Raw genomic sequence first — 72,089 nt, 5'->3', positions numbered from 1 at the left:
GATTAAAACTGTGTGCCCGACCGAGACTCAAACTCGGGACCTTTGCCTTTCGCGGGCAAGTGCTCTACCAACTGAGCTACCGAAGCACGACTCACGCCCGGTACTCACAGCTTTACTTCTGCCAGTACCTCGTCTCCTACCTTCCAAACTTTACAGAAGCTCTCCTGCAAAACTTGCAGAACTAGCACTCCTGAAAGAAAGGATATTGCGGAGACATGGCTTAGCCACAGCCTGGGGGATGTTTCCAGAATGAGATTTTCACTCTGCAGCGGAGTGTGCGCTGATATGAAACTTCCTGGCAGATTAAAACTGTGTGCCCGACCGAGACTCGAACTCGGGACCTTTGCCTTTCGCGGGCAAGTGCTCTACCAACTGAGCTACCGAAGCACGACTCACGCCCGGTACTCACAGCTTTACTTCTGCCCGTACCTCGTCTCCTACCTTCCAAACTTTACAGAAGCTCTCCTGCGAAACTTGCAGAACTAGCACTCCTGAAAGAAAGGATATTGCGGAGACATGGCTTAGCCACAGCCTGGGGGATGTTTCCAGAATGAGATTTTCACTCTGCAGCGGAGTGTGCGCTGATATGAAACTTCCTGGCAGATTAAAACTGTGTGCCCGACCGAGACTCGAACTCGGGACCTTTGCCTTTCGCGGGCAAGTGCTCTACCAACTGAGCTACCGAAGCACGACTCACGCCCGGTACTCACAGCTTTACTTCTGCCAGTACCTCGTCTCCTACCTTCCAAACTTTACAGAAGCTCTCCTGCAAAACTTGCAGAACTAGCACTCCTGAAAGAAAGGATATTGCGGAGACATGGCTTAGCCACAGCCTGGGGGATGTTTCCAGAATGAGATTTTCACTCTGCAGCGGAGTGTGCGCTGATATGAAACTTCCTGGCAGATTAAAACTGTGTGCCCGACCGAGACTCGAACTCGGGACCTTTGCCTTTCGCGGGCAAGTGCTCTACCAACTGAGCTACCGAAGCACGACTCACGCCCGGTACTCACGGCTTTACTTCTGCCAGTACCTCGTCTCCTACCTTCCAAACTTTACAGAAGCTCTCCTGCAAAACTTGCAGAACTAGCACTCCTGAAAGAAAGGATATTGCGGAGACATGGCTTAGCCACAGCCTGGGGGATGTTTCCAGAATAAGATTTTCACTCTGCAGCGGAGTGTGCGCTGATATGAAACTTCCTGGCGGATTAAAACTGTGTGCCCGACCGAGACTCGAACTCGGGACCTTTGCCTTTCGCGGGCAAGTGCTCTACCAACTGAGCTACCGAAGCACGACTCACGCCCGGTACTCACAGCTTTACTTCTGCCAGTACCTCGTCTCCTACCTTCCAAACTTTACAGAAGCTCTCCTGCGAAACTTGCAGAACTAGCACTCCTGAAAGAAAGGATATTGCGGAGACATGGCTTAGCCACAGCCTGGGGGATGTTTCCAGAATGAGATTTTCACTCTGCAGCGGAGTGTGCGCTGATATGAAACTTCCTGGCAGATTAAAACTGTGTGCCCGACCGAGACTCAAACTCGGGACCTTTGCCTTTCGCGGGCAAGTGCTCTACCAACTGAGCTACCGAAGCACGACTCACGCCCGGTACTCACAGCTTTACTTCTGCCAGTACCTCGTCTCCTACCTTCCAAACTTTACAGAAGCTCTCCTGCGAAACTTGCAGAACTAGCACTCCTGAAAGAAAGGATATTGCGGAGACATGGCTTAGCCACAGCCTGGGGGATGTTTCCAGAATGAGATTTTCACTCTGCAGCGGAGTGTGCGCTGATATGAAACTTCCTGGCAGATTAAAACTGTGTGCCTGACGGAGACTCGAACTCGGGACCTTTGCCTTTCGCGGGCAAGTGCTCTACCAACTGAGCTACCGAAGCACGACTCACGCCCGGTACTCACAGCTTTACTTCTGCCAGTACCTCGTCACCTACCTTCCAAACTTTACAGAAGCTCTCCTGCGAAACTTGCAGAACTAGCACTCCTGAAAGAAAGGATATTGCGGAGACATGGCTTAGCCACAGCCTGGGGGATGTTTCCAGAATGAGATTTTCACTCTGCAGCGGAGTGTGCGCTGATATGAAACTTCCTGGCAGATTAAAACTGTGTGCCCGACCGAGACTCGAACTCGGGACCTTTGCCTTTCGCGGGCAAGTGCTCTACCAACTGAGCTACCGAAGCACGACTCACGCCCGGTACTCACAGCTTTACTTCTGCCAGTACCTCGTCTCCTACCTTCCAAACTTTACAGAAGCTCTCCTGCAAAACTTGCAGAACTAGCACTCCTGAAAGAAAGGATATTGCGGAGACATGGCTTAGCCACAGCCTGGGGGATGTTTCCAGAATGAGATTTTCACTCTGCAGCGGAGTGTGCGCTGATATGAAACTTCCTGGCAGATTAAAACTGTGTGCCCGACCGAGACTCGAACTCGGGACCTTTGCCTTTCGCGGGCAAGTGCTCTACCAACTGAGCTACCGAAGCACGACTCACGCCCGGTACTCACAGCTTTACTTCTGCCCGTACCTCGTCTCCTACCTTCCAAACTTTACAGAAGCTCTCCTGCGAAACTTGCAGAACTAGCACTCCTGAAAGAAAGGATATTGCGGAGACATGGCTTAGCCACAGCCTGGGGGATGTTTCCAGAATGAGATTTTCACTCTGCAGCGGAGTGTGCGCTGATATGAAACTTCCTGGCAGATTAAAACTGTGTGCCCGACCGAGACTCGAACTCGGGACCTTTGCCTTTCGCGGGCAAGTGCTCTACCAACTGAGCTACCGAAGCACGACTCACGCCCGGTACTCACAGCTTTACTTCTGCCAGTACCTCGTCTCCTACCTTCCAAACTTTACAGAAGCTCTCCTGCGAAACTTGCAGAACTAGCACTCCTGAAAGAAAGGATATTGCGGAGACATGGCTTAGCCACAGCCTGGGGGATGTTTCCAGAATGAGATTTTCACTCTGCAGCGGAGTGTGCGCTGATATGAAACTTCCTGGCAGATTAAAACTGTGTGCCCGACCGAGACTCGAACTCGGGACCTTTGCCTTTCGCGGGCAAGTGCTCTACCAACTGAGCTACCGAAGCACGACTCACGCCCGGTACTCACGGCTTTACTTCTGCCAGTACCTCGTCTCCTACCTTCCAAACTTTACAGAAGCTCTCCTGCAAAACTTGCAGAACTAGCACTCCTGAAAGAAAGGATATTGCGGAGACATGGCTTAGCCACAGCCTGGGGGATGTTTCCAGAATGAGATTTTCACTCTGCAGCGGAGTGTGCGCTGATATGAAACTTCCTGGCAGATTAAAACTGTGTGCCCGACCGAGACTTGAACTCGGGACCTTTGCCTTTCGCGGGCAAGTGCTCTACCAACTGAGCTACCGAAGCACGACTCACGCCCGGTACTCACAGCTTTACTTCTGCCAGTACCTCGTCTCCTACCTTCCAAACTTTACAGAAGCTCTCCTGCGAAACTTGCAGAACTAGCACTCCTGAAAGAAAGGATATTGCGGAGACATGGCTTAGCCACAGCCTGGGGGATGTTTCCAGAATGAGATTTTCACTCTGCAGCGGAGTGTGCGCTGATATGAAACTTCCTGGCAGATTAAAACTGTGTGCCCGACCGAGACTCGAACTCGGGACCTTTGCCTTTCGCGGGCAAGTGCTCTACCAACTGAGCTACCGAAGCATGACTCACGCCTGGTACTCACAGCTTTACTTCTGCCAGTACCTCGTCTCCTACCTTCCAAACTTTACAGAAGCTCTCCTGCAAAACTTGCAGAACTAGCACTCCTGAAAGAAAGGATATTGCGGAGACATGGCTTAGCCACAGCCTGGGGGATGTTTCCAGAATGAGATTTTCACTCTGCAGCGGAGTGTGCGCTGATATGAAACTTCCTGGCAGATTAAAACTGTGTGCCCGACCGAGACTCGAACTCGGGACCTTTGCCTTTCACGGGCAAGTGCTCTACCAACTGAGCTACCGAAGCACGACTCACGCCCGGTACTCACGGCTTTACTTCTGCCAGTACCTCGTCTCCTACCTTCCAAACTTTACAGAAGCTCTCCTGCAAAACTTGCAGAACTAGCACTCCTGAAAGAAAGGATATTGCGGAGACATGGCTTAGCCACAGCCTGGGGGATGTTTCCAGAATGAGATTTTCACTCTGCAGCAGAGTGTGCGCTGATATGAAACTTCCTGGCAGATTAAAACTGTGTGCCCGACCGAGACTCGAACTCGGGACCTTTGCCTTTCGCGGGCAAGTGCTCTACCAACTGAGCTACCGAAGCACGACTCACGCCCGGTACTCACAGCTTTACTTCTGCCAGTACCTCGTCTCCTACCTTCCAAACTATACAGAAGCTCTCCTGCGAAACTTGCAGAACTAGCACTCCTGAAAGAAAGGATATTGCGGAGACATGGCTTAGCCACAGCCTGGGGGATGTTTCCAGAATGAGATTTTCACTCTGCAGCGGAGTGTGCGCTGATATGAAACTTCCTGGCAGATTAAAACTGTGTGCCTGACCGAGACTCGAACTCGGGACCTTTGCCTTTCATGGGCAAGTGCTCTACCAACTGAGCTACCGAGTTCGAGTCTCGGTCGGGCACACAGTTTTAATCTGCCAGGAAGTTTCATATCAGCGCACACTCCGCTGCAGAGTGAAAATCTCATTCTCGAAACATCCCCCAGGCTGTGGCTAAGCCATGTCTCCGCAATATCCTTTCTTTCAGGAGTGCTAGTTCTGCAAGTTTCGCAGGAGAGCTTCTGTAAAGTTTGGAAGGTAGGAGACGAGGTACTGGCAGAAGTAAAGCCGTGAGTACCGGGCGTGAGTCGTGCTTCGGTAGCTCAGTTGGTAGAGCACTTGCCCGCGAAAGGCAAAGGTCCCGAGTTCAAGTCTCGGTCGGGCACACAGTTTTAATCTGCCAGGAAGTTTCATATCAGCGCACACTCCACTGCAGAGTGAAAATCTCATTCTGGAAACATCCCCCAGGCTGTGGCTAAGCCATGTCTCCGCAATATCCTTTCTTTCAGGAGTGCTAGTTCTGCAAGTTTCGCAGGAGAGCTTCTGTAAAGTTTGGAAGGTAGGAGACGAGGTACTGGCAGAAGTAAAGCTGTGAGTACCGGGCGTGAGTCGTGCTTCGGTAGCTCAGTTGGTAGAGCACTTGCCCGCGAAAGGCAAAGGTCCCGAGTTCGAGTCTCGGTCGGGCACACAGTTTTAATCTGCCAGGAAGTTTCATATCAGCGCACACTCCGCTGCAGAGTGAAAATCTCATTCTGGAAACATCCCCCAGGCTGTGGCTAAGCCATGTCTCCGCAATATCCTTTCTTTCAGGAGTGCTAGTCTGCAAGTTTCGCAGGAGAGCTTCTGTAAAGTTTGGAAGGTAGGAGACGAGGTACTGGCAGAAGTAAAGCTGTGAGTACCGGGCGTGAGTCGTGCTTCGGTAGCTCAGTTGGTAGAGCACTTGCCCGCGAAAGGCAAAGGTCCCGAGTTCGAGTCTCGGTCGGGCACACAGTTTTAATCTGCCAGGAAGTTTCATATCAGCGCACACTCCACTGCAGAGTGAAAATCTCATTCTGGAAACATCCCCCAGGCTGTGGCTAAGCCATGTCTCCGCAATATCCTTTCTTTCAGGAGTGCTAGTTCTGCAAGTTTCGCAGGAGAGCTTCTGTAAAATTTGGAAGGTAGGAGACGAGGTACTGGCAGAAGTAAAGCTGTGAGTACCGGGCGTGAGTCGTGCTTCGGTAGCTCAGTTGGTAGAGCACTTGCCCGCGAAAGGCAAAGGTCCCGAGTTCGAGTTTCGGTCGGGCACACAGTTTTAATCTGCCAGGTAGTTTCATATCAGCACACACTCCGCTGCAGAGTGAAAATCTCATTCTGGTGCCATTAATTATTTATATGCAGCCTAATGTCCATGGTCCTGTTGCTGCAGGGACATGATGCTCGAGGTCTCAGTTTAGAATAATAAGCATCTATTATAAGATCTATTATAAGACAATATATATATTAAAATATATGCGTGTGTGATGCCCTTGTACAGTAATTTATTTTATGGCATTGGTGTTCATTTAAGGGGTATACAAACTATCAACAATAAAGCTGCGAAATCATTAACTCCAGTTTTTAACTTTAGTGAAGTGTTTAAATCACACATAACACAAAGCACATGTGCAAGTAAAATTTTCAAAAATAATAAAGTAACTAATACAGTTCAAAAGCCCCTTTAACTGAAAAATAACCACATAAATATCAAATTTTGACACAATATGTGGTAAGGACTCAAAGAAAATCATTACAGTTTAATACTCTATACCAAAAATTGTTGTTGTTGTTGTTGTTGTTGTTGTTGTCTTCAGTCCTGAGACTGGTTTGATGCAGCTCTCCATGCTACTCTATCCTGTGCAAGCTTCTTCACCTCCCAGTACTTACTGCAACCTACATCCTTCTGAATCTGCTAAGTGTATTCATCTCTTGGTCTCCCTCTACGATTTTTACCCTCCACACTGCATTCCAATGCTAAATTTGTGATCCCTTGATGCCTCAGAACATGTCCTACCAACCGGTCCCTTCTTCTTCTCAAGTTGTGCCACAAACTCCTCTTCTCCCCAATTCTATTCAATACCTCCTCATTAGTTATGCGATCTACCCATCTAATCTTCAGCATTCTTCTGTAGCACCACATTTTGAAAGCTTCTACTCTCTTCTGCTCCAAACTATTTATCGTCCATGTTTCACTTCCATACATGGCTACACTCCATACAGATACTTTCAGAAATGACTTCCTGACACTTAAATCTATACTCGATGTTAACAAATTTCTCTTCTTCAGAAACGATTTCCTTGCCATTGCCAGTCTACATTTTATATCCTCTATACTTCGACCATCATCAGTTATTTTGCTCCCCAAATAGCAAAACTCCTTTACTACTTTAAGTGTCTCATTTCCTAATCTAATTCCCTCAGCATCACCCAACTTAATTCGACTACATTCCATTATCCTCATTTTGCTTTTGTTGATGTTCATCTTATATCCTCCTTTCAAGACACTGTCCATTCTGTTCAACTGCTCTTCCAAGTCCTTTGCTGTCTCTGACAGAATTACAATGTCATCGGCGAACCTCAATGTTTTTATTTCTTCTCCATGGACTTTAATACCTATTCCAAATTTTTCTTTTGTTTCCTTCACTGCTTGCTCAATATACAGATTGAATAACATTGAGGACAGGCTACAACCCTGTCTCATTCCCATCCCAACTGCTGCTTCCCTTCCATGCCCCTCGACTCTTGTAACTGCCATCTGGTTTCTGTACAAATTGTAAATACCCTTTCACTCCCTGTATTTTACCCCTGCCACCTTCAGAATTTGAAAGAGAGTATTCCAGTCAACATTGTCAAAAGCTTTCTCTAAGTCTACAAATGCTAGAAATGTAGGTTTGCCTTTCCTTAATCTATTTTCTAAGATAAGTCGTAGGGTCACGTGTTCCAACATTTCTATGGAATCCAAACTCATCTTCCCCGAAGTCAGCTTCTACCAGTTTTTCCATTCATCTGTAAAGAATACGCGTTAATATTTTGCAGCCGTGGCTTATTAAACTGATAGTTCGGTAATTTTCACATCTGTCAACACCTGCTTTCTTTGGGATTGGTATTATTATATTCTTCTTGAAGTCTGAGGGTATTTCGCCTGTCTCATACATCTTGCTCACCAGATGGTAGAGTTTTGTCAGGACTGGCTCTCCTAAGGCCGTCAGTAGTTCCAATGGAATGTTGTCTACTCCCGGGGCCTTATTTCGACTCAGGTCTCTCAGTGCTCTGTCAAACTCTTCACACAGTATCGTATCTCCCATTTCATCTTCTTCTACATCCTCTTCCATTTCCATAATATTGCCCTCAAGTACATCGCCCTTGTATAGACCCTCTATATACTCCTTCCACCTTTCTGCTTTCCCTTCTTTGCTTAGAACTGGGTTTCCATCTGAGCTCTTGATATTCATACAAGTGGCTCTCTTTTCTCCAAAGGTCTCTTTAATTTTCCTGTAGGCAGTATCTATCTTACCCCTAGTGAGATCAGCCTCTACATCCTTACATTTGTCCTCTAGCCATGTCTGCTTAGCCATTTTGCACTTCCTGTCGATCTCATTTTTGAGACGTTTGTATTCCCTTTTGCCTGCTTCATTTACTGCGTTTTTATATTTCCTCCTTTCATCAATTAAATTAAATATTTCTTCTGTTACCCAAGGATTTCTACTATCCCTCATCTTTTTACCTACTTGATCCTCTGCTGCCTTCACTACTTCATCCCTCAGCGCTACCCATTCTTCTTCTACTGTATTTATTTCCCCCATTGCTGTCAATTGTTCCCTTATGCTCTCCCTGAAACTCTGTACAACCTCTGGTTTAGTCAGTTTATCCAGGTCCCATCTCCTTAAATTCCCACCTTTTTGCAGTTTCTTCAGTTTTAATCTACAGTTCATAACCAATAGATTGTGGTCAGAGTCCACACCTGCCCCTGGAAATGTCTTACAATTTAAATCCTGGTTCCTAAATCTCTGTCTTACCATTATATAATCTATCTGATACCTTCTAGTATCTCCAGGCTTCTTCCATGTATACAACCTTCTTTCATGATTCTTGAACCAAGTGTTAGCTATGATTAAGTTATGCTCTGTGCAAAATTCTACCAGGCGGCTTCCTCTTTCATTTCTTACACACAATCCATATTCACCTACTACGCTTCCTTCTCTCCCTTTTCCTACTATCGAATTCCAGTCACCCATGACTATTAAAGTTTCGTCTCCCTTCACTATTTGAATAATTTCTTTTATCTCATCATACATTTCATCAATTTCTTCATCATCTGCAGAGCTCATTGGCATATAAACTTGTACTACTGTAGTAGGTGTGGGCTTCGTATCTATCTTGGCCACAATAATGCGTTCACTACGCTGTATGTAGTAGCTTACCTGCACTCCTATTTTTTATTCATTATTAAACCTACTCCTACATTACCCCTATTTGATTTTGTATTGATAACCCTGTATTCACCTGACCAAAATCTTGTTCCTCCTGCCACCGTACTTAACCAATTCCCACTATATCTAACTTTAACCTATCCGTTTCCCTTTTTAAATTTTCTAGCCTCCCTGCCCGATTAAGGGATCTGACATTCCACGCTCCGATCCATAGAACGCCAGTTTTCTTTCTCCTGATAACGGCGTCCTCCTGAGTAGTTCCCGCCCAGAGATCCGAATGGGGGACTATTTTACCTCCGGAATATTTTACCCAAGAGGACGCCATCATCATTTAACCATACAGTAAAGCTGCATGCCCTCGGGAAAAATTACGGCTGTAGTTTCCCCTTGCTTTCAGCCGTTCACAGTACCAGCACAGCAAGGCGTTTTGGTTAGTGTTGCAAGGCCAGATCAGTCAATCATCCAGACTGTTGCCTCTGCAACTACTGAAAAGGCTGCTGCCCCTCTTCAGGAACCACACGTTTGTCTGGCCTCTCAACAGATACCCCTCCGTTGTGGTTGCACCTACAGTACGGCCATCTGTATCACTGAGGCATGCAAGCCTCCCCACCAACGGCAAGGTCCATGGTTCATGGGGGTAGGTACCAAAAATTACTTCACTCAAAAATTACTTCACTTAAATGTAAAATTTTAGTGATACACTATCATTCAAAAGACCTTTTACAATATATAGTGAACTTAGAGAAGAGACGTCCTTCTTATTTTTGTATTTCCAAATTTATTTACAAGCTTCTGAAAATCCAGGCTGACTATGGTACTTGATTCTATGGCTAGTGCTCTAAGACTGTCCAGCTTTTCTTGATTTTCTGTTATCCTTAGGTAGTTCTTAATCCGTTTCAAAGCAGTAAAGGAACTGTCAGCTGAACAGTTTGTTGCTGAAGTACAGTTATAAATTCTTAGTGCTGTGTACACATTTGGATAAACATAATCATTTTTTTAACCAGTATTCTACAGAGAAATGAAAGAGAGGATAATTTGTAACGAACCTCTCTCTTCACAGATAACAGATAGCTTTTAAAATGTATACATTCTTTACCAAAGTTGTTCTTTATGTCAGAATTACAGACGAATCCAAGTTTCTCTGCAGCATCAGAAATCTGAACAGCTTCCAGTTCGGTGATATTTGAGAGAAATGAAAATGTTAAGTTGTACCTCTGCAGACATTAACTGTTTTCTGTAAATCATCCGGAGGAGTTTGTATAATATTACAATATGGCATTTCCTTTCTTCTCCAGATCTCAATACAATCTGATTCCATTTCTTCTTCATGTCACCTGTGTTCATCTTCTGAGTCAGATGATTCATCAAAGAGCCGCTTACATTAATATGATGTTTCCTTTTTTGATTCTCAGCAGCTGAAGAATATGGAACTGATTCCAAATTCCTGATGTGATAAGTATCTTTTCAGATTAATCCTTGTGAACTGAAAGAGATGTCTGAGCTCAACTAAAAACATTGCAAGAGAGTCATACATTTAAATAGAAGTAGAAATGTCTATATCCTCATCTTGCATTTGTTTCATTGCTTTGCCAAACTGTTGCAGAATATAACCACAAAATGGTGTCACAAAAGCTACCTCAATACGGTTTAACTTTCTAAAAAGACCTTCAGCATCACATCTAACTCTGCGACTCTCATTTTCTGATATTGTTCTTAATGCAGAGAAGACAGCTTTCCAGTCTGCATTTAAACTCTTGTGAGCATCCTCACATGCACACCATCATATGACTTCAGTGACATACTCGCATAAAAAAAAAAAACTGACGTTTCCAAGATGTTCCATCTGCCTGTATAATCTGCAAAGATGTTGCATAAAACTTGAATTAACTCAAAAAACTTTATTGCAGCTGTGCAGCACTGCACAGTTCGTGAGCCAACTAGATTCAGCGAGTGAGACAAAGATGGAATGAAGAAGATTAGAGGGTTTCAGTTCTTGAGTTTTGCTTGCAAGCCTAAAAATGCACCAGACAAGTTGGCTGCATTATCATATGACTAATCTCTACAGCTGTAAAATTTCAGTCCATGTACTTCTAAACAATCCAAAACTGCTTCAAAAAGCTTCACTCCAGTGTGACCTGCATTACTTTTAAAACACAGGAAGCTTTCAAATGGGATCCCATCTTCATTTATGCATCTAATTATTGTATTTAATTGGTCACTGTGGGATACATCTGCTGTAAAATCTACTCCGACAGAAAAATATATAGAAGAAACAACGTCATTACATATTTTCTGAGTCACTGACCTCCTCATAAGATGTATTAAATCTTCATAAGTTGCTAGTGACAAGTATGATGTAAATCTTTTTCCAGTATTACTCAGCAGTTAATTTCAGTCACATCATGTAATTTTCATTTTCCACAGAGCCAAACACCTCTTTGTCTCCATGGACCCCCACACGTTCCATGAACCCCTATAAGCTAGTGTCTTAGCTACAGAAACAACTCTTTTTGCCACATTTCTCCCATATGTAACTTCATGTTCATAATGAGTGAGCAACCATTTGTCAATTCTATTCACCTCATTTCTTCTGTTTTTCAATTTAAACAAGCAGTCTCTTTGAAAGGTAAAATTTTCATGTTCAGCTAATCGTATTCTAGCATGGCTCTAATCACTGAAATCAGATGTTGTAAATTGAGATGCACCACTGAATAATTAACAACATGTACAACATTTGCTAGGAGAATATACAAGATATTCAAGGTTAATAATACCCCATTCACCAAAACCCTCTGTAGCAATGTTTTGCTACAAAATCGCTGAAATTCGTCAGTGTATCACTCTGAGAACAAAGCAAAATCACCATTTTTGTTTTAATTAATACCAAATAATGGAGTGTCTGGTCACTGTTTTCCCAATAAAATTGGTCATTATTGTGAACAGGAAAATCCTCTGCTTTAGAGTGTGTAGATTCATGACATCCTTCTGGAACTCTCAAAGACAGAATTTCAGCATTCTGTTTACCGTTTAGAACTCTGTTTATGTTTGCAATTACAGAGCTACACTGTTCGTTGTTACTGTTCTGAATCGCAATATCATTTGAATGCTCAGATCCACACAGTTCACTTTCACTTTAGCACTAAAATATGAGTCCACTCATGGTATTTCCTGTAAAAGTATGCTATCTCTCTGTCTATTTTCTTCAGCTTTCTTTCAATATGCAGCACGACTTAACCTAGATCGTCTATCCATGGCACTACCGCAAACTAAAGACCAAAAAACTGAGATGCAGAGTGTTGGAACCTGAAGATACAGTGGACTCCCTACTATCCATCCTAATGTGGCAGAAGGTCAAGCTGGACAACAAGAAAACGGGATACACCGGAGATTTTTTAAGTTCTCTTTTCTGGACCCAGCATCATTGAAAATACCCTTTTTTATACCAAAACACGATTTATTAACTTTTCTCACTTTCCTACTCACTATAAGCTTTTTTATCACCAATTTTGCACTCCTTAAATACAACACAAGGGATCACACAAAATAACAATTTAACAATGCATGCACTCTGGTCATCTAATATGCAACTGAAGAAACAAAGAACACGGAATTGAAAAGAGAGTTGTTCTCTACATGTGTTTGTTGTTGTTTATGAAGGCTTCTAATACTAAGTATAATTTCCTGTAATTTATACAATAGCATAACTGTGACACCAGACATGTTACAAACACAAAAGATGCATAAAACATTTTGAAAGGCCACCCAGCATTGTAGTCGATGCTTGCTTGCTAAAGCTTTGGAAAAGTACAGTGCATACAATACATTAATCCTCATTTTATTACAAAGAGAATTAAGTAGGTCAGATAGTCCAGAGGCCAGATAGTCACCAGCCAGATAGTCTACAGTCCACTGTGCTTTATATCATATACAACAGAGCCAACTTCACTATGACCAGTTAGTACTCATACCTTAATTTTAAGCTGGGAACCACAAGAAACGTTATTTTATGTAAGACGGCAATATAACCGTGAATGGATGAAGAGCTGATGAACACGCAAGATCTCATAGGCTAAATGATTACAATTAGAGTAAGGCTGTGTCACACAGAGAGCTGGCTGCATGTACACTCACAACTCACTGTTGCATGCTGCAGTCAGCTGTGGTCATACAGTGTGTGGCCAGATGCTGCGATTCAGTTGTCGAATGACACTCATTGTGAGCGAGTCAGCTCCTGTTCAGTAAACATGAGTAGTGGTTCTCACAACGATCAACTAGCCTTTATTTTCACTCGCTTCAAGGAAACAAAGGATGTGGAAATATGAAGTTAACACTAAACGACTAGATGACATGGACTTTCACAGTTTTTGCAAGGAACTGTGGTCTTGTGAAGACATTTCCTCAGTTATTTTCAAACGTCTCGTGAGCAGTTGAAAACGTTACGAGAGCTCATTTAATCGAAAATCTTGAAAATTGAAATGAACTAGAGAGAGCTCATAGGTTCAGTTTGTTTGAGACAAGCACATTATTTATGATGTTAATTTATGCTTCTGTTGCTGCTTGGTAGAACATTATTTATAATACAACATTATTTATGATAGAAACCATTTACTTTATTTTATTTTTTACTGTAACTATATATTTTCAAAAACAGTAATAATCATAAAACACAGAATTGTGTAAATAAAATATAAACTGAGAAATATTGTCAACTCTGTGTGCAAACAAGCGTGACCTACAGGCCAGTCGTCGATTGTCTACACTGAAACAAACTTTTGCTGTATTATACATTTCTCAGGCGCTAGTAAAGTCATTGGAAGATTCCCCTGGCTCCAAAATTACAATGGGGACTTCTTTTTATGATATGATTTCAGCACTACATTGTGACACCACTGAGCTGGGTGATTCAAGGACTGCATGGGTGGATATGGTGGTGTTTCATCGTTTAATATTGCAAGTTCAATCTCTCGATATACTGTACCAACTGTATTTTTAAAGCCGGCCGCTGTGGCTGAGCGGTTCTAGGTGCTTCAGCTTCCTGCCTAGGGCATGGATGTGTGTGATGTCCTTAGGTTAGTTAGATTTAAGTAGTTCTAAGTCTAGGGCACTGATGATCTCAGATGTTAAGTCCCATAGTGCTTAGAGCCATTTTTGTATTTTTAAATAAATTCATGTTTGAGCTGAGAATGTCTTGAACAAATGTACATAACTCAGAAGTAAGTTGCCATGTGATCGAGCTCGTGCTTCTCTCTCCTGTTACTGTCTCTGGCGTGTTGATTTATTTCTTTGCATTTTGACTTTTTCACCAGAAGAACTGACATTATCAATTCAATTATGCTTCTTCCTCTCAATCCCCATCATCAGGAAATAGTTCCTCTGACTCTTCAGCATTTGATGACATCTAATGTGGTAACAGTGTCAGGAAGAAACTTCAGTTGACCAGCCCATGGAAAATTCTGATACTTCTTGGCTAGACCTCTGCTGGGGATACTTGCTATACGAGTCTCATAGATTCTTCTGGTTTGCTCAAACTGCCTCACCTATCAGCCAAGCCATATGAATTATTTTATTCCTTATGATGCATTTGTCACTAACAAGTAGTACATTTTGTTCCAGGTATTTGGCTGCTGATGATTCATACCACACTATCGCTATTTTATTGCGCATGGGGAATTCCAGTTTAGTCAAATATGTGTGTAAAGAACTATACAACTTTTTACAATCACTGTATTTACCTCAACAGGCAGAGGAAATCTGGAAGAAAATTGAGATGGGATTCGTGGAATGGTGGCAATTTCCTAAATATAGTGGCAGCATAGATGGATAGTTTGTTAGAATGAAGTGTCCTAAAAAATGGTGACTCAAACTATTTTTGTTACAAGCACTTGTTTTCAGTTGTCCTGTTTGCAGTTTTTGATCATTATTATAACTCCGCGGTTATCAACATGGGCAGCTATGGCAGACACTATGACAGGACAAGTTTTGAAAACCCTGCAATATTCTGCAAATTCATACGAGGAAAATGTATTCTGCCTCTGAAACCATTGACAGGCACTAACATTCCTGTCCCTCAAGTGGTGACAGGTGATGAAATGTTTAAATTACAAACTCATCTTACATCGCTAATGGTTAATAATAATGAGTGAATTTAATGGAGACTGATTTGATTTAAGATGTCAACCGAGACACTCATATACACCCTTACCTTCTATTTCAGCATCTTATTTTGCAAATGCAAATTTTCCACAGTATTTCCAGTTTTGCTACATGTTTCCTTTTGCTTTTAGCAAGTTTCATCGTTAAATACTTCAGTGCCTGAAAATAAAGTTCATACACACACAGACACCAAACTAAATCTGCAGTTTCTAAATTCATCAGTGCAACACTGCTCTTGCAGCTTGAATACATACATCACAGTATTAAATAAATCATATACATTTATATTACAATATTCTATCTGCAATCATTTTAAATGATAAACTTACTTGCCTCCCAGAATGTGAATTTATACTACGTTTCCTATTCTCTCTCCAACAATTTGCTAACAATTTTGCTTTCCGATTGTCATTTCTTTGAAATCAGGATGGCCTGAAGCCTATTGCTAAGTTAATACTACAGTTCAATGCAGCAACTAGAATCTTGATGAAAACAACAACAAACACAGACCTCTCTGCCCTTCAACTGGATGTTACTTCCTGTGTTGACAATGTTGACTGGAATACTCTCTTTCAAATTCTGAAGGTGGCAGGGGTAAAATACAGGGAGTGAAGGGCTATTTACAATTTGTACAAAAACCAGATGGCAGTTATAAGAATCGAGGGGCATGAAAGGGAAGTAGTGGTTGGGAAGTGAGTGAGACAGGGCTGTAGCCTATCCCCGATGTTATTCAATCTGTATATTGAGCAAGCAGTGAAAGAAACAAAAGAAAAATTCGGAGTAGGTATTAAAATCCAGGGAGAAGAAATAAAAACTTTGAGGTTCGCTGATGACATTGTAATTCTGTCAGAGACAGCAAAGGACTTGGAAGAGCAGTTGAACGGAATGGATAGTGTCTTGAAAGGAGGATATAAGATGAACATCAACAAAAGCAAAACGAGGATAATGGAATGTAGTCGAATTAAGTCGGGTGATGCTGAGGGAATTAGATTAAAAAATGAGACACTTAAAGTAGTAAAGGAGTTTTGCTATTTGGGGAGCGAAATAACTCATGATGGTCAAAGTAGAGAGGATATAAAATGTAGACTGGCAATGGCAAGGAAATCGTTTCTGAAGAAGAGAAATTTGTTAACATCGAGTATAGATTTAAGTGTCAGGAAGTCATTTCTGAAAGTATTTGTATGGAGTGTAGCCATATAGGGAAGTGAAACATGGACGATAAATAGTTTGGACAAGAAGAGAATAGAAGCTTTCGAAATGTGGTGCTACAGAAGAATGCTGAAGATTACTAATGAGGAAGTATTGAATAGGATTGGGGAGAAGAGAAGTTTGTGGCCCAACTTGACTAGAAGGAGGAATCGGTTGGCAGGACATGTTCTGAGGCATCAAGGGATCACCAATTTAGTACTGAAGGGCAGCGTAGAGGGTAAAAATCGTAGAGGGAGACCAAGGGATGAATACACTAAGCAGATTCAGAAGGATGTAGGTTGCAGTAGGTACTGGGAGATGAAGAGGCTTGTACAGGATAGAGTAGCATGGAGAGCTGCATCAAACCAGTCTCGGGACTGAAGACCACAACACAACACACAACACAGAGTCGCATATTGTAAAAAAAATTTTTTTCATGCACCAACTCAGTCATTCTGTTTCTGCGGCCATCTTGCGCAGTCTTGAACATCACAGAAAGACCGCAGTTGGTGCTCATGCAGGTTGTGCACTCCTTTGTGACAGAGCCTTAATGCACTTGTACATGGAAGACTTCATACAAGTGGACTTGTAATAAAATATGAGTTTGATGACAGGTGCAATTTTTTTGCTATATTCGCCAATAAATTCTCAAATGCCTGATGCTGATGCAATGAACATTAATTTAAACTTAAAAAAATTTTTCGATGGCACCATTTTACCATTTTGAAAATTTTGCCACCCTGTGTAGCTGCACATGTTGCACCTGCCTAAATACGGTCATATATACAAGTCACAAAATATCATTGAAAATCCACTGTGCAACTGTTTTTGAAACCAGTGACTGCCTCTGATTGCGGCGCAAAAGGTTGAAATTTGGGTCAAAGGTGTCTGAAACATTCCACTGTAATGGTGCAAAACGTGGGTCCCTGCAACATCATCCTTGGAATCGGTGATGCTTCAAACAGAAAGTGTCGACAGCCCTGTGGCTAGCACCTGAGGGACTATGCAACCCATTCGACACCCCTTAAGTGTGGTTTGCCTACCTGGTCTCCATTGCAAAGACATCAACAGAAGGTTTGAAATGTGGCTAAGAGGATCTGTTACGCCCTTGTCGTCGTGTGACGTCAACGGTAGTGTTTGGCAGAATTGTGGTGAAATTTCATGCCACTGTGACAGCATTATCCACATTACAATACACTTGAACTTCTGATGCGTAGCCTTTATTTTGCAAGTGTCGACAGCTTGTTGTTTGAAGCATCGCCAAACCCAAGGCTGACATCACAGAGCGCCCCGCTTTTGCACTATAACAGAGGAAGAGTTAAGGCACATTTCAGCCAAATTTCAAACTTGTGTGTCGTATTGGGAGACAATTATGAGTTTTCAAAAAAATTATCCTCTAATTTTGTTGCGCAGAGTAATTAAGAAATTTTTCTGCTTAAATTCTAATTATTCATTGGCAAGCAATTTCGAAAATTTTCTTGTAACTATAAATTTGTTTTTCTATAACTTGTAATTTTTTACTTTTAATCACATTACATAAAACTTTCATCCTAAAAGAGGTTTTATTATGTGTACTTACACGCTACTTAATCTAGCAAAAGAAGACTTGCCTATATCTGTCCCAAATAAAAACCATTGCACACACCACAATTTAATTTGTAAATGCCTGTTTTACAATATTTGTTGTCACTGTCCTCAGTTTTGTGCATCTTAGAGTTTAGCATATAAGAAGTTTTAAAAGCAAGAACTACATTTGATTTTCGGAAATGCTGTTTAGTCTTTCCTTCTGTAACTTATGGGAATGTATTTTATTTTTGATCCTGACTTTTCATTTTGATTTGAAGTAATATCTGATTTGCTTTGAAGCAATTTTTGTTGAGCTTCTTCCTTAGTTTTACGTACAGGTCTCCAAGTAAATCCCAGGAACAGCCATGTACAACAGCAATATTTTAATGTTGTCAGTTTCTGTTCTATACATTTAACATCCTATGGTAACTTTCATTTTCTGTACAACATAAAAACATGCTCAACATTTTGCTTGTTAATGATTATTTCCAGGTAATCTATAGCATTATCTTTCCCCACATTTCTAATGTAAATTGTAACTTGCTATGCATTTTATTCAGAGTTGTTACATAATCTGAACATCACTTTCATTTCACTTTCTCAAGACAGACACACCATCCACCTATTGTTTGTATATTTTTTTCTTTGAGGTCATTATTCACTTGAACAAAACTATTTTCAAACTTGTTGACAAAGATATCAACCAAGGTCTCAGTCAAGCTATTACTCTTGGCTAACCCTACACTTTTCAGTTTAAATCAATTATTGAACTGAAAATAACTGTAGGAAAGAGACCACTCAAGAAGCTCAATAAATTCCACTAATTCTCCCTGACATAATTTTTGGTGAGTTAACAAATTGTTCTTAATAATTTCAAGACATTCATCTATTGGTATGTTCGTATAGAGGTTCATAATGTCAAAATCAGCTTACACTGTATCATTTGGTATATCAAGATATTTCAGGAAATTTGCAAGTTTGTAACTATTTTTTATATTCGTGGGGTTGTCAAAAACAAGCACCTCTTTTATTTTCTTATTTAACAGTCTATTTAATTTCTAATTTGATGATGATCTATTATTGGCAATTGGCTTTACTGTTTAATTAGGCTTATGTGTTTTGATCAATAAACATAACCTGGGTATACTAAAATTTGTCATTTTAACATTATGTTTTTCTTTTTCATTTAGTATAAAACTAAGTTTATCAGTTTACTTCTAAGGGCAAGGTTGAATTTCTTAGTATAATCTTTGGTAATTTGAACAATGTTATTCTCATTAAATCATTGTTCAGTTTTAGCTACATAATCCTGATCATGAATAATAACAATAGAATTCAATTTATCTGCTTTTGTAGCATCTGCTTTATCATGCAGCTTTACATTAATGGATTTTAAAGTATCAGCTTCGTTGTTACTATATAGCTCAACTTTTCATTTTAGCATTATTAACAGGGGTTGCAATGGCTTGAAACTTACTCATTCCTGACAAGCCTGTTGCTATTTTTATATCTGTCATTATTTCTTTAATGTCAAGTTGCTTAAATTTATCATTGATATTGTCCTGTAAGCCTTTCTGTAGTAATTCCTGTTCTGAAGCAGAAATAGCTATATCATAGAGGTTTCCAATGGTTTTTGAGAAAAAATTGTATTCTTAATATCTATAGCATTTAGCCATGAGTAATTTGTCTAAAGTGAGTTTGTTTTGAAATTTTACTGACAGGATTTCACATAAATATCATCTCTAAAAATTCTTCATTTGCCAAATTAATCTTTAAAGATACTACATTGTTTTTAGCACCATTAGATAAAGACTGGATGACCTTGTAAAACTGTCTTAACTTGTAATTTGATCCATATGACTTCTGATTTGGATTTCACTATTTTAGCAAGTTTTGAAAAATTTGTAATTTTAATCCTAGCATATTTAGGAACTATCTTATGCTTTATACATTCTTTATTGAAGAGAATATGTAGTTGTGGTTTACTTATCCTATTTTTAATTTTCAACAAAGCACTAAACTCCGAAATAGCCTGGTAAGGCAAAATATTATACATGTATTCTAGACATCACCAAAGTGCGGAGGCAATCTACAGTTATGTGAAATATATAAGTAAAAACTTCAACAGCCAAGATTGCTTATCATAATTTTATTTTTGATGACTGATTTCAGCAAACGTAAGTTGCCATCATCAGAGGTGTAAAGAATATAGATTGTAAATTACAAGCATAATCTGATCGGATATAATAATGTGGGGTAAATATTTTCACAAAATGGATATATACAACATACCTCATGCGAAGACACCTCAGTACATCGCCATCACTTGTACAATACATTTATCAAATTGTAACATGTAGTTCCAGGAACACAAACAAAGTGTTACATCAGGATGTCATTAACAAAACAAGTTTTACATAAAATATCATGCGCACCACTGACTGCACAAGCTCATGTTCACCCAACAGATGAAAGGAGACTGAGGACATGTCAAACCAAAGATGTTATGAATTGTCAGCAGGTGGTACTGTAGTAGTGAATATATACAGATATGCGATTCTAAAATACAAAGCGTAAGAACAAAGTTTCATCAAAGGAACCAATAAACAATGTAATATATAAATTTTAGTATGTAATTACACAACACATGGAATCCAACCTAACATATAGTGGAATAACAAGGTTACTTTTTTTAAAATTTGTTAAAATTAAAATGCTTATAACATATTAAGAGAACGATTGTATTTCTATTGCCTAAAGAGTAAAAATAGTTGTAAGGCAAGTAATGTGTGGAAAATAGACTGCCAGTGAACATGCATACAGAAGATCACTCAGTGTCTAGAAGTTAATAATAGAGAAACACTGAATGAAGTAGAAGTCATAATGTATGTAGGTATTACTGATAAACCCTCAAAAAACAGTCGTCTTACACTTCCATACACAACAAAATAAAAACCCATTAAAACCAAACATGTCAATGGAAAACCAAAGAATTAACAGTGTCACTGAAGCAAAATTTCTTGGCATCTACTTACAAGACAATCTTAAATGGAATTCCCACATCACTTCATTAAATTCTAAACTATCCAAAATGACTTATGTGATGAGGATTATATGGAACAACACAAGTCCTGAAACAGTTAGAGCAGTGTATTACGCTTGCATACACTCCCTATTAAGATATGGCATCATATTCTGGGGAAATTCTCCTCATTGCATAACCACATTCCGGAAACAAAAAAAGATTGTGAGGGTAATGAAAAATGCCAACAGCCGAAAATCATGCAAACCGTTCTTTAAAGAACTGGGGATTCTACCCCTACCATGTATCTATATACTAGAAGTTGTAATGTTCCTAAAAAAAGCATGCTAAAAAATGGAAATGTATTTATTCAAAATAAATCTGTACATGAACACCATACAAGGGCAAATAGTGACATACACAGACATCATTGTTATACCACACTGTGCAAGAAAGGTGTATATCACTCAGGTTCACATTTGTTTAATAAGCTGCCAAGTAACCTAAAGGCCATAAACAAAATCCATAGCTTTAAAAAATCTGTAACATCATATCTCTTGGAAAACTGTTTTTACTCAGTAACACAGTATCTTGAAAAATAAGTTTGTTGTAACAATATAAAAATGTAAATGTAACAATATAGCAATATAAAAATGTAACAATTTATAAATGCAATGTATACACCAATGTAACAGTATATTAATGTAATATCATTTTGTCCAACATCTACGGTATGGTATATATACCACAAAGATTCAGGACGTAAATAAATAAATAAATAAATAAAATAAAACAAAGGAGAACAATTAAAATACTGCAATCTTAAAATACTACATACTAACCGCAGTACTAGAGACCTATATCAGTGTGACACAAGGTTCACACTATGTGCTAACAACTTGGTCCACACAAAAAAATGGTTCAAATGGCTCTGAGCACTATGGGACTCAACATCTTATGTCATAAGTCCCCTAGAACTTAGAACTACTTAAACCTAACTAACCTAAGGACATCACACACACCCATGCTCGAGGCAGGATTCGAACCTGCAACCGTAGCAGTCCCGCGGACTGCAGCGCCAGAACCGCACGGCCACCGCGGCCGGCTGGTCCACACAAACTGTAGGTGTTAATGTGACATGAATACATATAATTTGAAATACAGGGTGTACCAAAAAGAATCATCTGATTTGGCATGTCTGTATTTCCGTAACTAATAAACATATAAAATTAATTTTGTTTTTTGATGAACGAGATACTCAAAAAACTTTTTTTTTTGCCAATTTTTCATGTTTTCACTTGCAATTAATAAAAAATATAATAAATGGATTTTCAACATCAAAATTGAATTTTAACTAATTAAGAAAGTGTAAAGAAGTAAACTGTATCAATTTTTTTAAAGAAATTCTTTGTTTATTTTTTCACTATTTTTTAAATGTTGGAACGAAGTAACTCCTGCTCAGGCCCACTTTCGACCACTCACTTACTTTAATGCAAACTGAATACAAATCATATGTTAGACTATTGTAACACCTTGCACAACAATCAGGTAATGAAATGACAATACAAACTATCAAAAAAAATTACTTATTTAAATACCTATGAAGAAAACAAAATTTTAGATTTGATTTCTAAAACACGAAAAACCTTTATTGTTGTTCTACACATTTTTTTAATGCTAATTTCTTATACGAATTCAAAATCAGCCATCTCAGGAACATTAAAGTGTCCTTGGGAGGGTTGAATGTTTTATTCATGCCAGTCCACTCACAAACAAGAATATCCTTTTTGTCAGGCTGCTTCCAGGGCTTTTTGGTCTTGCTCATACAGTCTACTGTAGGGCCTAACTCTCCCCCATTAGGCAGCTTTGTTATCAAACCTGGATAGTGCTTTCCTTCATACACACATCAAAATAAGTTTTACATCACCTCGGTTCCGAGAGTTCTGGAACCTGTACAGAAAATTGGAATAGAGATCAACATAACCTTATTGCTCATGAAAACCATGTTGTACCACCATCCAGTGAGACCAGATTGCTGTACACACTGGTACCTCTAACAACCGAGCAGCAAGTCCTCTTGCATTGACGCATGCCTGTATTCATCGTGGCTTACTATTCGTAAGTTCATCAAGGCACTGTTGGTCTAGATTGCCCCACTCTTCAACAGTGATTCGGTGTAGATCCTTCAGAGAGGCTGGTGGGTCACATCGTCCATAAACAGCCCTGTTCAATCTATCCCAGGCATTTTTGATAGGGTTCATCTCTGGAGAACATGCTGGCCACTCTACTCGAGCGATGTCGTTATCCTGAAGGAAGTCATTCACAAGATGTGCACGGGGGCACAAATTGTCATCCGTGAAGATGAATGCATCACCAATAAGCAGTTGATATGGTTGCACTATCAGTCAGATGATTGCATTCATGTACCGTCGGCCCCAAATTATGCCACCCCAAAATAGCAGGGAACCTCCACCTTGCTGCACTTGCTGGACAGTGTGTCTAAGGCGTTCAGCCTGACCAGGTGACTCCAAACATGTCTTTGACAATTGTCTGGTTGAAGAGAATGTTATGCCAATCCTGAAAGGTCCATTCGGCATGTTGTTGGGCCCATCTGCACCACACTGCCTGGTGTAGTGGTTGCAAAGATGGACCTTGTCATTGACATCGGGAGTGAAGTTGCGCATCATGCAGCCTATTGCACACAGTTTGAGTCATAAGACAACGTCCTGTGGCTGCACAAAAAGGATTATTCAACATGGTGACGTTGCTGTCAGGGTTCCTCTGAGCCATAAGCTGTAGGTAGCGGTAATCCACTGCAGTAGTAAACATCACTCCGAGAAGCCTGGACATTTCCTTTGTTGAGAGCCCTTCCTCGCACAAAGTAACAATGCAGACATGATCAAACTGTGGTATTGACTGCCTAGGCATTGTTGAACTACAGACAACACGAGCCTTGTACCTCCTTACTGGTGGAATGACTTGAACTGATCAGCTGTCGGAGCCCCTCCGTCTAATAGTCACTGCTCATGCATGGTTGTTTACTCATTGGGTGGCTTTAGTGACATCTCTTAACAGTCAGAGGGACTGTGTCTGTGATTTAATATCCACAGTCAACGTCTATCTTCAGGAGATCTGGGAACCAGGATGATGCAAAATGTTTTTTCATGTATGTATTTGACAATAACAAAGTCACCTTCTTTCAAGTTACGTTTTAATGATTCTAGGTCCAGTGCCAGTGATGTTTCCTTGATAGGCTCGATGGTATCAGCTTCTTCATTGAAATCTTCAGATTCACTTCCAGTTAAAGGTGTGAACCATCATCAGAAGCACTGTCATCATGAAGACTGTAAGAACTAGAGTTATCTTATTCACTTGCTAGTTCTTGCTTTCTGTGCCGGGCCCCTTTTTTTGGTTTAGGTGTGAAGTTGATGCGCCTTCAAAGTAGATTTCATTTTTGCATGACTCATTGAACAACTTTGAACAAAAACTTTTTACACCTGGAACATCCAGCTTCTTATGTTTCTGAGTTGGCCTAGTACTTTTTCTCACAGCCTTCCTTTTTTCTGCAAGGTGTTGCATGAAACTTTCTCCAGTTAGACTTTTCTGAAGGTTGTTGAAGTTACCTTGTTGAGGCAAGTGCTCCAGTACTTTGCTTCTGTCAAAAGGTATGACACCTGTTTTTTTTTAAAACCAGATATCACATTTTCCTTCTTCCCTACATACAATGAACCAGCTGTTTGAGCAGTTTAGGAAATTGATCCTTGGGCAAGGCTGTCATTGATATGCTTTTTTTTTTTTTCATGAAGTCAATATCTTACGCCACTCCCTTTTCATAAGGCCATAGTCAGCAATGTTCAATGGTTGGGTGACATGTCTCGAGTTCGGTGATAGACACACAAACTTTACATCACTATCCTCACAAGCTTTTACAATTTATAGGTTGATATGGGCACTTCAGATGTCCCCAATCATAACCTTGACACCAAGCAGCTTTTTCAACTGAAGAATTAAGGTGGTCATAAACCAATCTTCAAATGTCCCCAAATCAAACCACGCACTTTCTGTTCTGTTGTACCTGCATCCCATAGGATCACCTTCAGTCTGTGTAGACCATAAATGCTCAGACTTATATGCCATGTAGGGTGGTAACATCTCTTCACGGCCACTTCCACAAAACATTAAAGAAGTACAAGACTTTGTTTACTACATTATGCATTCAACATACTTCTGCCCCCTTTTACAAATGGTCTCACTTGCTCCAGGGTTATGTCGCAGGTTTGTCTCGTCATAATTCCATACGTTCTCATCTGGAACATTATTGAGAACAGTTTGTATGTTGCCAAAATAATCATAAACTACCGTTTCTTCAATAACCACCCTTACTCATTTAATGTTGCTTGTTGTACGCATCGTTAACTTAGGGTGATGTTTTCTAAATAGCGCTGCCCAATCGGAACATGGAAAGTTGTTTTTAAAACTCTTTAAAGTATGCCCCTGTTTGTCAAGATAGTATTTTATGGAGCATCTTAAATAAAGATCAGTGGTAGGAAATCCAAATGTAGCTTACTTGTCAATATGAACCTCAAAGGCTTGATCTTCTTCTTGATTGACAACTGTAGGATGGCCATGTTTCTTTGCACATTGGCCTACGGGTACTGGTAACCCATAGGTTTTAAGCTTATTTATTATTGTGCTTCTAGGTGCATTGTGATACTGTCTTGCACTTCGTTGTGTTCTTACTCCACTTCGTATATCCCTCAAACAAGCTTCCAAGGTATCAGCATTATAATCAATGTACTTCCTTGAACCTGGCTTTCTCTTGCAGGTTCTTGTAATTCTGTGATCAGCAACTAGAACAAAAACAACCAAAATAATATTGCACAACAGTAATGTATACAACAATGTTAGTAAAAATATTTTTGTTTCAATTTCAAAACAAAAAATGTATTTGTGAATTGATGGGGCTACTTTAGTCCAAATTAGGCCTGATTCAAAGTTTTTAGGTGACATTTACAACAAGTTAAACATGTACTGTTTAAAAAAAAAAGAATAAGGAACAACAATTATCACACATACCTAACAGATTACAGAAGACGATATTTAGACACTTATCTTATTTTTATCTTGTTACCGAATTTGTCCACAGTGAAAAGTTTGGAGGTAAACAAATCACACATCAAAATAAAGGCTTACAAAAATTCCAGTGTTGCCAATGGTGAAAATTTTAAATTACCCAAAACTATTAAAATACCCTCAAGTAGGTTATAAAATAGATTTTAAACCAAAAAATACCAATATATCTTGTTTTGTTTGTTCAGCACAAGAGTTTATAACTTTTTTTTGGTGTTGGACCAAAGTAGCTTGCCAAGGACCAAAGTGGATGGTACCTTTTCATAGGTGTTACTACACCCCTCTTGATTTTCATGGCATATGTCAATGTGGTATTCAAATTGTTCCCACACTGCAGTGACCTCCGACTGGTCCTTTGGTGCAGAGCCGAATGGAGGGTCTGAATCAGAGGCTCAGGCAGTTCTATGACCGTATAGGCTGCAGATTCCTTGACTTTCGCCATGGGTGGTGGGTTTCTGGGTTCCGCTTAATAGGTCAGGAGTCCACTACACACAGGAGGTGGCTACATGGGTAGCAGGGGCTGTGTGGAAGGGACTGGGCAGTTTTTTTATGTTAGAGGGTGTGAGGGAACCACAGAAGGGGCGTCCGTCCAAAAGTGGGCAGGTAAAACACAGTAAGGTCTGTGTGGAAGGGACTGGGCAGTTTTTTAGGTTAGGGGGTCTCAGGGAACCACAGAAGGGGCGTCCGTCAGAAAGTCAGCAGGTAAAACACAGTAAGGTAGTTGTGGAAACGATTGGTATTGTAGTTGTAAATTGTCGTAGCTGTGTTGGGAAAGAACCAGAGCTCCAAGCCCTAATAGAAAGCACTGAAGCTCAAATAGATGTAGGTATAGAGAGCTGTCTAAAGCTGGAAATAAGCTCAGCTGAAATTTTTTCAAACCATCTAACAGTGTTCAGAAAGGATAGATCAAATACAGTTGGTGGTGGAGTATTTATTGCTGTCAGAGGTAGTTTGCCTTGTAGCAAAATTGAATTAGATAGTTCATGTGAAATAGTATGGGTAGAGGTTATACCTGACAATCGGACTAAACTATTAATAGGATCGTTTTACCGACCCCCCACTCAGAAGACATAGTTGCTGAACAATTCAAAGAAAACTTGAGTCTCATTTCAAATAAATGCCCTGCTCATACAATTATAGTCGGTGGTGATTTCAATCTACCCTCAATATGCTGGAAAAATTATACATTTAAAGCTGGCAGCAGGCATAAAACATCATCCGAAATTGTACTGAATGCTTTCTCAGAAAATTATTTTGAACAATTAGTTAATGAGCCCTCTCGAAGCGTAAATAGTTGTGAAAGCATACTTGACCTTTTAGCAACAAATAATCCTGGTCAAATAGTGAGTATTGTGACGAATACAGGGATTAGTGACCACAAGGCAGTTGCTGCTAGGCTGAATACGGTAACACCTACAACCAGCGAAAAGAAACACAAAGTATACCTATTTTAAAAAAGCTGATAAAAATGCTCTTAACGCCTTTTTAAGAGACAGTCTTCACCTCTTCCTATCTGATCATGTAAGTGTAGAAGAGTTGTGGAATGTTTTCAAAGAGATAGTATCGACAGCAATTGAGAGATATATACCACATAAATTAATAAGTGATGGTACTGATCGCCCATGATACACAAAACAGGTCAGATTGTTGTTGTAGAAGCAACGAAAAAAGCATGCCAAATTTAAAAGAACACAAAATCCCCAAGATTGGCAAAGTTTTACAGAAGTACGAAATATAGCACGTACTTCAATGCAAGATGCTTTTAATAATTTCCACAATGAAATTCTGTCTCAAAGTCTGGCAGAAAACCCAAAGAGATTCTTGTCATTCATAAAGCACACCAGTGGCAAGATGCAATCAATACCTTCACTGCGTGATAACAACAGTGGAGTCACTGATGACAGTGCCACTAAAGCAGAGTTATTAAACATGGTTTTCCGAAACTCCTTCACCAAAGAAGACAAAGTAAAAATTCCTGAATTCCAATCGAGAATAACTGCCAAGATGAGAAACATAGAAGTAGATAACCTCGGTGTAACAAAGCAGCTTAAATCACTTAATAAAGGCAAGGCCTTCAGTCCAGATTGTATACCAGTCAGATTCCTCTCAGAGTATTAATTTAAAAATTCCTGCACTTCCAGAAGCCAGTGCCCCATCCTGTTGATAAATGAAGTTGTTTCAATCTGTCTCCAACTGTGGGAAAGGAAAGCTCTCATGCATACTGACAGGCACTGCACAAAACATTGAACACAAAACGCTTTCTGTTGTCCCAATACCATTTTTTTTAGAACTGAAGTGGGCACACACTGTTGCTGCCTAGCAGGAACCATGTAAAACTTGTGAGTTTGCCCTTTCCAACAGTACATTGTTCATGCACATATCTCAAATAACATAATATTTATGATTTTTTAAATCAGATGATTCTTTCTGATACACCCTGTATAGTGATATAAGTGGAATATCAAAGTGCCTATCACATTATATAGTGTTGAGTGGTACTTAAGTAAATAAATTAGTGGAATCAAAGTGAACTAGAAATTAGAATATAAATGAAAAACTTGGTTTAGTTTAGAGAGTTACATACTGGCACACAGCGGGCACAACAGCAGAGCAGAAGAGACAATGACCGTGAAGTCAGCAAGTTCCACATGAGCGGGCGCTGTCGATTCAGCCGTCAGGGCATCGCCCGACCGGCTCACGTGTTTCGCAGTTGTTGCCTGTGAGCAAAGGCCCTCGCCTACATCCCAAGAGCCAATGACCGACGTTAAGAAGATTCTTCAAGAAGCTTTTCAACGTGACAGAAGAGGCAATGACCGGCTCACGTGTTTCTCAGTCATCACGTGTGATCAAGGGCCCTCGCCTACATTCCAAGAGCCAATGACCGACGTTAAGAAGATTCTTCGAGAAGCTTTTCAACGTGACATAAGAGGCAATGGCCGTGAATTCGTTCACCTCCAGTGAACTGAAGTGAATAAATACGCGAGACGCAGTGGGCCAGACAGATGAAGACGGACGGAGATGGAGACGGGACGAAGACGGAGACGGGGACGGAAACAAAGACGAAAGACGAAGGAAGAAAAGAAGAGTAGCATTAGTTTTCAGTCAGTATTGGTGCTGAAGACCGTCATGCAAGAAGAGTCTGCATCATGCACAGACGAACCAAGTCCGCCGCTGTAATGGAATAGCAAGCAGCAGCCGCGGCGCCAGAAGACAGAAGTTAAAAGGTATTTGAAGTCTGATTTTTACGTATCCGGGTGACTCGTGAGGACGGGAAGGAGACGGCCTCACATCAGCAGTCACCTGTGACCTGGGATGAAGACCTGACAGCCGAAGACTGGCAAGTGGGAGTCCGTGGTTCGAATCCGGGACACTGGCCTTCCCCCGCCGCGCCACTCCGCTGGCCGACGCAGAACATACGCGGCCGCTTAGAGAAGAGAAACACTGGGACGCGACACCCAAGGTATCATCCGATGCACGATTTCGCTCGCAATAATTAAACGGGCCACCTCCCGCTGCGCGTCTCCAGTCAACTGGGCGAGACAGCGACACGAGATACACACCACTACGCGTAATCAGATGCCGCCGCTGCCGCAGCAGAAGACTTCACAAACGACACAGCTGCCGCTCTCCAAACCAGAACATCCCTAAGATACAGTTGTACAAATCTTCAATAAAAGTTATCTTATGTAAAAATGATGTTTCATTCGACCTCATACCCGAGCCAAGGGAGAACCCACCCTGCCCACATGTTGTTAAGAGAGAAAAGTTAATTATTTAATATTTTCACCCTGACAGAATGCTTTAGAATGCTCATCCTGACAATTGACAGCATCAAAAGAGAAAACCCAGTTACATTTAGTGACAGAAGTGTCACATTTAGTAACACAGCTGTTACAATAGATATGATAAAATAAGCAAAAAAGTAACTCAGGGTATAGGTGTAAAATATATGTGCTCACTAGCACAAGGAAGGATTTCAGTAATGTGAAATATACCAACAACTGGTACAGGATTACAGTGTTCAATTGATATAATATCAAACGAAGGGAACATATAATACTGTAACAGAAGTATGTAGTACAACACATGTAACATGGTGCTAGAGTTCGAAGTTTGTTATAATAAGCATATAGTATCATACCAGCAATTACTTAATGAGTTGTTGTTGTTGTGGTCTTCAGTCCTGAGACTGGTTTGATGCAGCTCTCCATGCTACTCTATCCTGTGCAAGCTTCTTTATCTCCCAGTACCTACTGCAGCCTACATCCTTCTGAATCTGCTTAGTGTATTCATCCCTTGGTCTCCCTCTACGATTTTTACCCTCCACACTGCCCTCCAATACTAAATTGGTGATCCCTTGATGTGTCACAACATGTCCTACCAACTGATCCCTTCTTCTAGACACGTTGTGCTACAAGCACCTCTTCTGCCCAATTCTATTCAATACCTCCTCATTAATTATGTGATCTACCCATCTAATCTTCAGCATTCTTCTTTAGCACCACATTTCGAAAGCTTCTATTCTCTTCTTGTCTAAACTATTTATAGTCCATGTTTCACTTCCATACATGGCTACACTCCATACAAATACTTTCAGAAACGACTTCCTGACACTTAAATCTATACTCCATGTTAACAAATTTCTCTTCTTCAGAAATGCTTTCCTTGCCAATGCCAGTTTACATTGTATATCCTCTCTACTTCGACCATCATCAGTTATTTTGCTCCCCAAATAGCAAAACTCCTTTACCACTTTAAGTGTCTCATTTTTTAATCTAATTCCCTCAGCATCACCTGACATAATTCGACTACATTCCATTATCCCCGTTTTGCTTATGTTGATGTTCATCTTATATCCTCCTTTCAAGACACTGTCCATTCCGTTCAACTGCTCTTCCAAGTCCTTCGCCGTCTCTGACAGAATTACAATGTCATCGGCGAACCTCAAAGTTTTTACTACTTCTCCATGGATTTTAATACCTACTCCGAACTTTTCTTTTGTTTCCTTTATTGCCTGCTCAATATGCAGATTGAATAACATCGGGGAGAGGCCACAACCCTGTCTCACTCCCTTCCCAACCACTACTTCCCTTTCTTGCCCCTCGTCTCTTATAACTGCCATCTGGTTTCTGTACAAATTGTAAATAGCCTTTCGCTCCCTGTATTTTACCCCTACCACCTTCAGAATTTAAAAGAGAGTATTCCAATCAACATTGTCAAAAGCCTTCTCCAAGTCTACAAATGCAATAAATGTAGGTTTGCCTTTTCTTAATCTTTCTTCTAAGATAAGTCGTAAGGTTAGTATTGCCTCACGTGTTCCAACATTTCTACGGAATCCAAACTGATCTTCCCCGAGGTCAGCTTCTATCAGTTTTTCCATTTGTCTGTAAAGAATTCGCGTTAGTATTTTGCAGCTGTGACTTATTAAACTGATAGTTCAGTAATTTTCACATCTGTCAACACCTGCTTACTTTGGGATTGGAATCATTATATACTTCTTGAAGTCTGAGGGTATTTCATCTGTCTCATACATCTTTCTCACAAGATGGTAGAGTTTTGTCAGGACTGGCTCTCCCAAGGCTGTCAGTAGTTCTAATGGAATGTTGTCTACTTTTAGTGCTCTGTCAAACTCTTCACGCAGTATCATATCTCCCATTTCATCTTCATCTACATCCTCTTCCATTTCCATAATATTGTCCTCAAGTACACCGCCCTTGTATAAACCCTCTATATGCTCCTTCCACCTTTCTGCTTTTCCTTCTTTGCTTAGAACTGGGTTTCCATCAAAGCTCGTGATATTCATGCAAGTGGTTCTCCTTTCTCCAAAGGTCTCTTTAATTTTCCTGTAGGCAGTATCTATCTTACCCCTAGTGAGATAAGCCTCTACATCCTTACATTTGTCCTCTAGCCATCCCTGCTTAGCCATTTTGCACTGCCTGTCAATATCATTTTTGAGACGTTTGTATTCCTTTTTGACTTAATGAGTTATGTATACAAATAATTTGCAGTATAGTGATGTATGTAGGATACCAAAGTAACTTTTATTATATTATACAAACATATTACAACACAATCATAAAAGATCATCACAGTTCGAAGTGTAGATATCAATTAGCACAAGGAAGGACATCAGTAATGTGGAATATACTAACATCCACAGCATTACCGTGTTCAGTTTATGTAATACTTGAAAAGGGGGATACGTAATAGAATTTCAGATATATGTAATGTGACAGAAGGTGTCACTGCTAGTGTAACATGGAGCTCTAAGTCTATGTTTGCTGTAATAAGCATATGTTATTTATATTAACAACAAGGAAGAATATCAATAATGTGAAGTATACCGGTAACATGTACAATATTACAGTGTTCAATTGACTTAAAATTTAAAAAAAGAAACATTCAGCCTCATAACAGGTGATCCATCATACAACACAAGGTCTAGCTGCCAACATAACATGGTGTTTGTGGTCTAGGTTTTAATACAATAAGCTTGTAGTACGAGAACAGACAATAAGTAATAAGTAGTGTACATAAATAAGTTATTTTGTTGTAGCTATAAATTTGTAGATTTTCTAGACTCTAATTTGTTACCTTTAGGAACATTAGGTAAAACTTTTGTGTTACAATGAATGTCAGTAAATCTATGTTTACTGGCTCAGAGGAGACTGCCATAAATGCTTGTATTATGCATTCTTGTGTGCTCCTTGAATCTTGTAAAAAACGAATAACCCATCTGTACCACATAAAAACCACTGCACTCACCACAATTTAATTTGTAAACACCTGTTTTACTATATTTGTTGTCATTCCACTTTAGGTTTAGACTGTAGCATTTTGGAGGTATTAAAAGCAAGAATTACGTCTGATTTCTGAAAATGTCGTTCACTCTTTTCAGACGCTTTCCCTCTGAAAGTCACGGATATGTGTTTCAATTTTGGTTTGAGGTTCTTATTCTGATTTGAAGAAATTTTTATTTAGCATCATTTTCAGTTTTACATGCGTCTTCTCCTAACTCCTGGGAACAGCCATTTACAACAGCAATATATGTAGTCAATCCTGCTCTATACCATACTTTTAACATCCAGCCGTAACTAAAATATTCTATACAGCATTGTATTAAAATATGAAATCTTGCAGCACACTGGATGATAATACAATGCTTAAATAACCATGTTAGTATTTTTGGGAGCCCTAAAAACACTAAAAGCATGCTCACCATTTTGCTTTTTAGGGCTATATCCAAGTAATTTATGTCATTGTCTTTCTATACTTTTTTTAACATCCAATTGTAACTTTAATATCCTATACAGCATTGTATTAAATCATGGAATCTTGTATTTATTTATTTAGTCCTTCAAATCCTATATGTATAGAATATATACAAGGATATTGGACATGGTTAGGTATTTACAAGATAGAATACAGTTTGTATTGCAATCCTAAGGACTAGATATTGAAGTAATTGAGCAAAGATTCATACATACAACAAACATTACAGGCAACATACAAAGTAGAATACTAATAATGCATCTTTATTTTTGTTGTTTGGCTTTTATATATTCTGTCAGACTGCAAAAGCAATGAATCAATTAAATATGCCTTTACTTCAGCCTTAAAACTGCAGAGTTTACCTATTGATTTTATATGGTTAGGTAGATTATTGAAAATCTTTATCCCAGTATGTAGTGTGCCTTTTTGGCACAATGATGTTCTCACCTGTTTCATATGAAGGTCTGATTTTTGCCTTGTGTTGTGTGCATGTATATCTGGGTGTCTATCGATATATTGTTTGGTGAAAACTGATGTTTCGTAGACAAAAATGCAAGGAAGAGGAAGAACTGACAGTTTTTTGAATATGGGTCTGCATGATTTGGTATTGTTTACCCCTTCAATAATTCTTAGTATTCTCTTTTGCATCCTGAAAAGTGTAATATTTGTTGTTGTATTGCCCTAGAAGATTATGCCATATTTAATTACCGAATGCACATAGGAGTAGTGTACATTTAACAGGCTGGCTTTGCTACAGCAAGTTTTTAAGATCCATATCATGTAACAGGTTTTGCTTATTTTTCTTTGCAAATATTCAATGTGTCCCTCCTATTTTGTGTTGTTCTGGAGCCAGAGTCCCAGAAATTTAGTGCTATCAACACTTTCAAGAACTCTGTCCCTAAGTTCTATTTCTATGTTTGGGTGGTGTCTTCCTTTTACATTATAGTAGTTCAGTGCTACTGTCTTTTATTTGTTTATAATTAGCTTGTTGTAGCTGAACCACTGTTCTACACTGTTCATTGTTTGGATAGCGGAGTCTTTAAGTTTTTCTTCTGTTTTATCACTAACAGGGACGCTTGTATCGTCTGCAAATTGGAGGGTAGTTTGGCAATACTTGTTGTACATAGGATCAATGACATAGAGGAGAAACAGAATGGGTCCTAATACTGATCCTTGAGGGACGCCATATTTCACATTTTCAGATCCTGAATAGTAGTAGCTGATTTTGTTATGGTCAGTCTATTGCACTTCAACCACCTGTTTGTGACCACATAGGTATGTCTTGAGCCACTCATTGGATATACTTCTAATTCCTAATTGGTCAAGCTTCTGCAGTAGGGCATTATGGTCAATGACATCAAAAGCTTTAGATAAATCAAGACATATGCCTGTCACAAACTCACTTGCATCCAGTTTAGTATAGATTTAGTTAAGAAATTCAAATATTGCACTTTCAGTGAAGCCATGTTGTGAAGGAGAGAGAATTTTATTTTTATTTAGGAAATCAGACAATCTCTTATAAAAAACTTTTTCTAAAATTTTTGAAAATATGCGCAGTAGGGTTACTGGTCTATAATTTGAAACACACTCTGGATTTCCTTTTTTGAACAGTGGTTTCAGCTTTGCTGTTTTTAAGCATGAAGGGAAGGTTCCTGATGCCAGTGAGCTGTTGCACAAGTGTGTCAAGGGTTCAGCTAAGGCAAGACAGCATTTTTTAATAATTGCATCTGGTATTCCATCACTTCCACATGAGTACCCTGTTTTCAAGGTTTTTATAACTGATAAAATTTCTTCAGTATTTGTGGGTGAAAGGAACAAAGATGTAGACACATTTCTCACACTATTGCATGATGGAGGTGATATTTTGTTGTGTTCTTCCAGTCCACTCACCAACTGTTCACTTATGTTTGCAAAATATTTGTTCAAGGTCCCTGCAATTTCTGTTGGGCAAGAAATCATTTGTCCTTCATAAGTTCATATTTTTCTATTGTTTAGTTTCACTTGTTTGATTTTTTATAACTTCCCATATAGCTTTAGATTTGTTTTTTAAATTTTCAATGTATTTGTCATTTGCCATTGTTTTAAGCTTTCCTTGCGACATTTTTGAGGATCCTCTTGTAATTCTTCAGGTACAAATGAAATTCAGGAGGCATGTTCTGTGTCTTTGCTATATCGTGTAATCTTCTTTCCTCTGCACAATAGATTCTAATACCTGTTGTAATCCATTTGTTCTTTTTGAAGTTAGGTTGACATTTTTGTTTTTTTAATGGAAATGCAGTTTCAAAGTATGACATAAAGATTTCCATGAATTTTTCAAACATTTTGCTAGTATTTTCACAAGTATACACTTCATACCAAGTTTCTTCACTTAGTCTCTGTACAAAAAGGTTTATTTGTATGTTAGTGAATTTCCTTGCTTCTTTTACAAGTTCCTCTTTCTCAGTTGTTTCACTACGGGGGGGGGGGGGGGGGGGGGGGGGGGGGGGGAAAGCAATAAACTGTGCATAGTGATCACTGAAGCCAGTATTAAGATTTCTGGCACAGAAATTGTGTTTATTAATATCTGATCAATTGTTGAGCTAGTTGTTGGTGTAACTCTTGTAGGAGAGCCTATGGTGGCTTTTATGTTATTTGTTTCCAGTAGGATCATCAAGCTTTGCTGGTCTTTTGAGATTTATTGAAAATCAATATTAAAATCTCCACATATGATCACTGTTTTGTTGAAGTTTTTTATAGTATTTAAAGCTGCTTCTAGTTGACAGAAATCATTTAAGTTCCCATCAGGGCTCCTATATACACAGATGATTATTAATTTTAATGCAGAGAGTTCAACTGCGGATGCTTCAAAAACTTTCTCTTCAGCTAACAGTTCAATGGGTTTTATGTTACAATAATCAATGCCACTTTTAACAAATATACATGATTGGATTTAATTCTAGAAAATGATGATGAAAGATTGAAGTCTGCAAGTTTTGTGACTGACATTGCTTTTTTAGGCAGCCAGTGTTCAGTTATACACATTACAGAAGCATTTTTTAGCTCATCAGTACATAAAATTTCAACTTCACTTAATTTGTTTAGCAATGATTGGACATGAAATTAAAGGATTTGTTAGGCTTTGGCTTATTGTTAGACTTTGGCATATTTAATTGATCACTTACCTTTACCTTGTCAATAAAAAATCATTCAGGTGTGCTTTTCTTTTCCCGACTGCACCTAATCTTCTATTATCATCTGCAGCAGAATTTTCTTCTGTGTCTGGCTCCCCTGGTAGTTGTTCAGCTGCTGATCCTACTGTTGATAATATTGCTGCTGGTGTTAGAGCTGGGTCTGCAATTGGTAGAGCTGTTACTGCATTCATTGTTGTTGCTGTGCCTGAATATTGGAGGCACCTTGTTCCTTCTTTTGTTGTTGATGTTGGAGAGTGGGGTCTTGCTGGCATTGTTTCCTTCGAATATTTGGGGGGCCAATCCAGGATGATTTTACTTTTGAGTGTTTGATGCCTCTTGATGATAATTTCTTCAATTTTTCCGATGAGCATTTTTTTCCCCATGTTGTTAACGTGCAATCCATGTAATGTGTGGAATCTGCGCCCAATATTGTTAACACGTTATGTATAGGATGACAAGAAGATGCTTTCAATAATCATGCTGGTATTTGTGGATTTCCTAAAAATGTTAAAAGCATGCTCACCATTTGCTTCTTAGGGCTGTATCCAAGTAATTTATGCAATTGCCTTTCTTTGTTTCTAATGTAAATTGTATCTTGCTATGCATTTTATTCAGAGTTTTTACATTCATCTGAACATCACTTTCATTTCTCTATATCCATATATACCATTCAAAATAGTAAATTTTGCTCTTTGAGGTCATTGTTCAATTGAAAAAATTATTTTCACAGTTGTTGAAAACGATATCAGCCATGTCCTCGGCCAAAGCTGTTACCCATGGCTAGTTCTTCACTTTTGTGGTATAATTTATTAAAGTAATTGTAGGAAAGTGACAATTCAAGAAGCTCAATAAATTTTACAATTTCTCCCTGACATAATTTTGGGCAAGTTAACAAATTGTTCTCAATAATTTCAAGACGTTCACCAACTGATATGTTTGTATAGAGATTAGTTGTGCTGAAAGGAGCTGACATTGAATAATTTGGTACATCAAGATATTTCGTGAAATGTGCGAGTTACTGACTATCTGGTATATACATAGGATTCTCAAAAACAAATATCTCTTTTAATTTCTAACTTAACAGTCTAATTAATTCATAATTGGTAATGATCTATTAACAATAATCAGGCTTACTGTTTTATTAGGCTTATGTGTTCTGACCTGTGAATGTAACCTGGGTACGCTTGCATTCATAATTTTAACATGACATTTCTATTTACTATGCAATTACATTTATCAATTGTGCTAATATTATTGTACATCTATACCATGAGCTACCATGATCTTTTATAGCTGTTTAGCAACCACAGTCACTTTGATCATGCACTTATACCACTATTTTGCAAATTATTTGTATATACTTATTCATTATTTAATTTCTTGTCTTATACTAGATGCTTATTGAATCATGACTTTGAGCACCATCTTCATTAGCATCTAAACATAAAGCATCATGTTGCATTAGCAACTAGATCTTGAGTATATATTCTAAGAATGCAATATTTTTGTTGTTACCTTTTGTTACCTACATTTCTTATATGTATTTTGTGCAGTGATTCTGTATTCTCATCTGCTAGATATTGAGTGATCTTCTATAATCGTATTCAGTAGTGATATATTTTCCACAGAGTACTCGCCTTACACTATTTATAGATAATACAGGCAACTGGTAATACATTTGATATACAATATGTTCTTTTATAAGATTTTTTTTTTAATGTGTAAAAGTAAAAACTTTTTTAAAAGGAACTTTGATATTCCAATATACTGTTGTTTGGATTCCTCATGTTACGTCATTACATATTACAACAAATATATTGCACTGTTTGCTGTCACCGTGAATGTAACTTCTTCCTTGTGCTTTATATTTTACGATTGTATTCTGTCTGTTCACTACCACAGTTCCCCATGCTGGTAGTTAATAACGGTCTCCTTTCACCTGTAGTATGAACATGAGCTTGTCACTGCTATATATATGGTACTTTATGTAAATATTCTTGTATTATTGACATGCTGATGTATCAGTCTCTTCATGTTCCTGGAATTACGTGATATGACTTGACACAATATATTGTACGTGAGAGGGAGATGTATTGAGGTGTATTGACATATCCCACCTTATAATATCTTACCTGATTAAACTTATATTTTGTGAGCTACATGCTCACAGATCCTAGGATAGCAACTTAGATTTGCCAAAATCAATCATCAAAAACAGAATTACATATACAGAAAAGAAACTATTTTGATCTAGCAGCCACAATGAATTAAAAACAAAGTAATTACAGACATTAGCTTAAGTGGGTATTGATTTAAATCAATAGGGAAAGTTTAAATTTGTCCCGCACAGCAATGTGAACCCAGGTCTCCTAGTTAGCTGGCAGATGCTGTGACCACTAAGCAAACCGGACACAGCAGTCATCGCAACTGCACGGACTACCCTAGCACGCCAGCTGTCAGACCCTAATTCCCGACTTTTCCACACACTACAAATGCAGTGCCCCTTGCCCATTGTCCTTATTACTCACAGCATTTTTCCGATTCCTGTAAGAGCTGGAGCCTGGTGTGCATCCACACTGAAGAGATCATTGGCCCTCCTCACCTTAGCTATATATATTTTACTTTATTTTATTTATTTATTTAGCATTCATGTCGTCATACAAACAATATTGGACTTGTCATACATAGAAATTAACAATATAGAATATACAAAATAAAATTGTCTACAATTGGATTTGTCATACACAGAAATTAAAATATAGAATGTACAAAATGAAATTGTCTATAATAAATGACAGCAAACTTACAGTTTCTTTCCACATAAATGGTTTATAGTATATTGTTTCTCAGTAACAATATATAACTAGTACTATAGATGGTAAAGTATAATAAAAGCTGAAACAAACGAAGATAGAAACTTTTGGAGGTTAGTTTGTAAAGTCATTTTCTTGGTCTTCAAGTTATTCATTTATTGAGTAACAACATTTATCAATTAAAAATTTTCTAAGTTCCAATTTAATATCTGTATTGTCCTTTAAATATTTAATGTGCTGAGGCAGTGCATTATAGAGATTAATGCCCACGCTTCTGAGTTCATGTTCTTCTTAGCTGTTCTATGTGGAGATCATTCACGTTCCTTGTGTTATAGTTGTGACAGTTTGCATTTGTGTGGAGATTGCTTAGATTAGCTTTGGTTGAGAGTACACATTTGATACAGAGTAAGTATTCCTAACTTTTTGAAAAGAGGTCTGCAGTGAGCTTGTGTCGGACTGTGGGTAATTATTTGAACAGCCCGTTTTTGTAAAATAAAAATGTCTTACAAATTAGATTTTGAGCTGACCCAAAACACTATTCCAAATGAGGCAACAGAATGAAAGTATCCAAAGTATGCCATTCTGATGCCTTCTAGAGTGCAAACATTTGCAATAACTCTGTGCAAAGCAGGCTGAGTTAAGTCTGTGTGTAAGAAATTTTACGTGGTGTTTCCAATTCATAGCTTCATCTATATGCATTCTTAACACTTTTGCAAAATTCACTCTCTCTATTAGTTTGTCATCCAGTTCTAGATTAATGTCTTCATCCTGAATCATTTTACCAAACTGTATGTAATTTGTTTTCTTTGCATTGAGTGTAAGTTTATTTGCACTGAACCGAGTCTGACTTTTTAGGATTTTGTCAGTAGTTGACTGTAACAAGTTTTTAAAGTCGCTCACTATAAGACTAGTGTCATCTGCATATAGTACAATTTTGGCTGTATCACATTGTAACTGTAAATCATTGACATATATGAGAAAGAGTAGTGGCCCGAAGATGCTGCCCTGGGATACTCCTAAAGGAACTTCTTTTGCTTTTGAAACTAACCTTATTTTTTGATTTGAATTTACAGTGGTGAGCTCGACAATTTGAGATCTGTTTTTAAGATATGACTCATACAACATTCTAACTCTTCTTCTAATACCTACTGCTTCCAGCTTATCAAGGAGGATTTTATGGCAGACCTATCAAAAGCTTCAGATAGATCTAAATTGATTCCTACTACACTTTTGTTTTTCTCCAAATTTTTAATTATTTCTTGGGTGTAGTCTATGACTGCAGTTTCTGTGCTTCGCTTTGCAGAAAAACCATGTTGATTACTATTCCAAAGTTTATTATTGTCTAGGTAACTAGTGACTCTCAACTTCATCAGTTTCTCTAATATTTTGGAGGAAGCAGGAATAAGTGATATGGGATGGTAGTTTTCTATTTTATGTCTTTCTCCATTTTTAAATAGTGGCCTCACTTTTGAGATCTTCAGTTGCTTTCAGTATATTTTTCTGTATGTTTTTACATATTCTACAAACTGTGGATCTGAGTAAGTTTTAATTTCTTGGTTCAGTCTTTTCATGGTTACACTGGAAGTCCTAATGCCTGTAGTTATCCAAGGTTTGTGTGCTTTTTGTTCTGAAGACTTGGACTTCACTAACTTCTTAGGGAAACACATTTCAAATTGTAACATGAATATAGAAGAAAAGGTATTATATGAATTATTTGCACTTGATTCTGATCTCACATCTGTCCGGCTTTCATTGGTTAGACAGTTAACAAAATGTGTGCAGTTTTCTTTAGAAAAAATTCTTTTATAAGTGTGGCAAGATGTTTTTATCACAGGCACTGGGGGAATGGTAAGCACAAGAGCATTGTGATCAGATAAACTAAGGTCAGTGTTATTTACATCCACTTCATCGGAATCTATGTTTGAGAATATATTATCTATGAGGGTCTGTGATGTGTGTGTTACCTGGGTAGGACCTATTACAAGGGGTAACATGTTAAAACTCTGTAAAATATTCAGAAATTTATCTTTTAACTGTACTATTGCACATAAGATTTATGTTAAAATCCCCACAAAGAAGCACAGTAGCTTTTTCATTGTACCCAATTTTTAACATAATTTCTAGTTTTGAAAAAAATTTATCTACATCTCCACATGGTGACCTGTACACAATCATTACTATCATTTTCCTTTGCTTACTATACAACTGAATAGCAGCTGCTTCAAAATGCTTTTCTACACCTAACTTTTCAATATCACATCTCCTTTTGAATTTTATCCCTGTCTTTGTATAAATACAGACACCACCACTTCTGACATTTTCCCTACAGTAAGAGTTAGCTAGTCTAAAAGGGTGTATAATGATGTTGTTTAATTCATGTGGTGTCTGTTCTTTCGGATAGGAGACCCAGCTTCAAATCCTGATCTGCAACAGATTTTCAGCTATCCCCATTGATTTAAATCAATGCCCACTCACACCCAATGACTGTAATTCTTTTGTGTCTTAAAAATAGAATTGTGATTAGTGATCTCACCTGTGTATTTCTATATTTCACATTACTTTAGACAGACACCATACTTCAATGTCAATTATATAATTATAGTTATACTATAAGCATTATGAGACACAATCACAAATGTTTAATTTATGTCTTAATGTTATTTTTCTCCTACTCATTCCACTGAATTACAATAGCCTTAATTTATTTTCTTACTCCCTGCTACAAATTTGTACTGCATTTGACGATTACCATCTCTCTAATGTGCATTCATAAATCCATGTTACCTAAGTGTCAAAATTTATATTATAGCAACTTATCTATACAAGTCACACATGCCTGTGAGTTGTCAGTACTGCAAGATCCCCCTCTACCCACACAGTCGGCTACTCACCCATCTCCCCCTGAAGTAAGCGACCAACACCCTCTAAGCCCACAATGGCCATGCTACTTAACCGTCTGCCCCTGAAGTAAGCAACCAACTATACTTAGCTCATGGTAGAATCCAATAATGTTGATAAAAATTAAGCAAATTTAAAAATATTACTCTCTGTATGTATATTTGTTTGTAACTGAACAGGAAAACTACACTCTTAAGAAGCTCTTAATATTAGTTGTCATTCCCAGGCTTAGTGTTTTTTATTGCTATATGCTTATTATTATAAAATACAGCTCAGAATCACGGGCCACACTTGATCCAGACCACACGTAGCTCATAGGCTGCAATTCGATGATTCTTGAGTTAGTGAGTTGTAAAAGTATCTGAGTTGTTAGAAGTGAAAATTTTCAATAAACAAATCTGTTTGAAAAGTATAAAAACTATTCAACATCATGTGTATAATCACAAATCCTGAACATGAAAAAAATGAAGAATTATCACAACCAACAACCTTCATCACAACCAATCTATTCAACAAAGGGTACAAAAAATCACGCCACATTTCCTGTTTCAAAAGTCTTAAGATAGAGCAATAATCTCATTTAATTACTTCAGAAAATTATAATTTATGACTAAAAACATTCTTTTAGATTTTTGCATTTATTGAAAGCATGAGCACTACAAACTGGGGAATTAAATAAAGCATTACTGTTCTGATTAAAATGCTAATGTGATTTTCACACCCAGTATTTTTATCAGTTTATAGATTTTTCACTTTGCCTCAAACTGACTTATACTTTCAATAGCTGACAGAATATAAACTGGCCAAAATTAAAAAAAAAAAAAAATCTTAAGACTGAACCATCCTTCAGACAATATCTCTCTAAATGAATATTTTGAAATGCCTAATCCCTCGGTATGTGTATCGGATGCGAGTCAGTTATTGTTGACTTCATTAGCACAGTTAATCTTTCTCCTCCTCTCCCTCATGAATATATAAACCAAAAATACTGTACTATGACTGGAAGTTGAACATAGAACTTAGTGAGAGGTGCTGTAGTCATGTCACTTGTCAGATTCTATTCACTTCTTGAGAGTATCAAGTTTTCATCACCTTCCACATATTTTATAAATTCCTGTTATTTCCTTATCTAGGCTATTTATTTGCTATCAACTTGTAACACAGGCATGTAAACCTGAAAAATGATAACTGGGACTGATTGGTTTCAATACAGTAGTTAAAAAAAAACAATTTGATCACTACACTGATATAGTAAATCACTCTGTTATCTTTTTCTAAATTATGGTCCTGTCACCTCTCACTCATTCACTGATGTCCACATATTCTTATTGCACTATATAACCAACTAACAAATTATGTCTACCCCCTCCACATCATACCACTGTGGCTGTGGTTGTGTGTGTGTGTGTGTGTGTGTGTGTGTGTGAGAGAGAGAGAGAGAGAGAGAGAGAGAGAGAGAGAGAGAGAGAGAGAGAGAGGGGGGGGGGGGATTATTGTACTGATCCATTCTTGTATTTGTTTCTCCAATCATAAGACATGAGACTGCATGTCTTTCCACGGTGTAACCATTTGCACAGTGCTGTCATTTGTATGATCTAAAATTTTTTCTGATAGATGGGAAAAATGATCTGAAGGTGAAATCCAGTATACGGGAAAAAGTTTGTTCATTTAGAAACAATAATTTTATTGCATCTTACACCCATTCAGTATGTGTCTAACACTACTTGATAGGTACCAAGGTTAGTCTTTTGTATTCAGTTTCAGAAACACTCAACTTCTGTCAGTACGGCAAATTAAATCATGTTTCTTCTCTTTAATTTGAAGTAGTCGAGATCACTCTCTTTTTGCATTTTTGAGCACCACCAATTGCTCAAAATGTAACTGTAAAAAGAAAATGTTATGACAAAAATTCCCTAAGTGTCTAGACACAGCAAACATCTAGGTTGTAAAGGGTATACAGTTGAGCAGTATTTAATATTCAGAATGATTTAATGTGAATGAGACATTAGATGAAAGGCCCAACCTAGCAATTACGAAACAGCAGGGGTGATAATCACAACAACTCTTGTACATTTAAGGAAATGAGTATCAAATGAATACATGGATAGTAATCAGATGTAACTTAGAACTTGATCCGGTTATTTCACGAGCTATGACAGTGAAGTTACAAACAGTTCTTTTGAAATGAAAGAACTATCTCAGATTATAAACTTGTTTTAAAGTGATAATGCTTTCACATAATGTGGATCATCTAAATGGTCAAAAAGTACCTTGATGTAATAACTATGAGTAAATGTATCAATTTCTGTGAGTTCATTTAGTAAACTTAGTTATTTTCTTTTTCCTGTAGAATCTGGGTACATGGATGATAAATTTCTGTACCTGTGGGGCACAAATGAATGATGTAACACAAGTGGTACACCCACACACGTGATGTAGTTAGTTATATGTTCAAGGAATAACTGTTATAATACTTCCTAATTATGTGTAGTGAGCAGGTTAACTATTGGGCATTTTGTATATGGTAACTGATCAAAGGTTTTGGTAGCAGCATTATTTAGTCTTTGCAGAGTCAATTTTAATGAAGAGTTGTGACAAAGCAGGTTGACACCCACCCTCCTATTTAAATTTACACAAATATTCTTTTCAAAATTCCAGTATTATGTTCATACATTGCGCACAAGTTGTGCATATAATCAGAATGGTAAAAACAAATTCTCCCCACAAAACTTTATTATTCAGATATTCAGTTTGTTATCCTGGTTGCAATGAGCTACATAAATCTGTCAGAAATGATGGAAATCAAAAGTTATTGCAGTTATCTAGCAATATGGAAAATCTTATAAGTTAATAGGTAATTTTGGAATGAAAGACCACATCCAAATTAAACAGCTATTTTTCGTCTTTTCAGTAAGGTATTTATATTAAGCTCAACTAAAGTGTCAGTGCCAATTATAGCTAAACTACTTTAAATTTCCATGATCTCTCGACATGCTTTTAATCACCTGATTTTTACTATCACAATGACATCTATATCAATTAGTGCAAGGGTCCGTAATTAAGAATTACTAAATTTTAGCATACCTGATAGATGCCATGGTCATAAACCTGTGATTCCCATTGCATAGGCATAAATTAGTTCTACATAGTTTATAGATGTTGCTCATGAGCAATAATATACAAACGAAATATGACGACAAAATAATGGCCAATAAAAGATTAATCTTCTGACCTATAGAATTTGCAAATTATTATAAATCAACAAAGTTCAGTGATATCCTGGAGTGAGTGTTGTTTATAAGGCTTGTGCCATTTTCAGTCAGACTGTACTCTTGCTCATTCTGTTCCGTCTGCTCTTAAGTCTTCATCTGATGTAACTTCTGTGTTTTGGTTCACGGAGTAATATTTGCAGCTACAGTAACCATTCTATTTAATTGCGTGTGAAGCAATGTGGATCACTTCATGTACACTGAATGAAATTTTACTTTTTGAAGAAATAAGAATTATTACATTCCACGTACATCCGTACGAAGTACCTGTGTGTAAACATTATAGAGACTGCAAAAAGACCTGGTCATCATTGGTAGCATCTTGAAGACACAATTAAAGATTCATAAACTTCCAATTGTGAACTTAAAAAGAAGCTTCTGGCTATTCATTTTAAGGATAAGTCCTACAGCAGAAAGTTTCAGGTGGTGATCCTGCAAAACTGCGTAGCTACCAAGATTTCTTCCACAACAGGTAGGTTTCATTGTATGACAAGTGTCTTTCTTCTGGTTTTATAATCGAAGGGATATGGAATGTTTATTCATGGTCGTATTTTAGGTAATGTAAGAGGAAATAGATACTGAAAATAAAGCAAATTCCTTACAAAATTTGGTCCAAACAATCCAATACAGTTATGGAGATATAATCGTGTCCGTTAAGTGTTAACCTTTTTAAGACTGTGAAGATTACACTTCATTTTATCTGTTGTGTTTTCAAACACACCAAATGTTAGTAAAGATGTTTCATATGTAACATTTGAATGCACTGTCTACTATGTAAACTGTTCTGTCTTAGTTTATAATATATGGTCTTGTACTTGAATTTAAGTAAACATGTAACACACAATATCAAAAAAATGCTCTTGTGGGTAAGCACTTGCTTCAAACAACCCCATGGGTACTGCCGTTATCAACTTTTCATTGTGGACACAGTTATATGTGCATAACTATACTGGATTGTTTAGAACAAATTCCATAAGGAATTGTATGCTTTCCTTTGAAAACCCATTGCCTCTTAAATTACCTAAAATACGATTGTGGATGAACACACCATCATATTCTAATTGCACACTTTTGTACAAATCAAACTTTCTTCCCATATATTGAATTACTCCAGAATATAGTTCCACAGACTATTATTGACTGAAAAGGAGTGTAGTATATAAACTTACGATTTTGTTTTTGTGCAAGACTTGAGATGACACATGCTTCCAATGCTAGAGAATGTGTTTTCTTTCAATTTAAAATTTCATCACAGTGTAAACTCAACATCATTGAAGATTCTTTTTTATTTATTTACTCTTCACAATGTAATAAACTAGTCTTCTTTTTTTTTTTTTACCCTTTGATACAGAAGACTGATTTTTTTCCTGAACCAAGCCTCAATATTCAACACTGATTTGCAAAACATGATGTTCAAATAGATATCAGTACTTGTACATATTTTTTAAATTAAAAAAATCAAACTTTGCTCTCGGGTGAACGGCAAATTCACTGCTACCTGACAAATTCTTATGCACACGACATAATTACACAATAGGAAATGGACCTGCATTAGGAGAACCCATGTATAACAACAAACAATCCTGAGCTCTGCGAATGACCCACGATCAAACACCAAACAATGCAGCAATTCGATACACTTCCTCACCTTTCCTCATGCGTCTCCACAATCGTTTCCGAAGCAGTATCCCAAGAGAAAGTTGCAACAAAATTACTCAGTACACATCTTTCCATTATGAGACAGTTCAATTTTCCCCAGTCTCAGAATCCCTAAACTATTCCAGTAAATTCAATTTCTCTGGAATGTTCCAATTTTCTAGAAGTCCTCACTACATTTCAATTCCTATAAAGCTGTGTAAACATTTCCAGGTGGACAGGAAACATAGGAACTAGATACAGAATGCATGGAATACAACAGTAGACACATTTAGAAAATGTTATTCCTTTATTAGCATTAATTTTTATTCATACATTACTTATTTTTTTGATAAATAGAAAACACTGGAAATACTTCAACCCTCATTATCTTGTTTTCTCGACAAAGGAAATAATTGATATACTAACAACCATCATATACTAAACATCAAGTAATAAAGGATTAAAAATATTGCCATGACACTGCTGACACTTGTCAGTTATTGACAATTCATTAGATTTATGGAGCAATGGGTTTCCCATAATGGAGAAATGTTTCCCACAGTGCCAATACACAACAAATTACTGTTGTGCAGTGTGATCTTCAATTGAAACATAAAATAATCGCAGACATGAAATAGAGTTGTGGTTATAATACTGAAGGGCTGATAAGAATTGAACACAAAAGGTTTCACAAGATGTTCTAATTTAAGCAAGAAGTATCTAAAATGAGGAAGAAACTGCAGACTGGATTTCAACCAGAGCACTGGTATATAATCTTTATTTCTCTTATGCAAAGACTGACTTTGATTACAATAGTTTTATTAATATGTAAGCACAAATTCCATTGAAGACGTTCAGTTTAATGTATTATCCATACAGAAATTCAAGATAGTGCACTGTCTCACAAAGTAGTATAAAAACAGAACCATCGTTACCATCTCTGATGTAGCCAACCAATGTTATAAAAAAAACTTTGATTCTATGCTATAATGGTGTTCATACTCTGCACTGAATATTAACAAATGGTAAAGACACCAAAGCAATTAGTTATGTACTTAATATATGACTTATTTACACAACTCATCAAATGTTCAATGAGAAGAATTTCATAAACTAAACCAAATTCATGTTTGAGCGAGGCATATTTTTCTATAATGTACTGACAGATGTAGCATAGTTAGTTTTGTTGAGGAACATTTATTTTACAAAAGAATTTGGTACATAAAACTTCATAGTATTAGGTGCTTTAAAATGTTGATCCTACTTTAAAAAATCTTGCTAGAACATTGATCTGTACTGATTTAAAGTAACAAGTTTCCTGATTTTCCATCCTGGTGTTTAACTTCAGATACTCGAGAAAGACACCTTCTCTCAAAATAAATAAATAAAATAAAAAGAATTTAGTAGTTGAGAGTTAAAGTTAATTTTCATTACATGTGAATCAAAAGACATGAATACAAATTTCCACTTTGGTGCACTCATAACCTCAGTGTTGAGTGCCCCATAAGTCTCTCTCTCACACACACACAAAGTTTAAGTAACTTATATAAGCTGAAATGAGAACTCTGATGGAAGTGTTTCCCTATTTGGAAGGTGGAAGTGACAGAGGAATAATAGAAAGGAAAATGCAAACATTAACAGCCACATGAAGGAATTTTTAATGGGACACTCACACTAGGAACTGCAATGAAAGGTTCACAAGCAACACTAGTAAGTTTATGGCATGGAGCAATGCAACTTTTCAACCACATTAGAGCAATAACATCACTGATAATAGTTTTGCCACCAATCATAAGAACAAAGAATGTATGAAAAGTGTAGGACCTCCATTTGCTCTGGTATCATTCCTGAAGTAAATAAATGCTTTGTTTTCAATTTTTTAGTTTACTTTTGGATATCAATTACCTAGTAAATATTACAATTATTTCAGTTTTCCTGGGTATTATTATTCAGGCTATTTTTCTATAATGTACTGACAGATGTAGCATAGTTAGTTTTGTTGAGGAACATTTATTTTACAAAAGAATTTGGTACATAAAACTTCATAGTATTAGGTGCTTTAAAATGTTGATCCTACTTTAAAAAATCTTGCTAGAACATTGATCTGTACTGATTTAAAGTAACAAGTTTCCTGATTATAGAGCAGTGCTTAAATTAAGCTTCAAAAAATAAGGACCTGATTTATCGTCATTTCCAAATCTATATGAATTACTGAGATGAACACGGAAATAATATCACTAATAAAGATTACATTAACTGTGAAATAAGTATGCATTACAATATCGGTATAAACACACACCAATGTAAGACTACATACAGGACCATATCAAGTAATGCTCTATATATACTTGCCAATTGCTGTCTAAAAACAATGTGACAGCAAATTAATATTTTGGTATCAACTATGTTTCAGTATGTTAGGTTTTGATTAATGATTCACAACTGCATTCTTTGTAAAACATTTCTAGAATTTAACTGTTATTGAGCGATGACTTGTTATCCAGGAAGACCTTTCTCATGAACTGTGAAATTTAATGAAATGATGGAAGTCCAGTACTAATTGCACAGTCAATTGTGGAATTTAATTAGGTCATTTCATTACATGTGGGTGACTGCTCCCATCTCTCTCTGAAGTGGAGTTTTCTTTATGAGAACCTGGTGAGAGAACTGCATCAATCCATAGAAGTGATAAATAATCAAGCTAATGCAGTACTCAGTGAAAATTTTAGACTGACGATCGCAATAAAAGACTGCATACAAATTGGAAGACCCAGAAAGGAATGCATGATTGGAATTATTTTAGTGTGTGTGTGTGTGTGGGGGGGGGGGGGGGGGCATGTCACACACATCTTGTTCCTGCAGTAATGTTGAAAAATAAGTATGTGATGCAGAATTGAGACCTGCTTCAAAGTAAAGCAGTGTGTGTACATAAAAACATTTGAAAAGGAAGTTTATGTCTTTGGTGTAAAAAATGTGCTGATTATCTGTGATGAATCTGCTAACATCAACAAGTAAATTTTTAAAAAATCCAACTGTACTTGTGTGCCAGTATGAATGGTTACTACCTATACCTCTCATCACTCTCACATCTCTTTGATTTCAGTGATACAGCCTCTGAATTTCTTAGGGTACATCTGCTCTAATGAAGAAGTAGATGGACCATATTGAAAAGAAATAATACTCAGATAAATGCTGCAATTTTGTTCCATATAACCTCTTAAGGGCAGTCCAATATCAAGAGTTAAAGCCACAGCTTTACTGGGATATTTCTGCCAGTAAATGTAATTTGGATATCAACCAGTACAAAACAGGCAACACCAAATGTTAAGTATACATCATTAAATACCATATGTAGTCTTACCTGCTTTGAGCCAATTACACAAAACCAAATATTTCACTATTCACATTATGCACAACAGAAAATGCTAAAAAGAACTGGGACATCACTACGGCACACAAGCTAACCTTTGTATGTCAATGCTGTACCTTCACATGGATTAAGTTTTAATTTTTGAAAGGCAAGGTCCCAAGTATGTCTCTAAAGCAGGAGACAACAGTTACATATAAGCATATGACGGACTAGAATCACAAAAAATTCACAATTAATATGGAGACAGTCAATGAACATCTCCATAAGGAATAAGACATAAACCATACTGATCTGTAACTTAGGCAGCCAGCCATAAAAGTGAACATGGTGCATGGTAATATGAACTATGGACAAATTTATTGTACAAGCTGAACTGGACGCTCTGTAATGTGTTAACTGACAGGCATCTATTTGGTACCATATGCACCAAATCGCTATATCCTCCATGATGCACAAATAATACCATAGGAAGTTCCATGTGGCGTCCTTTCAGCTCGTTGTGCACCAGGGATATGCTACGACTTGTGGCACGTCTGATGCATGCCAAAAAAAATCTTACAACACCTCTGTCATGCATGTTAAGAAAATCTTACGACACCACAATGATATGTAACTAGAAAAACCAAGGTCACTTTCACGAAGAACGATGAGACGAAATCAAGACCCCCCTCCCCTCCGCAACGAATGATGAGACAAAGTCCGGATACCTCCATGACGAAACCCAGACACCGTTACAACAAACAATGAGACGAAACCCGGACACTTCCGTGACGAACGATGAGACGAATCCCGGACACCTCCGCGACGAACGATGAGACGAATCCCGGACACCTCCGCGACGAACGATGAGACGAATCCCGGACACCTCCGCGACGAACGATGAGACGAAACCCGGACACCTCCGCGACGAACGATGAGACGAAACCCGGACACCTCCGCGACGAACGATGAGACGAAAACCGGACACCTCCGCGACGAACGATGAGACGGAAACCGGACACCTCCGCGACGAACGATGAGACGGAAACCGGACACCTCCGCGATGAACGACGAGACGAAACCCAGACACCTCCGCGACAAACGATGAGACGAAACCCAGACACCACCGCGACGATACCCGGACACCTCCGCGAGGAAACCCGGACACCTCCGCGACGAACGATGAAACTAAACCCGGACACCTCCGCGTAGAATGATGAGACGAAACCCGGACACCTCCGCGACGAACGATGATACGAAATCCGCACACCTCCACGACGAACGATGAGACCGAACCGGGATACCTCTGCCAGTAAAACCGTGACATCTTTGTGATGAATTCCGCTGGACACTCCACGATGAATCCCGGATCGGACATTTCCACAACGAATCACGGACATCTCCATGACTCCTGGATACCTCCACGATGAATCCCAGACATCTCCGTGACGAATCCTGGATGTCTCCGCAATGAATCCTGGACACCTCCGCATCGAGTCCCGCGACGAATCCCGGACATCTCCGCATCCAGTCCTGGAGAACACCTCCACGACAAATCCCAGACACCTCCACAATGAGCAATGCAATGAATCCCGGCTGCCTCCACAATAAACAATGCAACGAATCCCAGACACCCCCACGATGAATCCGGGACACATCTGCGACAAAACCCGGACAGCTCTGGGACAAATCCTGGACATCACAATGAACAGGACCCTTCTGTGATGAATGGTGCAATGAATCCTGGACACGACAAACAACAGATACTTCTGTGACAAATCCTGACACCTCTATTATGAATGTGGCAGTGAAATCCAGCCGCCTCGGCGACATATAGTGCGATGATCCCTGGATGTACCTTGGACACCTCCATGACAAATTTGACAAATCCTGGATACCTCCAGGCCAAATGAAAAAAAAGAAAAAAAAAGAAAAGAGAAGAAAAAAGAAAAAAGCTGGGCACTTCTGCGTTGAACAATATGGAGATAGGCCAGCTAATCACGGTACAACCAAAATATTAACAAGGTAAACATTCTAGAGCGCATGCACATAGCTTACAAAACATACTTGTCTGTGGTCTTGGTTGTGGTCCTGGTAAACTGAAACTTGAACACAGCAAATAGGTATGACCATATAAGGAACCCGTTCAGAGATGGACCAATTGAACGGATTGGTCTGGCTGAGTGGTCAGTCAGATTCAACTGTCTGTATCTGATGAATTTTTGATAAATGGTTTGACATCCCCTGTTTAACAGTTCTATATGATTATCCAAAGAACCAATTACAGCTGTTTTTGCTTTCTGGAACTAAATTTGTATTAACTGGTCACTATCCTCGTCCCACAGTTGCTGAATTACTGCACATGCTAACCTATGACCTCTTGGATAAATGCACAAAAGAAATTGTTATCGAAAAAAAAAACACGAGTACGTTTGACAACCAAAGCAAATTTCACCACAGGAAACTGAAGCACCTGTAACTGTAGGAAACACCACAACACTACACAAACACTTAAAAAACAATGTGTTTAACAATTTACTAACAAATATAACACTGGGACATGGGATGGTACGAGCAGTTGTTGCATCAATCAGACTGTGGTGATAACAGTCCCAGCCTAGCACATACATTAAGAGACAACGCCATAGATGACAAAAAGCTCCCTGCACACACAGCATCTGATAAGAGATCCACATCAGCCAAAACTGAAAAGCATATTAAACTGCAGCAAGGGACCTAAACTACAGTACACTATTTTGTATAAAAAATGCCTACAGAGCAGAGAGACTGAGGCATGTGCTTGCGAGTGGCTACAGCTGCTACAACCAAGCACTGAATTAGCAGTGGTCCAACTGACCAATGATTGGAGACTAGTGGAGAATCAGCTGCATTCCACTTTGCACAATGTCAGCACCCAAGTTGATAAGCAAAGTTGCAAAGGATATCATAACGTGCTGAAACACTGTGTACAAGGCACAAAATGCCCATGGTCTGCCAGACATTACAACTAAGGTCTGAACTGTACCACACAGTACACAACAGAGTAAATCTCCTACAATCAAGTTCTTCAGTGCATTTCACAACAGAAATTCACATCCTAAATCCACAGTGAACTGCAAACTGCACCATAGTTCCAGGGAGTGGAATGCAATACTGGCCTCACACTCGAACTCCTTAACACATAATGAGGTCCAAAGTTCCACAACTAAGGTAACAACAAATTTAATGTTTTCAATCTCTTATGGCCTCAAACAAGTATGCTTTAAAAATATTCTATGCTTTTAAAACACTATACGGTGTCAGACACAGCATTCTGGATCACATCAATCAAGTTGAATCTTAACACTCAGAAGCATTTTATGTTTTGGAAAGATCAAGTAGTGCAACTATGGAAAATGCAGTCAACAAGATCTACAGTTCAATATTGGTCCCCATATCTGAAAGGAAGTTGTTAATCATTGCAATGTTGTCAGTATCCTTGAGCAGCAATCACCATCAGAAATGGGCCCATGAGTAGAATAGTCGCCAGCAAACTGCCACCACAAGTAGAACTGTAACCAGAATGACAACTACCACAAGATCATTGCTTGGACAACAGTACTGGTGTGTAGCGAAGTCACCTGTAAGATAGCCCTCACAAATGAAGCAGTCGATAGCCCCCACGAGTGGAGCATCAACCAGGAAGATGGATTCCCTGGGTAGAGCAGTTGATAGCGTCACAGCTCCCACGATCGGAGCAGTCGACAGCACTACGGCTCCCACGAGCGGAGCAGCCCACAGCACCACGGTTCCCACGAGCGGAGCGGTTGACAGCAGCACAACTCCCACGATCGGAGCGGTCGACAGCAACACTGCTCCCACGATCGGAGCAGTCGACAGCACTACGGCTCCCACGAGCGGAGCGGCCGACAGCAACACAGCTCCCACGAGCGGAGCCGTCGACAGCACCGTGGCTCCCCCGAGCAGAGCAGTCAGTAGTACCGTGGGAGTGGAGCAGTGATTCATGAGTGCTCTCCTAGCAGGATTGCCACCCATCACAGCTGTATCACATGAGCGGAGCTGCTGGCTTGGAGTCGGAAAACCATAAGAAGCACAGCTTTAGGAACACTCCTTTCCATAAGGGGGATGCCCCAGCGACAATAGCCGATCAGGTGAAGAACTGCCATTGTGCTAACAGCACCCAACCAGCAATGCAGCAACTTAGATAACCTCCACTGTCAGGAGACTGGTCGCTAAGGGCAATTGTTCTCCACCAGTAGGTGTCACCGTGTTGACCTGGACATAGAAACTTCCATACATCTTACAAGTTATATTTACCACAATATGTTTCAAGCTTATATATCCTGTTATCAAGAGTTTAACATTGCTATCCCATAGACACCATCAAACTAACACACTACAAGCAAACATGCCATATTAAACATATAAAGCTCTTCTTTGAATATCTCATTTTCTCACATAACCATCTCACAAAGCTCTGCTTGTAACTGACCTTCATGAGAAGGTTATGCGAAAAAAACTGAAACATTCACGGAAGAGATTTAAATGTTTGACAAGGCATGTTTGTTGCTGGATTTTTTAGTTTGATAGTTCCTAATTACATAGCTGTTATTATCTGATAATGCAGTCCCAAAACATGTTGTGGTAAATATATCATTCATTTTTGACAACTTGAGCAGCTGCTCCATATGTCTGAATCCCATGAGTTTGGATTCCATCTGGGGCCCTCAAGCATGACATTAGGTAGCCCAACACTGCATGGCTTAAATGAATCCCAGTGACAGAAGAATATTTAATTTCTTTAATTTCAATGCTCTTTATAATAATCTACATCATTACAATAAAATTTCTAACTACTGCCCACAACCGAAAAAATTATTTTCTAAGGAAAATTTAAAAAACTGTTGGACTAATTGACTGGTGCCATTAAAATCAACAAACTACGCAATGAAGCCAAGACCTAGAACCTAGGAAAATCACACAATACTAAAAGATAATGTCACTAATGGGTCTCTTATTAAATGTGAATAGAGATTAACCATTAAACTGATCATTGCCCGAAATTAAGTGACTTACCAGGTCATTAACCTACTTGCAGGGCAGATACAATATCTGATGGCAACATTCCAAGAGCAAGCTGATCGGTTGATAAGGCGACCGAGTTGTCCAGCCACCACTCTGAGCAGAGCAGTTGTTGGCCTGGCAAGCACCTACCGAACCCAAAATACCCCGGACTGAGCAGATGCCAGCAAGACAGCCTCCTGTGGAGATAAGCAGATACGACCACAATGGCCCACAAGGAGCTAACCAGATACGCACAGTAGACCACACGAAGTTGAGCAGACAGAAGCATCACAGCTCCTCGCGAGTGGAGCTGTTGAAAGGCCATGTGACGGGAGTAGATGCAAGTTCAGCAGTGTCCGCGAGCGGATCTGTCAGCAGCGCGGCGGTGTCTACGAGAGGATCAGTCGGCAGCGCGGTGGTGTCCGCAAGCTGATCAGTCGGCAGCGCAGCTGCGTCCGCGAGCTGATCAGTCGGCACCGAGGCGGTGAACGTGAGTGGATCAGTTGGATGCGCGGCAGAGGCCGCGACAAGAGCAGTCGGCAGCACAGCGGCGGCCACGAGCGGAGCAGTCGGCAGCGCGGTATCCTCCAAGAGCGGAGAAGACGGCAGCGCGATGGTATCCACAGGCAGAGCAGCTAGCAGCATTGTGGTGCCCACGAGCGGAGCAGTCGCCAGCACGGCAGCGCCCGCGAGCGGAGCAGTCGCCAGCACGGCAGCGCCCGCGAGCGTAGCAGTCGCCAGCACGGCAGCGCCCGCGAGCGGAGCAGTCGCCAGCACGGCAGCGCCCGCGAGCGGAGCAGTCGCCAGCACGGCAGCGCCCGCGAGCGGAGCAGTCGCCAGCACGGCAGCGCCCGCGAGCGGAGCAGTCGCCAGCACGGCAGCGCCCGCGAGCGGAGCAGTCACCAGCACGGCAGCACCCGCGAGTGGAGCAGTTGCCAGTTCGTCAGTGCCCGTGAGCGAAGCAGGCAATATTGACTGCTCCACTCAATATTGACTCACTCAATATTGAGTAGTCAATATTGGCTGACTCAATATTGAGTAGTCAATATTGAATGGCTTAACTGATCCCCAATGATATAAGAACGGACACATTTTTCATTTTAATATACTCAATCACAGTAGTCCAATACATTACAATAAAATTTCAAACGAATGCTTACGAGAGATGTTTTGGCTGCCTAAAAGAGAGGAATTCTATTTCTTAAGGTACATTTTAAAAACTCTGAATAACTTGTACTGTTAAAATCAACAAACCACGCAATCCTACAATACATATAGAAAAAACATTTCAACAATACTGGGACCTATTATTTAATAAGAATGAGGGTTACTGATTAAAAAGATTATTGTCTAAAATAAAAGTGGGTTACAAATTACACTCTACAAGGTAAGGAAGGCAGGACATTAACCTGCTTGCAGGGCAGCTGCAATACCAGATGGCTCCCAAGGGTGAGCAGATCAGTTGATATGGCCACCAAGTTGGGCAGCTGTCCAGCCTCTCAACACAGCTGATGTTCGCCAGACGAGCACCTACCAAACTCGAGAACCACGAGTGGAGTCGACGACAGCACGAGTGCACCCGTGGAGAGGAGCAGTTGCCTAGATGACAGTGTTGGTGTGTAGGGAAGTAACCTGCAAGACAGCACAACCCTCCCCCCTTTACACCCTAGTGGGACAGCTGAACCGTAAACAGGGCCAAGGAGCATACAGCTGCCAAGGAGCGGAGCAGATGCCATTATGACACCCTGCACCGGGTACAGCAGCCAACAACCCATATGTTGTGAGTAAATATTACCACTCATTTTAAATAACTGGAGTGTAACATTCACATTATTGCTCCGTATGTCTGTAACCTACGAGTTGGGTTTCCAACTTGGGCTCTCAAGAGCAACTTCAAGTATTCCAACATCACATAACTTAATTGAATGACAGAAGAACGGGTACAATTTTAAAATTAAGTTCCAATAAAAATATAAACTGCCCTCCCAAAAAACAAAAAAACTACTTTGAAAGAAAAACTCGTGCATTTCTATCAGGTAAGGAACAACACTGGGTCACTTACTCAATGTGAATAGGTGTCAACCATTAACAAGACTGCTACCTAAAATAAATGTGGCAGCACGACAGCGCCCGCGAGTGGAGCAGTCGCCAACACGGCAGCGCCCGCGAGCCGAGCAGTCGCCAGCACGGCAGCGCCCGCTAGCCGAGCAGTCGCCAGCATGGCAGCGCCCGCGAGCTGAGCAGTCGCCAGCACGGCAGCGCCCGCGAGCCGAGCAGTCGCCAGCACGACAGCGCGCGCGAGCCGAGCAGTCGCCAGCATGGCAGGGCCCGCGAGCCGAGCAGCCGCCAGCACGGCAGGGCCCACGAGCCGAGCAGCCGCCAGCACGGCAGGGCCCGCGAGCCGTGCAGGCGCCAGCACGGCAGGGCCCGCGAGCCGAGCAGCCGCCAGCACGGCAGGGCCCACGAGCCGAGCAGCCGCCAGCACGGCAGGGCCCGCGAGCCAAGCAGTCGCCAGCACGGCAGGGCCCACGAGCCGAACAGTCGCCAGCACGGCAGGGCCCACGAGCGGAGCAGTCGCCAGCACGGCAGGGCCCACGAGTGGAGCAGTCGCCAGCACGTCAGGGCGCGTAAACGAAGCAGTGGTCAGAACGGCAGCACCCACAAATGGAGGTGCAGGATGTCAGCGCATCACAATCTGCGCAGTCGCCAGCACGGCAGCACCCATGAGCTGCACAATCGCCAGCACGGCACTGCCCCAAGGGCTCTTGCAGCAAAATTGCTGCCCCGTAGTCAAGATCCTCAAGCAGAGACACCATCTTCAAAATCAAACATCATAAGAAGAGTAGCCTCCAGATGGGCCAACCTATCATGAATGGTGCCGCAGCGACAGTGTGTGAGGTGAAGAATCGCCACTGTGGTAACAGCAGCGAACTGGCTTTGCAGCTGCTTAGTCAGCATCCAATAGAAGCAGACTGCTCGGTGAAGCTGTCACCTTGTCGACCTAAACACAGGAAGCTACATACATCTGCATCCCACAACCTGGGCTTCATGCTGTGTCCCTCATGAATGAATGCCTGTTCCCCCAACATCGCATTGCTCAACTGAACCCCTCCACCCAATGATAGAAGAACACGCATGATGTTAACTTAATGCCCTTAATGGCATAATATTCCAATACGTTTCAATACAATTACAAACAGTTCTTTCAAATAAGAACTATTTTTTAAGGAAATTCAAAAAATTCGGATTGATTGAGGGGTCCTTAATGGTAACAAACCATTACTGAAGACACAATTTAGAACAACACTACCATATTAACATCTCATTAAAAGATTAAGCATAACAAATGGTCTCTCACAAAATGCCAATAGGTGCATACCATTAAAGATGTCATTGCCCACAATCAAGGGGTGTTAGCTATCATGCTCTACAAACTAACAACTTACAGCAAAAAAGAACACAATAACTAGCATAGTTGTATTCAGGGCAGCTAAAATACCAAATGGCTCCATTCCACAACTGAGTGGATCAGTTGATGACAGCCAAAGCGCAGGGCAGCTGCCACCTTATGAGTGGTACAAATGTTGGCCTCACAAGCCCCCACCAAACTCGCAAACTGCGAGCCGAGCAGTCACCAACACAGCAGCGCCCGCAAGGCGAGCAGCAGCCAGCACGACAGTGCCCCCGAGCTGAGCAGTCGCCAGCACGGCAGTGCCCGCGAGCCGAGCAGTCGCCAGCACGGCAGTGCCCGCGAGCCGAGCAGTCACCAGCACGGCAGTGCCTGCGAGCCGAGCAGTCACCAGCATGGCTGCGCCCGCGAGCCGAGCAGTCGCCAGCACGTCTGCGCCCGCGAGCCGAGCAGTCGCCAGTACGGCAGTGCCCATGAACCGAGCAGTCACCAACACAGCAGAGCCCGCGAACCGAGCAGTCACCATCACCCAAGAGATGAGCAATCAGCACTGCAGTGCCTGTGAGACACGCAGTGGCCAGCACAGCAGTCCGCAAGCCATAGTTCTTAGCATGGCACTGCTCACAAGCCGGGCAGTCACCAGTGCCAGTGACCGGAGCAGCTGCCAACACAGCACTGCCCAAGAGTGGAGCATCCACCAGCACAACAGCCTCCACGAGCGGAACAGTCACTGAGGTGAGTGGTCTTGTAGCAATCTTGTCACGCCATCATTGCCAGGGCCCCGAGCAGTGATGCTATCTTGAATTTCGAACACCACAAGAAGGGCAGCCTCCGGAATGGACCATCCCATCAGACGGGATGCCACCGCGATGACAGTGCATCCAGTGAAGCACTAGCACTATGATAACAGCATCCCACTAGCTATGCAGCTCCATAGCTAACCTCTACCAGCAGCAGACCGATCACTGAGGCCAATGATTCACCTCAAGTAGCTGTCACCACATTGATTTGGAAATAGGAACCTACATACATCTGCATCCCATGACCTAGGCTTCGTGCTGGGCCCTTCAAACATGACTGAAGGTATCTTAACTTTGCATTGCGTAACTGATCCCCAATAACAAAATGGATACACTTTTAATTTTATACACTTAATGACATACTCCAAGATATTTCAATACATTTTGAAACAGTTGTCTAAAACAAAAAAATATTTTTAAGGAAAATCCAAAAAACCAGACTGTTTCAAGGATAAGTTAAAAAAAACCTTAATGAAGTCACAATTCATAAAAATTCTGAAATAAGGAACAACACTTGGACTCTCATAAATTGGAAATAGGATCTACCATTAAGGAAGTCACTGCTTAAAACAGAAGGTACATTATTACCTGCCACACGCTACAAACTAACAACTCACCACCTAAAAGTACATGGATCAACCACAGTTGTATGCAGGACAGCTAAAATACCAGATGGCACCCTCACAAGAGTGCGCAGATTAGCTGATGGTGGCGAATCAGCTGAGCAGCCACAATCTTCTGAGCTGTGCAGATGTTGGCCTTACGACCTCCTACCAAACCCACAAACAGCACATGCATGGGTCGAGCGGTCGCCAGCATGGCAGCTGTCACAAGGGGAGCAGTCACTGGCCAAGTGCTGCTACAGCAGAATTTCCACAGAGGTTGTTGTGACCCCAAGCAGAACTGCTGTGTTGGAATTCAAACTGAACAGGAAGGGCAGCCTCTGGAATGGCCCGCCACAAGGAGAGATGCCACAGTGATGACAGTGCATCACATGAAGAACTGCCACTGTGGTAACAGCACCTAGTTAGCTATGTAGCTATTTAGCCAAACTCTGTAACAGGCAGACTGGTCACTGAAGGGGATCATCACTCAACACAAGTAGCTGTGTTGGCCTGGACATAAGAACCTCCATATATCTCTATCCCAGGAGCTGGGCTTCCAGGTGGGCCCTTCAAGCATGACTGCAGGCAGACCATTGCATGGCTCAATAGAACTCAAATGACAAAGAGGATGGGATACTTTTTAGTTTTAATGCACTCAACAAAACAGCAATCCACAAAATCACAACAAAAATTTGAAATGGCTGTCTAGGAAACTAAGAAAATTCAGACTGATCAGAGGATAAGTGCCATTAAAATGAACTATAAGGAAATGTAGTACACTTAAAAAATATCTACACAATCCATGCAATGTAGCCATAATTTAGAAAAAAAGATCCTACTATATATACATCTTACTAAGAAATAAGGTACAACATTGGATCCCTTATAAAATGTTTCGATGTTCACCATTAACAAGATAATTGCCTAAAATAATGGGGGTTACCTGCCAAGCTCCAAAAGCTGAGAACTCACCACAGAAAGTACTCTGGTACTGCGATAGTGTACACAAATACAATTCTAGACGACACCATTCCACGAGTGAGCCAATCTGATGATGGTGGCCACTGAGCTGCTACCAAACCCACCACACCTCACATCCAAGATCGATGATCGGGCCCCGAAGTGAGCTGCCACATACCACTGCACCACACCACATTAGCTAAGATGTCACCCACACGGCCTTGTACAGCATGTCACCACAAATAGGTCTGCCACCACACGACCTGGACACAGGAACTTCCAACATGTGTGTCCTACAAGTAGGACACTGATACAAGCCCTACATGTAGGATTACAGGCAGCCCAAAACCACACTGCAAATAATGATACTGCTTCTAGACAATACCTCATTAACAGGTCATTATAGTGAATGAGTTACAACGATAAATGGATGAATCGATTTTCATTTGTATTCACTAACAATATGGTGAATGAATACCTTGTACTGTATGTAAAATATCTGCAAAACCACAAAATATATTCCTACAGAAGTCAGTAAAAATGATGAGGCTGAAGAAAAGAGATGTAAAAATATATCTCATCGTCAAGTAGAATAGTTAAAGATATCAGAATAGTCTACACAATGTTGTCAATTTCTTTTTGCCCTGCTGCGAAAGACAAATGTTGGCTTTTCCTTATAGTTTAGGTACAATTTCGGTTCTCTCAAAAATTGTGAATAACTGCTAACACTAATATCATTGGTAATAATCATTAAATTTAAACATACAAGGTGATTAATAACCTAAATTTATAATAAACAGAATTTCATTAAATCCTGAGCAGATACTAGGGAAACAGCCATGTAAATGCACTACCAGTCTCACAGCATCTCTTGGGTATGCCAATCAGCTTATTGTATCCCACAACCTTAGCAGCAAAATGTACCCTCTGAGCAGGGCAGATGTTTTCCTAATGAGCTCCTGACAAAGCCACTGTGCCTCACATTAAGAGCAGCTACAATGATCGATTCCCTGAGGCAAGCTACCATGCACCAGACAGAACCATACAACCAGAATTTAGCTGTCACCAAATTGACACGAGCATAAGAATTTCATCCAGTATGCAGCCACCTGTCTCCCACAAGCAGGATTACAGGTAACCCAATATTGCATTGCAAACAATACTGGTTGCACAACAGCCTCAGTAGTGTAACTGCTACTGGCTTAACTGAACACCAAATAATAAAAGAATGCACATATTTTTAATTGTAATGCTCTCAGTGGCTTAATAATCTGAGAAATTATGACAATACTTAATAATATTGAAAATGGCTGTGTCAAAAATCAGAATGTTCTAAAGGAAAATAGCAAAAACAATCAACTGAAGGGTATTTGATATCAAAATACACTGTACTGGGATATAATGTAGTTAACAAGTATCCAAGCTATCCAAGCACTGTAGCCATAATTTTTTAAAAGTTCTACAATAGGGCTTGCATACACGTCACTAAGAGATGTACAACACAAGTCCCTCACAACATGTGAATAAAGTGTTTACCTGATGGGATCATTGCATAAAATGAAGACGTGTAACAGACTGATGCTCTATACCAAGGACATGCACTGCATTCCATTAAATGTTGCTTACTGATTTCAGCATGCTACAAAACTGGCCCCTATGAGCTGAGAACAGAATAAAAATAAAATAACTAAGTCTCGAATAGCCGTATCTACTTCCAGAGCAATAAATAGTTATACAGCTACAATACCGGATTAGCAAAATCCCACATTGAGCAGATCAGTTGCTTGTGCCCAATGAGTAGCCACCGCCACCCTCTGAGCAGAGCAGATGTTGGCCCGACAAACTTCTACTAAACCCAACAGGCCTCAGGTTCAGAGCAGCAACCAAGATGGTAACAGCATTTAACAGCAAACAGTACCACACGATCAGGGTTGGAGCCTGGCTGCCTGTTCTCAGATGTAGATCAGGTGCTGGACAGAAAGCTGCAATATCCCTCTCTGCGGCCCATGAACAGAGTTGTCGTCTTGCTATTCACTGCCACTGGAATGCAGCCTCTGGAATGGCTGCATCCCTAGATGAGACATGCTACCAACATGACAGCTCTGCAGCAGACCTGTCAATGCATTGATTGCACTCCACTTGCTTGGACCACCTTGTCCCACAAGTAGAGGTCACTGGGCTTCTCAATCACCATGAGCAGATCTGCTACTATATGACCTAGACAAAGGAATTTTTAAACATCTTTGTCCTACGAGCAGGGCATCCAAATGAGCCCTGCACGTAGGACTACAAACAGCCCAAGCTGCAACGCAAATAATGATACTACTTTCGTGACAGTACATCGGTTATAGTCTTAATGTATCAATACCACAGCAATAGCAACTGACTGAAGAATTAGTGGTACAAAAAAAACCTTACTTGAATGTAGTAAAATATATGTAAACAGCTCATGCTATATTGTAGCTTTTCTCTTAAATTTCCTACAAAAATATTATGCTAGCTTTCCTAAGAGTTTAAATCCAACATTGGGTCAATCATGGAATGTGAATAGCTGCTAACATTAATATTATAATAACCTGTATTCAGAACACAGACAGCATTTCATAAAACACATAGCAACTAGGCAGACAACCATGCCAATACACTACCAGTCTAACGGCATCCCAGGAAGAAGCTTGTGGTACCCGACAAGCTGAACTGCAATCACCATCCTCTGCCTCTGAACAGTGCAGGTGTTGAGCCAACAAGCTTCTGTCAAATCCACTATGCCTCGCGTGAAGAGCAGCTATGAGGTAAATCTCACTCCCTGAGGCAAGCTGCAAACAGCAGGCAGCACCTTACAACCAGGACTACTGCCAGGCTGCCATTACCATGCATTGTACAAATGAAGGATGGACAGTAAACTGTCAATAAAACCGAAATCGACCCAACTGCTCCCCTAGCAAAAACAAAGCTACCCTTGTTGTGATCCATGAGCTGAGAAGCCCTCTTGCAGTTTAATCAACACAAGATGGGCAGAATCTGGAATAGTGGTCCCCAAAAGAAGAGACGTCACTGTGATAACAATGCCACAGGAGCACACTTGTCATTGAGCTAGTGGCACCTACCTATTAAGATAGCTGATTAGCCAACCTTCATCACGAACAGGTGGGTCGCTGAGGTTAATAATTCATCATGCGGTGAAGTATCTATTGGTTTAACTAAATCCCAGTGTTAGAAGTCTAAATACATTATCAATTTTAATGCACTCAAAGACATAGATATCTAAGGAATTATTATTATATTAAAAATTGATCTTTTTAAAACTGAAACATTTTATATCTTTATAGATAATAGTAATAAAAGATAAACTAAGGGATAAGTGCTATTACAATATATATTCCTGCATGTACCGCTGCACATGGTCGTTGCAAGGCTGCCTGTGCCAGAACGGAGTGCAGATGCCGGCTGGTCAGCAGTCACCATTCTCATTCTGACCCACGCGCAGAAAGTTCAAACACCACGAGAAGAGCAGCCTCTGGAGCGTCTGTGCCCAAAGAGACATGCCACCACGATGTTGATGAGCAAGACATGAGCCATCATAGGGTTAACGATACCCCCGTTAGCAAAGAGGCCGCCTAGATGATCTTGCACCGTGAGTAGATCAGCAGCTGGGGGCCAATCTTTCATGACGAGTAGATCTGCCACTGTGTCAACCTGGACATATGAACTTCCATCCATCTGTGTTCCACCAGCAGGGTGGAACTGCAGGTAGCCGAACATTGCATTGCAAATAAAGATACCGCTTGTGCGACAGAGCCACGGTATTTAAACAGTCAAAATGTTTAGCTGAGCCCCAATGATATAAAAATGAATACGGTTCTAATTTAATTGCCTCAATGTCATACTTTCTCAGGACATAAAAGGAATGTTTTATGGCTCTGTTGTGAAAATGGAAAACTCTTAGAGAAAAGCAATAAAAATAACAGATTGAAGAGAAAGTGGTACAGAACTACATTATACTGAATGTAAAGTTCAAGACATCTAAAAACTCAGTGGAATGTATTACTTTTTCAAAGGTTATGAAATATGTCAGTACAGAGAGACTAGTTACACCATACGTTATCTCACTGAATCCATTGACTAGTGAAATGCGTAAAATGAAATTAGATTATCTGCAAAAGTACTGATATCTTACACTCAGTTTTCAAACAGCTTTTAATCAAATACAGCTTCCTATTAGCAGCTTACTTGCTCCCCAAAAACCAAGCACTCATCATAAAAAGAAGTGCCTACCCTCTGGTTCACTGTACGCTGAGCAGCCTCCAGCACCGTATTAGTAAAGAGGCCACCAACCCAATCCTGCAGCACGAGCACAGCTGCTGTTGGGTTGCTCTCCCTCTCAGTGTCCCAGGAACAAGATACGCCTGTGCCCTGTGAGCAGGACTGCAGGTAGCCCAACATTGCATTGTAAATAAAGATATTAGGTACAGTAGTGCCTCGCCACTGAAGTGGTAGTCAGCTTAAATGTACCCAATAATAGAAAAATGGGTAAATTTTAATTTTAAGCGTATTCAAGAACATAGTGATCAGTGACTTTCTAATAACATTCAACTACCTCAAAAAAATTAAAAATTTTATCTTTCAACATGAGCTTTAAAAATGATAGGTTGAAGAATAGGTACAAAAAAATATTGTACTGGAACGTAGAATAGTTATAGTCTGACAGTGTTCTAACATCATGCAGTTTAATTGCTTACACCCTGTGAGCAGACCGACATGGCAGAAGTTTGTCCGGAAAACTGAAGGTGCCAGATGTACAGAACAGCCTCCAGGATGGTCACCACTCACGAGATGTGCTGTCTATGGGGTGATAGCACTGAACGATCCAGGTTGCTGCCACCCACAAGAATAACAGCTATCGGTCCCCCCAGCAAATCTTGCACCACGCGTAGAACAGCAGCTGGGGCTAACGAATCGCCATCACGCTGCCATGTCGACAGTACTACCTGGACATAAAGAGCCTCCATCCATCTGTGACCCACATGCAGGGCAGCTGCCTTTGCCCTGTGATTTCATTATACAGCTACTGCTTGCACAACAGCACATTACTAGTTGAACAGTCATTGGTTAACTGTACCCCAATGATAAAGAGCCCTTTTAATAACACTTAAAATGGATGTGTCCAAACTTGCCAGGAACATATTTTAAAGGCAAATAGTAAAAACTGTAAGAGTATTGAATAAGTGGTATAAAAATATACCATTCTGTACTGCAGAACAGTAATAGATATCTAAACTATCCCTGCAGTGATGTCAAGTTTCTTTAAATCAAGTACGGCCCACTTTACATTTACTTAGTAAAGAGTATTAAGTATGAGAATAGTTCTCTCACAAAAAATGTGACTCAGACAAGTTAATTGCCCAGAATGATGGCTGGGTTCGTTACCAAATGAACTGATGCTCTGTACTCAGTATACTACATTCCATAAAATGTAAATTACTCTGGTACTCTGGCATAATCCGAGTCCCATGATCTGAATAGTTGCTAATCTGACAACACCCATATTGGCTCTTGTATGTCCTGTTAAGAAGGCTCTCAGGCTATCTACAGCCTGGACATATACTGAGCCCAGAGCACCTGCACACTGAATGCACCCTTACGGAAAAGTTATCACGGGTGTGAAGGCATCCCGCAAATAGGCTGTCAGGATATTTTAAAGGCCCTGGTTGCAGAGGAGTTGGCAGTGTCACCAAGTTCTGTTTGAAGAGCAGCTGCTGGATGGATTTAAACCCAAGTGTGGCACAGGGCTTCCGTTGTCCTTGCTGTACCCCAAATCGGAATGACAGACAGTTCAGGTGGGTCGCTCGAACTGGTCTGCTGTCCACTGACAGCGCCTCATAGGTAGCTGCAGGCACTACCGCATCCCCAGAAGAGATGTACTGGCGTATCCATTCTGACCACTCGACATCCAATAGGCAGACTGCACTCCATAAGCAGCCACGGGCTAATAGCAGCACTCGACATGCCACCAGTCCACTGCACCAAACAAACAGTTGATGACGCACAAGATTCACATTAACTGACAACAGTTAACTCCACTATTAATAAACCAAAAAATGTCAACACGGAAATCTAAAAAACAATATGACAGCTAATGTACAAGTGAACCATATGTGTAGCTCATTGTATGGAGCAACATTGTTCCATTAAGAAAAGTACATCAACCAATCAAAAAGTGTAGATGTAATGAATGATATGCATGCTGTACTTAACAAGAGGCAATTTCCAGTACCTACTAGCAGCCTGCCAATACACACATCACCATAAGAGGAAAGACATTACATAGAGGACAAACCCATAAATGCACTTAAATGCAATATCATGCTTGCCTTCCAATTCTATACTACCAAGTAGTGACAAACTGCAGCAGGTAACATACAGAACCTTTTTGTAACTGCATGCTAAGAATTAATATTGAAGCCAACCAATGGTCTGCTGCAACCAATATATCTTTGCTTCTCTAACATTGTGCCATAAACCCAGATTTTTGCTAACTTCACTAATAGATCTACAATATCTCACGTACAAATTCTATACACACCACGTAGTCCTGTAAAGGAACAGCACACAACCCGATAAAGCATGACAACAGCAATTACTACGGTGTGCAGACAACTGACTACTCTTTCAATAGAAGGAAAAACAATCTCTTGTATTGCCAGCCACCATCAGAAGTTCAGTTATGAGCAATAGAATAACTGCACTGTCATCATCAAAGCTACAAAAACTCTGGGCCAGCATTCCAGCATGATATCTGCCTGTGCTTTAGTATATGTAATTGGCGATTATTAACATGCACAAAAAAGAGAAAGCTTCCATCACATGTCTTGGTATCAAGCCTAAGCCTCAGCTATGCTGCTTCTATCTGCCTCTCCCTTGGGGTAGATAAATAGGTATTATCATCTGGTAGAAAACAGAAAGCTTTCACAACTTGTACTGATATTATGCCCAAATATCAGATGTGCCAAGAAGCACAGCTACCAGTACTTTATGAGAACACTGCTAATGAGAATGCTGTAAGAAAGCAGTTTTCACCCAATGTCTACGAATGATAACCTTAAAACCAAAATACAGCAAATGAAATTCTCAAAAAATGCTTTTTTTATTTGAGCTAAAGTGAATTTGCAAGTGATATGCAGCAGTCATATAAATGAAAATCAATTTTTAAAGGCAACCATCATAATGTGGTCTAACATTGGTTCAAAGTTGATGTGTTCTACATCTCTATTCAAACTGAACTACTGCTTTGAATGATACATCTATTACATGCAAAAAGAATTTAAACTCCGTTTTATACATGCAGTGACAAAATAAGACCCATCTCAGTCGGGGACATGTAGTGTACTGGTTGCTGGACTACCAGTTTTGATCAAATCCTAAACACAGCTGTCACAACAGTCACCCACTCACTAATATCAACAGAAAGGTACCTTAGTGAAATAGTTCTAAACTTCACAGTTTTCATCCACAGAAACCAACCTATTAGATTCGAAATATAAATCAAGATTCAGACTAAAATCTTAACAAGCTGACTGATAGTCTCCTCGACAAGAGTTAATATTCCAATGGAACAGAACAAAATGCAATCATTATGAACATTATTTAATAAGTAAATCACAGCAGCATAATGGCCTAGCCCATATCCAATTTTAATTTCAATAAAGTCCCTTCACTTTTCACCATCTTCATGGTACAATATGGCACCATAAATGTGATTAAATCATAACGGTTGCCTTTTTCACACCCTCAGCATAAAAATGTGAGACCACACAATTTCAGTTCTGTAACATATCCGTCAATCTGATCTAAGCAAAATTTATGTATTGCTCAAGCTGCACATGAGAACATCCAATAGAACAAATATATTAAAACTGGCAATACAAATGGATAGCTTTTACTAAAAACTAGCTTGAACAAGCGTACGATACTTATTTCGCATATGTACCTTTTAACTCAGATGTCAAGTAAATGAGAATAAAAGCTGATGTTCTAGCTCAAAAGTCTTGAGAAGCCTGGATACCGCCATCAGAAAATTTGAAGAGTTATCATGGTAACAGGGCTGACACGATGTAGTTAGAAGGGAAACCTGGTGACGAAGTGACAAGACAATATTATAATAAACATTGCAAATTAGGCCTCAATGTGGAGGATCAGGATAGGAAAGTAAATGAACAGCATTGAAATCAAACTAAACAGATTGATCCAATTTTTCTTGTTTATTTCCCGAATACAGTTGTCTTACATATGATTTAGTACTATGTTTTAATCAGTTTTCTTTTACAAAACAAGTGAGTTTCATCACAAGTTAAGGTTAATTTACATTACTCTAATTAATACAGACCTGACTTGAGAAACCATCTGAACCTTCAACCAACACCATCCTTCTGCCATCTCAGTACTCCACACTGTAAAATACAACACAGAATATTGTATCTGTTTGTTATATGCCAAGCCTTTCTAAATAAGACACTTCCAGTAATTTTTTTTAGTAGAACAGAAATGCCTTAACACAGTGATACTGGAATGTTCTGTATACTGTAGGGAGTGGGTGATATCTTTAGTATAAAGAAGCCTACGTTCTCAAGTTTTCAAGAACATCCAGAATTTCAGAATGCACTAATGTGAGATCATTATTTCTGTCTGTCTGGCTCACAGTAATTTGGATATGACCGGAAGAGGGAAAAAAAAAGCATAGATCTATCCAAAGTAAGAAAATGTGAGCTAGCCTATTTCACAATACCCCCAAAACTCATTCCGCATGGACACATGGAATACAACCAAGTAACACTTGTAACACTGTTGAAAATTTAGGTAGAGTGCAGCAGACTGCAAAGACAACCAGCTCAAAGTTGACAAACAAAATCAGGTTTAATGATGGACAGAGGTAACTTTACATCCCCAAAAATTTTAGACTATGTATTAAGCATAACTACGAAACTATATGATGTATCAGTGAACAAATAATCCAGGAAAAAAACATGAAAGTAAAATCAACTATAGCTTGCAGGTAATCAAAAAAATTACTAAACCCAATAGGATTGAAAAGTATATGAAAAACACACAGGACTATGGAAATAATTATCATTGAGGTATCACAATTCTAACAGTTTGAAGGACACCACACATATTTATTGCAACAACCCTGAGCAGTAAGCTTGGTGGCAGTGAACAGGGTGGGGGGTGGGGGGGATGGTGAGAGGGAAAGATGTACTTGAACAGTTATAGTTGTTGGAAATGTCTATACAGTGGGAAGAAAATATCATAATACAATCAAAAACTTTTAGAGGACCAGTATAAATGACAAACTCCAAAAATGACAGAACTTTTCAAAAGAGACGACAACAAGATTGTTGAATTGAGATCAAACAAGACAAACACTAAAGCTATGAAGATTGAGTGCAGCAAAATAATAAACCATAGAAAAATTGGAAAGAAAATACTGGTAAAAATCAGAAAGAAGAGCACGCAACATGGTCAAAGCAAGAGTACACAAGATGGCCGGAAATACACAAGATGGCCGGAAAAAAAAGTAAGATGGCGGATGCATGGGATATTAGCTGCCATTTGGTGCAGACTGTAGATGGTGAAGTATCTCTTTAACAGCACAAATTTACTAATCTGAAGGTTTTCCTGCGTAACGGGGCGGGGGCACAAGAACCAGGACTAACAATGGATACTGAACAAAGGATAGCCTAAATTGTCACACGTATGGTTGATTCATGGCGGAGTACAACGAAATTGCTGAAAAACCTGAATTCGTAGATGCTTGAAAATATTCACGAACTATCCATAAAACCCCATTTAAAAAGTTTCACAACGCGCATCAAGTGAGGAATCTAGGAATATACTATAGCTCCTATACACCATTCCCATAGGAATCAAGAGCACAAGAATCAAGACTAATTGCAACGTCCACAGGGGTATTTCAGTAATCATTCTTCCCACAGTCCCTATACGAATGGGATAGGAAGCAGCCCTAGTAAATTGTATATAGGGAAGTACCCAATGCCATATACTTCACGGTTTGCATAGCGTGCATGGTGGTTACATATATTGATATCACTACTGACCATTCGTAAGAAAGCACAAAAACAGGTTTGGCATCAGCATCTGTCTGTAGATCTGCTTGCAACAGTTTATATCGGGGAGCAGGCTTGCTTCTTCCACTCCCCACGCATTATCTCCTATTTACTACAGCCAAAACGAATGTGAATGAAGGTACACGGTTTATGCATGCTATTTTTACGGCAGCATCAGTCTATGAGTGTATTTTTTATATTTTATATCCACCCACTACGCCCCCTTTCGGAGGAAGTTAGTCTCCAGTGTTATTGCGCTCACATTTGTATAAAAAGCAAGCACACACACACACACACACACAAAGAAATGAAATAATCGTATGGCATTGTTGGCCGGGAGGTCCCAATTCGGGGGATTTCCGCATACACTCCAGTCCTTTATGGGCTTGTCGTAATTTTTGTCTGTTCATCCGTTGATTTTACATCTGTGAGTGCGGGTCCAGACGATAAAACATAGCGAGGAAGTCACGATATATTCCCAATACGAGTATTAAAGATCGAAAAGAATAAATTACAGTGTACAAAACGTAGCATTACAAATTCAATAGGGCCAATTACCAGTTCGTCATTATGAATATCTTGTTTTATTTTCTTAGTGAAAGTACCTATCTTGTGACACACATCTCTGCATGCAAAGTACGAGCTATTCATATCTCCTTAAAAATTTCTCTTGACAAAAT

At 39.8% G+C, this 72,089-nt stretch overlaps 2 protein-coding genes and 1 non-coding gene across 28 annotated transcripts in view; all 3 read right to left on the bottom strand.

The window, feature by feature from the left end:
* Positions 1 to 3,925: 3,925 nt before the first annotated feature.
* Positions 3,926 to 4,000, bottom strand: Trnas-uga (transfer RNA serine (anticodon UGA)). The gene has a single exon. It is a non-coding gene; the product is annotated as a tRNA-Ser (tRNA).
* A 43,389-nt stretch (positions 4,001 to 47,389) lies between these two features.
* On the bottom strand, positions 47,390 to 55,327 carry LOC126195827 (uncharacterized). Of its 21 annotated transcripts, none has more exons than XM_049934500.1 (3): positions 51,507 to 55,327; positions 51,371 to 51,472; positions 47,390 to 51,268 (listed from the first exon to the last, which is right to left on the bottom strand). In XM_049934500.1, the coding sequence occupies exons 1-3, from the start codon at positions 52,148 to 52,150 to the stop codon at positions 51,106 to 51,108; spliced, it is 909 nt and encodes a 302-aa protein (XP_049790457.1). In that variant the 5' UTR covers positions 52,151 to 55,327; the 3' UTR covers positions 47,390 to 51,105. The 21 variants fall into 21 exon arrangements, with proteins under 21 accessions (XP_049790457.1, XP_049790447.1, XP_049790456.1 ...); XM_049934490.1 differs by having other exon boundaries at positions 47,390 to 51,302; positions 51,337 to 51,472; positions 51,507 to 55,320; XM_049934499.1 differs by having other exon boundaries at positions 51,337 to 51,404; positions 51,473 to 55,314.
* A 10,127-nt stretch (positions 55,328 to 65,454) lies between these two features.
* Positions 65,455 to 72,089, bottom strand: part of LOC126195276 (uncharacterized) — a 7,193-nt gene continuing 558 nt past the window's right edge. Inside the window, exons 2-5 of one of the 6 annotated variants that reach the window (XR_007538568.1) lie at positions 69,672 to 69,735; positions 66,931 to 67,306; positions 66,028 to 66,276; positions 65,455 to 65,701 (exon numbers count right to left, since the gene is read on the bottom strand). Coding sequence is in view for 2 of the 6 variants with exons in the window: in XM_049933812.1 (XP_049789769.1) it covers positions 66,115 to 66,276; positions 66,931 to 67,306; positions 69,672 to 69,735 (602 nt within the window). In the remaining 4 variants the exon portion in view is untranslated. Of the gene's footprint in view, positions 67,307 to 69,275; positions 69,417 to 69,671; positions 69,736 to 72,089 lie in introns of all 6 variants that reach the window. The other 5 variants (XR_007538570.1, XR_007538569.1, XM_049933813.1 and 2 more) reach the window with 5 other exon arrangements.

This window comes from Schistocerca nitens, chromosome 7 (assembly GCF_023898315.1).
Source record: "Schistocerca nitens isolate TAMUIC-IGC-003100 chromosome 7, iqSchNite1.1, whole genome shotgun sequence".
NCBI classification, from domain to species: Eukaryota; Metazoa; Arthropoda; class Insecta; order Orthoptera; family Acrididae; genus Schistocerca; species Schistocerca nitens.
Note: the sequence above shows the minus strand (reverse complement) of the source record. Positions and strands in the feature narration are given on the sequence as shown.

Coding starts and splice junctions, on each gene's coding strand:
- LOC126195827 (XM_049934481.1), bottom strand. CDS start 52,150: ATGTCCAGGATTTGTCCCAGAGCTGTCCGGGTTTTGTCGCAGATGTGT. Junction 51,303..51,336: donor TCTCATCGTTCGTCGCGGAG/GTGTCCGGGATT, acceptor TTCGTCGCGGAG/GTGTCCGGGATTCGTCTCAT.